Here is a 72,089-nt window from a genome sequence, read left to right on the forward strand (position 1 = left end):
TCCTATTTCTCAAGGTTGATTATCTTTCTGTCCTGTAAGATGCACTAGTGTTCATATCGTATTTGAGAGATATACTGTACCCAGTTGTAAATGTCCAATTACATATTGTGAAAACAACCACTTATTTCATGTACTTTATTTAGTATTTAAACAATAATCATAACAGGAAAGCAACGATTTCTAAATCTGTCCGCAATTTTGGAGGGGATGTTTTTCCGCAATTTTGGAGGGGATTTCCAAATGAAAACCATGTGAAATTTTAGAGGGGATTCATTTTTAGTGCAATGACTAGAGATCAATTTACCTTTATCGTAGGAAATAATTCTAAAACCCCATTGAAACTTTGAGTTCACTTATAGATATGATAATTTCTCACATCAGTATTCTTAACCCACAAGTCTCTGTAGAATTGTCCAGGGGGCAAGAACTTGAAATCATGGTCGCTTGAAAACAATTGGCATTTAATTAATATCTATAGAGTAGTGCTGAACTGAATGTAATAGACTCGCCTACACCCTCATTAGACTTTCCTTTTTCTAAAATCAATTTGTCATCATTTTTGATAAAGAGGTTCTTTTCAGAAAGCTGCATTCTAAATTTGTATGTTACCGAAATCATTCTATTCATTCTTTTCAAGGGGCAATTACGAGTCATTAAGGGACTAAAGAATGTACTATTAATCAAGTCAGGGATTGGTTGATTTATCATTGTCACTTTCAGGTCCATGTTCATCAAGTTTTCCTTTCAAAGATCACTGGGAATAGTGATCTTATGGTTGTAAACGGCACAGTAAAACTTTTGCATAGGGGTCAAAGGGAATTAACTTCTGCTGATGGGTTTCATCTCAGCAGGACATATGATGGACATGCATGAGTATCAGCAGACATTTTATAGGTTCAGTTGTCCTCTCTGGAGAATATAGGGATTAGAGAAAAAGAAGCTTGATGGGGGAAAGAATGAAAGTAAAATTATGTTCTTTTGTCAAGAAGCTTGCTACTCTTCGTAATGCTAACAATTTTATTTTGTTTGTCAGGAATTTCGTGCTTTGCTACTCTTAATTTTGTATAATAACCATGTGAAATAAAATCAGTTAGAATGTACAGTCATTGTGGCTTCATTTACATACTAATTCCATTCATGAATTTTTTTGTAATGCTCTTTAATAGGGGAACAAATGTTTGTGCATCACAAGGTAGATTATTGGTAGCTATTTTCTGAATTTTTCATAAATTCTTTGCCTACGTCCTCTTTTTTATTATTCACCTGCAAGTCTGAAGACCAAATGTTCTTTGCTTTCAGTAGTGCCAGTGGAATAATACTCTGCTGAGTAGCAGGGATTCATTTTGAAATCCACTTTACAGTGAATTAAGAGGATTTCAAGAAAGCAATCACAAGAGGAGAAGAGAAGCAATGCAGTTCTGCAAAACCTTATTTTCATCTCCACTTCTAAAATGCTACTCAATATGTGAATCATTTCTCCTTTCCAATACTGTACCCTGCGCTTTGCTTGCCTGCCTTCCTGCCAATTCTAGCTCTCCTGTCACTTGGAAATTGCAATGTGGGTTGGTCTCAGTGGCTCACCCCTGTAATCCCAAAACTTTGGGAGGCCGAGGTGGGCGGATCACTTGAGGTCAGAAATTAGGGACCAGCCTGGCCAACAAGGTGAAACCCCATCTCTACTAAAAATATAGAAATTAGCCCAATGTGGTGGCGGGTGCCTGTAATCCCAGCTACTCAGAAGGGTGACACAAGACAATCGCCTTAACCCGGGAGGTGAAGATCATGCCACTGCACTCCAGCCTGGGCAACAGAGCGAGACTTTGTCTCAAAAAAAAGAAAAAAATTGCTATGTGAAAATCAACTTTTACTGCTGCTAATTCACTGTGTGTGTGTGTGTGTGTGTGTGTGTGTGTGTGTACATGTACCTTTTAGGATGATTCTGGTTTTTTTGGAAGTGAATGCTATTCCTCTGTAATTATGTGTTCTCACTTGCTCTCTTTGTCTTCCCACTTCCTTTGGAATAGAGAAGGGCATGATCAGGGAAAGCATTAGGCTCCACAAGTCTAGCCTGACTCATACAGATGGAGGCTCCTGCAAGAAAGCTTGGTCATGAGCACAAACAGTGCTTAGATTCAATCTACCTTTCTCTTGTCAAATTTTACACCTGGGATTGTTTGCAAGAATCGTGTGTGCATTCATGTATCTGAAAGTATCCACCCAGAATAGATACCCCTTTTTTATTCTAATTGGTGCAAAGGCACCATATAAGATAGCAGTGAACCTCAGTGAGGGTCTAAGATGAAATTCTAAATGGTGCAAGTTAAATACTTTCAGTCTCCTGATTCTATTTGTATAATGCTTTAAATAATCTTCCCTGTGCCTTATTTACAGTTTTTTGTGATAGTAAAATATCATTTTTATTATCTGTTAATATCCTCAAGTAATTCATATTTTTATTTGATTTTTATCATTTATGTATTTCAATATAGGCTCCCAGAATTTAGTAAACAGATTCTGTCACCTGAAATGAACAAACACTATGTATGTTAGGCATGTAATTAGAGCATTGTTCAGTTTCAATTTATGAAGATATTCCTTTTTTAATGTCATCAAACGTAAAGATTGCTTTAACTACACTTCAAGGTATATTTACCAAGAATATTTTTGATTTGACCTCTCTAAAAATGATAGTATTCAGTTCAGTTGACTCTAAAAATTGCCTTCAGAATAAACTCCTAAAAGAATAAAAATGTTTGGATTCTTATGTTATGTGGCTTATGCAGTCACAGTTATATATATGAAGAAGCTTGGATACAATCAGTTGCAAGAGGCAGTTTTGTTTTGTTTTGTTTTGTTTTCCTTTTATCAGTTCAAAATCCCTACTTGTTTTCACATAATATAAACACTTAGGTTGAAATTTAGGTTCTGTCTCTTGCTAGTTGTGTGACACTGGCTTATTTAACTTCATCAAGCCTTCGGTTCATCATTACAAGTAAGTCTCAGTTATGGCATGGAACATAAAGATACCAATATGAAAAAAAAATTCATTGTTTATTTGAAATATAAGTTTAACCTTCCCTTCTGTATTTTTCTCATTCAAATGACAGCAATTTATTATTTATTTATTTATTTATTTCCAGTGTACATGTGCACAGTTTGCAGGTTTGCTATATAGTATCACTGTGGCTTGCTGCATGTATCGACCCATCACCAAGTATTAAGCCCAGCGTGCATTAGCTCTTTTCCCTAATGCTCTCCTCACCCCAGTCCTCTGCGGACAGGCCCCAGTGTGTGTTGTTCCCCTCCCTGTGTCCAAGGGTTCTCATTGTTCAGTTCCCACTTATAAGTGAGAACATGCAGTGTCTTGTTTTCTGTTCCTGTGTTACTTCGCCTAGGCTAATGGCGTCCAGCTTCCTCCGCCTCCCTGCAAAGGACATGATCTCATTCCTTTTTATGGCTGCACACATTTTCTTTATCCAGTCTATCATTAATGGGCGTTTGGGTTGATTCCACGTCTTTGCTATTGTGAATAGTGCTGCAAGGAACATACACATGCACGTATCTTTATAATAGAATGATTTATATTCCTTTGGGTATATATCCAGTAACGGGATTGCTAGGTCAAATGGTATTTCTGGTTCTAAATCTCTGAGGAATCACCACACTGCTTCCACAATGGCTGAACTAATTTATACTCCCACCGAAAGAGTAAAGGGGTCTCTATTTCTATGCTCCCTTGCCATAGTCTGTTGTTTCTTGATATTTAATAATTGCCATTCTGACGGGTGTGAGCTGGTGTCTCATTGTGGTTTTGATTTGCATTTCTCTAATGCTCAGTGATGTTGAGCTGTTTTTATAGGTTTTTTGGCCGCACATATGTCGTTGTTTGAAAAATGTCTGTTCATGTCCTTTGCTTATTTAATGGAGTTTTTTTTTTTTTTTTCTTGTAAATTTGCTTTAGTTCTTTGCAGATTCTGGATATTAAACCTTTCTCAGACGGGTAGATTGCAGAATTTTCTCCCATTCTGTACATTGCCTGTTCACTCTGATGATAGTTTCTTTTGCTGTGCAGAAGCTCTTTAATTTAACTAGATCCTGTTTGTCAATTGTGACTTTTTACTCCTGGAATAAGGACCCTCCTTCCATAAAGTTGATTATGGCTTAGGAATAGCTTGTCTATTTTTTTTAAAAAACCATTTATAGGTGATTTCGATAAAAACTCAGTATTTTCAGTTATTTATCACCCTTGTATTATACTTATTTGTCATTTTACTTTATTTCCCCTCTACCAAAACACTGAAAAATAAAAAAACTTACCCCTGGGTGCAGTGGCTCATGCCTGTAATCCCAGCACTTTGGGAGGCTGATGCGGGTGGATTACCTGAGCTCCAGAGATCGAGACCAGCCTGGCCAACATGATGAAACCCCATCACCACTCAAAAATACAAAAATTAGCCAGGTATGGTGATGTGCACCTGTAATCCCAGCTACTTGGGAGGCTGAGGTGGGAGAATCAGGTGGGAGAACCTGGGAGGTGGAGGCTGGAGTACAGTGGCAGAGACTGAAGTGAGCTGAGATCATGCCACTGCACTCCAACCTAGGTCTCAACACCTTGTCTCAACAAAACACAACAAAATAAAAATAAAAATAAAAAACAAACAAAAAAACCCCAACCTCTGAGTGCTACACATCTCCAGAAAAAATAAATCATATAACCATACTATTTGTTTTTATTAAAATTCTATAGTCTTTACTCAAACATTGACTCTTTACTCAAACATTGACATTTCTTCTTAATAAAAGAAAAACTCTAAGGGGTCTGGGGAGTCATGCCCTACAAACCATAAATTCTCACCAGATGGGTTTTATTTAACCCTATATATTGTTACTTACTTTTCATCTTACCTCTGGCATAACATTGTGGGACAAGGAAGAAAATAAAAAAACTTTACCCCAAAACATGACAAACATTTCCACAAACCAATTATTTCTCTTTTCTCTTTGCTCTTATGTTTTCTCAATCAGTTTCTTCAATTATGTAATCTCTACAAATGGCCTACCCAACATTCTTCCTTTGTTTAATCAGGATTTTTTTCCTCTAATTTATAAGCAAGGATTTGCATATGCTTCATTTTATTCTAGTAGTAGGAGAAAGATCTATTTTTCTATGTAGGACCTGTGCTCTGGGTCTCCTCCTATCTCATCTCCACAAGGAACTTCCCTTACCCATTATTAGCTCATCTGCTGTATTTGCATCTGTCTTCTACTTCTCGAAGTGCAGAGATTCCTTCTTAAAGGACTTAAACATCAGTACATCCATTTCTTCTTAAAACAGGGCCAATATTAACATGATGGCCACAACTGTCGAGTTGGTGCACAAGCAATTGTGACTTTTGCCATTACTTTTCATGTCAAAAACTGCGAATACTTTTGCACCAACCCAATACTTTTACCCAATGTCCCGCTCTAGCTTCCATCCTCTCTGTTCTTCCTACATTTTTAAATTTCCAGTAAACTTATTCTGTTCAACTGCCCCAGTATGCTTTTTGGTCTCAAACCCTCACCGTGGCATTTCACCCTGCTGTTTGCTGTGCTCCCTTGTAAATCTCATGTGGCTCCCCATTATACCACTGTCTCCTGGCCTTTCATTTCAGATTCCTGTCATTTACCTATTGTTCATTCTACTTATTTTTTAAATCAGTGTTTCTCAGAATACACATACAGCCTCTCTTCTCATCTTTCTTTGTTTCTCATTCTTTCAATCACACTGTAATCCAGTTTATTGAGTCTTCATCATATAAGAGCATGCAATTTCTCTAAAGTTAGTGATATTCATATCTTATTTTTGCATGTCTTAGCTTGACAGTAACTAGCAGGCTTTCTAATAAATTGTAGGGACTAAGCTCTGATTTTTTTTTTTCATTATCTTGCCCAAATTCCTATCTAAGGGGCCTGGGGAGTCATGTCCTACAAACCATAAATTCTCACCAGATGGGTTTTATTTAACCTTATATGTAGTTACTTACTTTTCAACCTACCTCTGGCATAACATTATGAGACAAGGAAGAAAATAAAAATACTTTACCCCAAAACATGTTTCTTTGTCATATCTTGAAATGGCCCTGCAAAGCTGTCCTTTGTGGGAGAAAGTGTGCATCTGTAAAGAATCTCTATTAACATAACTAGAACTTTTTCTTCTAAGCCTTCTCAATCATGAAAAGATTAAGAGTCTAGCATCTTTGTAAGTGTCTGAATAGGAAATATTTGTCACCTATTGTCTCTAAGGGCAGTCACTATATGACTTCAAAAGAACCTTGACAGTTGTAAGTGTTCAATAAATGTCAGTTTAATAAATACTTCAATAAATAAATGGATATTTGCTTTGAATACAGTGAAGCAACCTTGTTTACTATTTCTTTGCACTTTTCTTAAACTCTTTGACTTTGTCAGTTTCTGCACCTGGAAAATTTCCTCAGTAGCTTAATTCTTAAAGGTTTCTCATGAAACTTCAATGAAATATTTTGTGTCGTACTTGTGCCTGGCGTAGATCAAATGCAGAGCTGATTCTGTTAAGTTTGCACAATTCTTTTACTCACAACTGAGTAGCAACACAGTCCAGGAATGTTCAGCTTCATGGACATCAGGAGAAAAGGCAACTAGGGAGTTGAACAGTCTCTAAATTGAAAGACAGGGTGGAAACTATATTGGAGACATTAATCTTTCACACAGTAAGGATATTTGCACCAAATTCCTCATACAACAATAGAGAACATAAACCATCATTTGTTTTGGACACATATTGAACAGCTTTTCTTATAAAACCTAGCCTGTTTTATGGAGTCATTTGGAAAGGACATTAACTATTGATGAGGTATTTAGAGCAGCAAGAAGGTGAATAAGATAAGATACTGGTGACAGGAGGTAGCAGCTGAGTACAGTGGTTTTCTCCCTCAAGCAGTAAACAAGCCCAATCACAGTACAACTCAGAAATCCAGACTGATAGGAAGCAGATTCAATTTTAAGGGAGAAAAATTCTTAGTGGACTGAGCTGCTGCTCATTGTATGTTTTCCAGTGGAGCAGTAGAGATAAGAGAGGAAATAGCACTGACCTGGAAAGTGGGGAAATAGTCTACGATTTCTCTGAATCTAACTTCCAGTATATAAAGTACTAAGATTGAACCACATAACTCCAAATATCCCTTTGGGCTCTGAAATCCCACAATTGTATCACTGCAATTAACCTCTTCCCAAAGTATAACTCTTGATAAGACAGGCATAGCACTCTCCTTCACACCTATGTGACTACCAAAGAAATCAATTAGACATCAAAAAATGTATGTTTTACTTAATACTAAGGATTCATGAGAATCTTATTATAAATGCCCAAATATATGGCTCCTAAGTTATACCCAGACCAGGTAACTTAGTATGTGAGCAGTTTCTTCCTTAAACTTCTGATAACATATACATTAATTTTTTCTAGCTTTAACTTCTTTGATGGTTATGAAATGTCACATAGTTTATGCATATACTCATGAGCAATTTCCTGTCTTTTTTTTAATAAAGTATCTTAATGTTTTTCTTTCTTGTTATTGTTGTTATTTTTGTTTTTTGTTTCCTAAAAATGGGAGTCTGGCTTTTTCAACCCAGTTTCCAAAGAGAAGAACTCGGGTAATTTGATTAGTGATGATGATTAAATGAAATAGTTTTAGTCCCAAGGGAAACTACTCTCCAATGCAGAATCCAAACACTAGCATCTTTCACTCAGTTTTGGAGAGATGGGATCTATCCAAAGGACACCTCAGAAGTCTACTCCAGAACTTCAGTGAGTATGAAACCTAGGGCAACGTCCTACTAGACACTGCACAAGGGCAGGGGCAGAGCCTTGTCATCTGCACTCTTCAGTTCATCCTATAAATCCTCTTCATCATAGGTGCCAATGAAATGTTGAATGTGTATGTCCAAAAGACAGCCATCTCTTTAAGTAGATTTAATGTAGAAGACAGCTTTCCAGAGTAAGCAAGTCTAGAATCTTTAAGAGTCAATATCCTAATTTGAGTCCAAAGGCTGCAAGCTTCTTTAGAACCAGGAAGAGCTGACATTCCAGTTTGAAGGGCATCCTGCAGAATTTTCTCTTACTCAGAGGATGATCACTCTTTTATTCTATGCAGGTCTTCAACTGATGAGACAAGGCTCATTCAAATTAGGGAGGGCAGTCTACTTTAAGCAGTCTATTGATTTAAATGCCAATTGCATCGAAAAACCACCTCACAGAAACACCTGGTTTGACCCAATATCTGGAATCCTGTGGCTCAGTCAAGTTGACACATGAAATGAAGCATCACAGAGACTAACAAACAAATAAACAGCCAGAGAGGGAAGTAGAAAAGAGTGACAAGTCCATGACAAAAAATCAGTTGGAGGCAAGGCTAGGCCATGAATCTAGACTTTTATCTCTTAGTCCTAGGCAATTTTCATTACCCCATGATGCATCTTTTTGAGCTTGCTGTTGCCCAGTCTAAGATAAAGACAAAGTGGAGATGAAAAAGAATTTAAAAGTTGGATATGACAAATACATAATAAGAAATGTAACATGCTCCTGTAGGTTTTTATTTGTAAAACAGAAAAAAAAAAGCAAAACACATTCTCTATGTTTGCTTCACATTCTTGAACTATTCTTAAAGCGGTTTTCTTTGTTTTTAGCTTTCATTTGTGTTAACTGTCAGGAATCATTTGCATCAAGTCTAGAAAGGATAATTACTGAGCAATAAACTTTTATTTATGTGCAAGGTGTAGTTTTTGTTTTGTTTATGTTTTTTCATTGTCTCCTAAACTGACTGGCTATGTAAACAACTACCTAAGAAAGAAGTGTTCAAATTAATATGAATTATGCCAGACTTGGCCTTTAAGAGGATTACTTTAATGACTATACTTTATAATTTCTCATAGTGTCTATAGAAATACTGAGGTTTAAACCTTTTATATAGGATATTTTTAGGAATTTGACTTGTGTGTATGTTTGCACAATATGGCTTTCATTATAGAGAATGCAATTATTATCTGATTAATTAGTAATCAAATACCAAATGAATATTTTTATTCATAGGTATTGTATGGAAAAGTCTGCACCTTCTTCCAAAATCATGTTAAAGTGGGAACTTTTTTAACAAACATATTTCATAGTGTAGCATGGCATAGCTTCTGACATCTGTACTCTTAGCCCATTTAGAAAGTATGAAAACTCAGGATCCTTCACATCTTTTTTATCCACTTACGGCAGAAAGACAAGAAATAATAGTTGTTACAGAAAACACTTTCCTGATAAAAATTGACATAACTTTCTGGAAAAAGAATCAGCACCAAGCAGGTTATAAATTTCTTAAAGATAATTAAGGCATGAAATAAACTAATTTTTAAACATACAACTGTAACATATAACATATATCTAGATATGCTAGATATTTTTAATGTTAGTTTTTATTACTTAATACTTATGACAAGCCATTCAAGGTAGATATTACTCTCTTCATCCATCATTATAAAAAGGTAAACTTCTGAGAAATTTGGTGATGACTTGCACAATATAGTGCTAGTAACTCACAGAGAAAGAAGACCAAGAAAATAATGATTGGTTCTAAAGCATATTTTTGGCAGATACATAGATATATACATATGATATGTCTATATATATATTTATTATATATCTATATATTGGCATTTATGTTTTTTGAGACAAGATCTTACTTTGTTGCTCTGGCTGGAGTGCAATGGCACAATCATGATCACAGCTCACTGCAGCCTCAACCTTCCAGGCTCAAGAAATCCTTCCACTTTAACCCACCAAGTAGCTGTGACTACAGGCATGCACCGCCACACCCAGCTAACTTTTATTATCATTTTTCTGTGTGTGGGGATGGGGGTCTCACTATGTTGCCCAGGCACTTCTCAAACTCCTGGGCTCAAGCAATTTTTTCTCCTTGGTCTCCCAAAGTGCTGTGATTGCACGTGTGAGCCACCATGCCGAGCCTTACCATTGATATCCTTTTAATATGAGATAATTGGAGCTTGTGCAGAAAGCTTCATTACAGTACCAGGGGAATGATTGTATCACAGAACATATAAAGGTGAACTAGATCTACAATGATGGTATGTAGAGAGAGTTTCTGGATTAGAGGTGGTAGATGCCAGGTGGCAAATATAGACCGTGGGTCAGTGAAAGCATGGCTGTGTCCCCCAGGAAGAGTTTGTGTCACTTGTCAGGACCTTTAAACCTACAAAGGCCAATGTTGTAAAGATGAGACACACAACATGTACAAGATTAGGTGGGTTGTTTCCAATTACATAAGAACATCTCTGCTCTTATTCTCTGGGAACATTCATTCCACCTAGCAGGGTGCACTAATGTATACATTTATTTGATTCGGAGTATACTAACTATATTCTGGAAGATATTTCCTGTCCTCATAAGTATTGTTTATATACCAATGTTTTACTTGAGTCTTCAAGAGGCTGGTCCAACGTTCTACCAAACAATGAGTTTCTGGGTAGTATGATATATAAGATAACTAGTAGAATTCAAGTTATGGGCCCACTTCCACACCTCCACTGCTATACAATGCATCCTTTGGCCTAATGTAATATTGTGTAGGCTCACATACCATCACAACAAAACACTCTGTAAGTCAGCGGACAGTGGTCCCTGAGGGTGAGAAAAGCAAAACTATGCACAGAATATATGTATATTTCTTGTAATATGAAATGCTGATTCCTCTGAGACAGGAGATGTCCTAGGTGAATCATTTACCAACAACAGCCTGTTGGTTTTCTGGAGAGATAATCCCATCTTGGGGACTCAAGGTTGCCTTCTGCTGAAGGTAAATTATATAATTAATGACACCAGTGGCTAATCCATCTTGGCAAGTGGGAGCTAAGCCTTTCGAATCCACAGCTTCCATTCCTGCTTGCATGGTCACTTAATAAACAGTTCACTGTACCAACACTGGGGTGGCCATGGCAGAAACTGGCTGAAGTCCGGTAGCTGTGCCAGTTTATAATGTGGCTGCTGGCACCATCGGACCTTATTTCTCAGTAGGCCACACAAAACTCAGCCTGTGATAGACATCTAGAGCTGCATGGCTATTTGCTAACTCATGGTCAGCCTCTCTGACTCCAGCAGGTCATGACAGCATGCCAAGAGCTACTTTTAAAATATAATCAACTCTCTAATGTAGTTGGCAGTTTTGGTCTGGAATCATAGTAGTGTGTATTTTTATTCTCCCATTGGTGGCTGTAATGAACTCTTCAAAACATTTTTTTCCCACCAATGGTACTTGTGATATCATTATAATGTCATGGTGTTTGTTGGAGCTTATGATCCTAGCCTCAGGGCTACTTGTACTACAGCTTAGATTTACTGCAAAATGGTTTTCCTCCTTTGGGCTCCTTTCAAAGCTTGCAAACTTTTGTGGTACCTAATATACAAATCAAAACGGCATTCCTGGGGTGAAATATAATATTCTACCTCAGAACTAAACGTAAGTTATTAGGAATTATGTCTCCTTCCTTCTTGGGGGATTTGCAAGGTATAATATGCTGTCCTTTACTTTGGGAGTGGGATATTCTAGCATACCCCAAACCTCTGGTCCCTCTGAAAATTCTACTGATGTGGCAGGACCTTGAATCTTAGTAGCATTTATTTCCTGTATTGTGGAGGACAGATGTCCTACCAAAGCCTTCAACCTGCTGGCCAATTCTTGCTCATTTGGTCTCAATACATAATGCACCACATTAAGGGACTACCAAATGGGGTCGATCTCTTCAGACTAAGTGCTGTTACAGAATGCAGGATCCCTAACAGAACCCAGGGGCAAAACTTGAAATATATAGCATTGTCAGTTCCATGTGAATGCAGACAGTTTCTAATCCTCTTCTCATAGGAATGGAACCCATTTGCCACATTATCTAAGGTCATATAATATCTTATCTAGCTAGGATACCCCATCTGGAGCAGCAGCAGCAGTAGAAACTACTAACAACTTCGTTAAGTGTGTAGGAATCGGCTATAATCTTCTAGGTCCTGTGTGTGTGTGTGTGTGTGTGTGTGTGTGTGTGCGCGCGCGCGCCAACAGCAGCCCAGTTCTTTGACAACATCTATGTACTACAGTCAGGCCTGGCTCATACAGCACAGTCACCACTGAACTCCTAAGTAGTGTTTTGTGCTTCTCACCAGTGAGTTAGTTCGAAGTTGCTTTAGTAAATATTATATTATTTGTGACCTCTCATGGAAGTCTGTCTTCTAGAGTGCTGCAAGCCAACGTACTATGTTCACTGTGGCATGTCACTTCTCTAAGCAGTTCAATCTGTTTTTTTCTACCATCTGTCACTGCAACTCTGATGGCTCTACCACACTTAAAGTGTGCCATTGCTCTCTCCATGCTTCAATAATTCATCCTAACAGGGTACGTCACAATTTCCTGGAGTCTGTGTTAGGGTGATAAATCCTGTGTCCTAAAAAGAGTATTCTAAAGCCAGTAAACTCTCCCTTAGCTATTGGATGATATAATCCCCTCAAAATTCAGCACTATGCGTACTTTCACAGCTTCTTCTAGTATATGTTGTAGTCTATAGTCCTTTTCTTCCCTTATCAGGTCCAGCCTGTCTTCCCCTGGGTTATGTTCTAATAGAATCCTTACTACTGGCCTCATGACCAAATAGTGAGGGAGAGGTAGATCCTGAGAAGGGCCAAGTTGTCTTGTTGTCTTGTGGGAAAAAGACCTCTGCACTGTCTGCAAGCAAGAGGACTGTGCCACTGCTGTGTGCTCAGAAGGGTCCAGGGAAATCAGATTAAATTATTTTCTGAAGACTCAACTCTGATGTCTGCATTGCGTATATCAGGACCCCATTCCATTCCAACTAGGTCCTTCGCTTTGGCATAAGACTTGTCTGTATTAAGAGTTTAAACTTTTTAGAGGTTCAGCTCCTCTTAAAATTAACTCCTGGTTCTGGTCTTCAGCTTTCTCTATCCTAACACTGCAGGAAATGAAGGTCCATTTATATGCTACAAAGGAAACATTCTGAGTTTAACATTTAGATTTGGGTTGTCAAATAATCTCTCTCAAATATTTCCTATTATTGTTTCCTTAGCAATAGTCATCTGATTCTATTGTTCTTATAGTTAGTATTTTACTTACGTTTCTCAAGTCACTGACACACTGGACCAGCCCAGGAATTGGTTTTCACCGGTATATACCGTCTACCCCAACTACCAAGGGGGAGTTTCAGCAATTGTATTATCACCTTGCCCAGGGCAATATATGCTTTAATTACCACCACTGACGGGGTCTTCTTTCCCAGATGGGGACAAGTTATTCAGTTCCAAATCCCATCCAAATGTCTTCTTTCTTATACCTTTTCTAGTTCCATCCATTGAAGTCTGAGTTCCCTGAGAAACAGAATCAGAACTCTTGCAAACTGGACTGCAGGGTGTCTTCATCTACGTATGCTGTCATAAAACACACCATAGACTGTGGGGCTAGAAAAACATAATATTTTTCTCTCCTAGTTTTGGAGACTGGAAAGTTCAAGCATCCAGCAGGGTTCATTTTCTGGTGGGGGCTCTCTTTCTGGCATGCAGATGCTTCCTTCTCTCTGTGTCCTCGCATGGAAGGCAAGAGAGCAACCTTAGGTGTCTATTTCTCTTTCAAAGGACACCAGTTCTCTCAGATAAGGGCTTCATGGTTATGATCTCATTTAATCTTAATCTCTCCTTCAAGGTCCTATTTCCAAAGCAGTCACACGAAGTCTTGGGGCTTTTAACATAAACATATGAATTTGGGGGACACAATTCAGTCCATAGCCAAAGACCAGCTTTTGATACTCCCATATCCGTCAGTGACTGGATATAGGCCAGTGGGAATGTGTGATGTCCTTGGATCATCTGAGGCAATCTCAAAAATGCTGAAAACCAGGGGCCGCCTACCACTGGCACTCTGAGCAGCATATACCACATGCCCCAGCAGGGTTATTGCCCTCAGCTGGGGAGAACCCCCTCACATCAGGTTGTGATGCCTTCCTAGAGGCAGCCTGCATTCAATGACGGCTTGAGAGGGGCGTAAAGGGCCAGCCATTCTGACCCAATTCAGGACAATTCCGCAAGGCTCTCCAAGTTCCAGAATTCCCATAGTGTTTCCTGAACCCTTGTTGTCACTGTTTCACAAACTGCTTCTCTTTTCATCAATCCTGTCCCTTTCCCTCTCCTACTACAGATGTTGGTCACTGGAGTACCCCCAGAACACATCTATGAATAAATCTTTGTCTCAGAGATTGCTCCCCAAGGAACCCAGCCAATGCCATCAGAAATCAAAGCGTTTCTTTATTGAACTTAAAAAAAGTGAATAAAATTATCATTTTCACCATTTTTAATGTACAATTTAGTGATCATTACACATTATATACTTGTGTGAAATAATCACATTTACCCCATGAATATGGACAACTATTATGCATCTATTATAATTAAAAATAAAACATCTATAAACGAGAACGTGCAGGAAATGTGTACTCTTGATGGTGGCGCTCTCTTACATTTTTAAATTAAGAATTTTGGAGCAAGAAAGGATTTCTGGCTCTACTAGGTCTTTGTATATCAGGAAATTTCACAAAAGACTAGAATAAAAGTAGCCATACAAAATATAACCACAAAATATGTTTTAAATAGGCTACCAAAATGCCATGATATATCATTATAATCACTATTAAATATGTATTCTGCAACAGTATCATTTATGCAATAGGATTTTTTATAAACCAGCAATTTGCACTTAGAAATTCAATTTCAGTGAATCGCAAGCTTAAAAATTGAAATTCAAATTAAGCATGTTCTTTAGTCAAAGTCATATATCATACTGAAAATAATCTGTATTTTTATTGCAAAAGAACACTTTAAGAAAACCCTGGAGAATTGTTTAACCTAATAATTGTAATTGTGTATATATTTCTTAATATTATTGATTAAAATTATATTTAGCTCTTTCTTTCAGCTATATATAGTCACAGCAAAGCTATTTTGCATCAACATATATGTCTTCCTAACTATGATAAGGAATATGATAATGATGTTGTAAAATGATTGGAAGAGATGATCTATCAATTCTTTTGCAGCTTCCAAATTCCAAAAGGTCATTGCATCCTACGCATTTATTTTTAGTCTTTCAAATCCTTCCCATTACACAGAAGGAAGAAAATATTACCGACAGCAACCAAACTCAGTGCCATTTACTTGAGACCCATATTCAGCTTTAATTCCACCAGATTTTTCAGCAGGTAGTATTGGTCAGTGCTTATAAACTCAGTCTTTGATTCACAAAGAACTGTTGAATTCTGTCCTGACACTTGCTAATAACCTTCGGCAACCTAATGTCACTAGGCCTTAGTTTCTTTATGTCTATTAAATCAGGACTGATAATGTTTATACCAAAAGGTTGTTTTTAGAATGAAATGAAGTAATGGATGTACAGTGATGAAACCAGGGCCCATCAGGTAGCAAGTGATCAGCCAAAGTGAGCTGTTTTGTGTCTTTTACCTTCCTTTTATAAATAGATCTTGTGTACAAAAAGAGTTTGGGAAAGTATAAAGCGTTAGGTATAAATAAAGGTTCATTAAGCTACTGCCACCCAAGTCACACCTCCATGATTACTAATGAGAGGTAGGATTTGTCACATACCAAAGACTAATATAATTATATATTAAATCATCTGCATGAGTCCTAAATTAGGGTGCATTTTCTCCTTTCTACAGATGAGAGATTTGAAAATCAGTGGTAAATGATTTGTGCAAAGTCGAACACTTGGCACATAATGAAACCTAGCATCAATTTTATGTTATTTTGAATTCAAAGTGTATAGTTCCTTCCTTATACTATTTTAGCTTTCTAAAGCAAATGCTGAGAATAATAGCAATTAATTGCACTACTTATTCTCTAAAAATTATTTCACTGTCAACATTCGTATGCTTTCATTGGTGAATTTCTCATACCTTACACTCTCACCTAATCTCAGAAATTTCCACGAAGAGAAGTTATAGCACGTTGGCTTTGTGAGTTTTTATGTAGTCCAATTTATGATGTCCATGTTCTTAATTTCAGAATTGCTGGCAATTTTATGATCCATAATAAGACACAAACTGTCCATTGGCAAAATGCCAGAAACAGTGAAACCTTTTCATTCATTCAAGGGACTCCTTTTCTCACCAGAGATACTGTTATTTTGTGACTTGACATTATGGTTTGCTATTAATATAGCAAATAAGAATTAGAGGAGCAGTCATTAAGAAAATGACAATTTCCCCCCCACACTTTATTTTCAAGATAAAGTCATTGACTAGGAAAGATAAAGAAATAATAAATGAAATATGTCCATTTTTAAAGGGAAAGCACAGATAGGAGAGTAAGAAAGAACAAACTTTTTGACACTATCTAGAAGCAAACTTACCGTAAGTCGGGCACGAGTGGATCCACAGCTTGCTTTAGGCCATGAGGGTATCTGGCACCTTTGTAGTGTTTTGGGCTCTCAGTGCTCCCGGCAGACTCAGACCCTGATTCATGTATTAATATTTCATAAAACATTAGTACTTTTTTGATATCCTGGACTTAGCAGTCACAGTGTTTCCCATTTTTGTAAAGAGCATAGCCTAAAAGAGGTTAATAGTTTTTGGAGTCACAGAAATAAATAAGAGGCTAAAAGTAACAGGGCACCTCTTTCACTCTCTTTCTTTCTCTCTCTGTGACCCATATTCTGGCTAAATCTTTGTTCTGAAAGTAACAACTATTTCCCTGAATGTAATTACAGAAAGAATGGGTCATACTGGACATTTGTGTATTTGTATATCAAATTCTGATCTACTTATTTGAAACAGTCCATGAAAACTTTGAAACGAACTTGCCCTGAATTCCTTACATCTCATTAAAGTTTTTGTTTCATCTCTTCTTTAATTCTGGATAAGTAGTGTAGTAAGATATAGCATAGTACTAGAGGAAAAACTCAATAATGACTAACAAAAATTATACATGAAATATATGAGTAGATAGACCACATAGGTTTATGTGTATATTCATCATTGTATATGAGGGGGTGTGTGTTTGTGTGTGTGTGTGTCTGCATATTTATATGGAAGGCATGGTGCTGTTAATTACTCCTTCCTAGGGCATTGGTTAAAGTCTTATCTAGGAGTAGTAAGTGGAGCTTCTCTCTCTTGATTTGTATTTGAAGACATTTAATTTTTTTGTCGCCGTCGTTCTGGGTCTATACTACATTTTATTTGCCTTTGCATAACACTTGGATCAAAATTGGTCTTTTATGTCTTGGTAAAAGTGTGATTTTCTTAAATTAAGTAAATTTGTAGGTTCTGAGACTATTAGTCTATGTCTACAAGTTCAAATTCAGGCTTTCGCTTTAGTCCAGTAACTATACTGCTAGGTCCAGCTTTTTTCGGCCACTTTCACTGAAATACGCCTCTTTTCAGTTCAGCCCCAGTCAGCTCTTGAATCCCTCATGACTAAAGCAAGCACTATATTAGGAGTGGAGTATCTTATATTGGGCTGGATCACAAATTAACGCTGTTTTCACGGGACTGGAAATATGCCCAGTCATGTTTCTTGTCATTATCCTCTATTATGAATCATCATTTTAGCAAGATTGATTGGATTTCTCTCCTGGTTATGTGCATAATCATTGCTATTTTAGTATATATTTTCTTATTGAGAATAATTCCAATTTCTTAGCTTAGATTTCTCCCTATAATCTATAAAGCCAAATACTTATCTCAGATAATCCCAGTTATTATCTGTACTTGTGCTGCCTAGAGGCACAGTCACCGTGCAATTCTATCATGAACCTGAACACCTGTTGTTTTCTCTATTTCTACAAACACATCCCTCCTCACACACCCTGTAGAATAGGGTACTTCACTTTCAATGTCACGCTAGATCACGGTTTCTCCAATCTTTTGGACAAAGATTTTAGATTTCTGATTCTCACTTTGGCACTAATCTCAAATGCACATTACGATTTATATTCAAATACTCTTTCTATTCATTTTCTTCCTGTTCCACATGGTTTGTAATACTAGGTACTGAGGGTTTTGGGTGGATGGCTAAGTTAAAGGTATAACTTTTATTACTATCCTGCTCTATTTTTGTTTTCAGTTTATTCTATAAATTTTGAAGTATAGAGTGATTTTTCTGAGTGCCTTCAAAAATAAAATATCTTTGCTCTGCACTGTGTAATGACAACTGTAATCAAAGTGAACTGATTTTGATCTCTCTGGTTTTGGTGAAAAACTGGGTATTTATTTATTTCAAGACTTATTTCTTTTAAGCAGTGAAACCTATTCTAAAAGATGTGAATAGGTCATCCAGAAGACAGACAAACTTAACATCTAGCAGGTGTTTATCAATGGTCATATTCCTTGACAAGAGTTCCTTACATTTAAAGGTGATCAAGATTATCTGCAACTTCAATCTACTGTTGTGATGTTTAACTTCCATACCTGGAGCTCAGTACCCAGAGCTTCCTTTCCAATCTTATTTGTATTCCCACCCTGAAATCTCAGAACACTTTCTCTGTTCGCTAGGGATCATACTCAAAGAGTTACCTCCATAGATTCTGTTTACAAAGTCCTTCACAAGCCTTTATTCCCTGAATAAACCTCACTTCTATGGGAAGAATAACAAAAAGAAGAGGGCTCATCAAATTACTCTAATCAGAACACAATCACATTCATTCACTTAATAGCTCATTCACCTCACTATATGTCAGACACTGATGTATGCACTGGAGAATACAGCATAAACACAACTGGAAAAAGTTCCTTTCTTCATGGGATTCATAGTCTAGTAAAGGAGTAAATAAGCAAAGAAACATCACAAGTTAAGGTGGCATCCAGTTGATCGTTTAAAAGCTGACACTGTTAATAATTAACCTCTAAATCTGAGCTGTTTGGGAAAAATTAAAAGTCTGTTTCCTCTAGTACAAAGAAGTATGATGTGGGTCAGATGATGCCAACGTGAATAAAGAAACTGGAAGAGACTGAGGGGAGAGGGCGGGAGGTGGGCTGCCTCTTTCATGAGGGTGTTCAAGAGGTGTCTACCTGGCCAGACGTCTGAAGGTAGTTATGGGGCTGAAGGACTTGAGGACATTTGGGGAAGGGAGCTCCAAACTAAGGGCACAGCGAAAAGAAAGGTGGAAGCTTTGAAAAGCTAGCTCAGTAAAAATTCTGCCTTTGAAAATCGTACCATGCCTCTTCCATGTAGGTTAAATGAATACAATAAAGTTTAAGTGATAATTTTTCATTCACTGAATAGACAACAGTGTGCCATCTGTTAGGCAATTGTAAAGGCTTTAGGTTCAAAACACATTTCTCTCATCACCTTCCCTGTACCCACCGTATCTCACCTGTGTTACTGTCCAAACCTTTTCATTGGTCTCCTTGCATCTCCCCTTTCCTCCCATCAGCCTGTTCATGATGCAGCATTCTCTCCTCTCCGGAGCCCTGGCCCTGCTTATCCCTTCTACAAGAACAGCTCACTTTTTTAACCTTTAATTTTTTATAATTTCAACTTTCATTTTACATTCAGGGGGTACATGCGCAGGTTTGTTACCTGGGTATATTGCATGATGCTGAGGTTTGGAGTATGGTTGCTCTCATGCCTAAATACTGAGCATAGTGCGCAATAGTTAGTTTTTTTTTAACCCTTGTCTCCTGCTTCCTCCTGATTTAGTCATCCCCAGTGTCTACTGCTGCCGTCTTTATACCCAGTTTTTAGCTCTCACTCATAAGTGAAAACATGCCGTGTTTGATTTCCTGTTTCTGCATTTATTTACTTAGGATAATGATCTCCAGCAGCACCCATGTTGCTTCAAAGGACTTGAGCTCATTCTTTTTAATGGCTGTGTAGTATTCTGTGTAGTATTCAGGTATATTTTTTATATCCAACCTACCACTGATGGGCACCCAGATTGATTCCATGTATTTGTTATGGTGAATAGTGCCACAATGAGCATACGAATGCAAGTTTCTCTTTGGTAGAATGCTTTATTTTCTTTTGGATATATAACCAGTGATTGGGTTTCTGGGACAAATGCTAGTTCCATTTTTAGTTCTTTGAGAAATCCCCAAACTTCTTTCCACAATGGCTGAACTAATTTTCATTCCCACTAACAGTGTATAAGTGTTCCCTTTTCTTCATATTCCCCCTGGCATCTGTTATTTTTTGACTTTTAATAACAGCTATTCTTAATGGTGTGAGATGGTATCTCAGTGTGATTTTCATTTGAATTTCTCGGATAATTAGTAATAATGAGCATTTTTTCATATGTTTGTTGATGCCTTGAATGTCTTCTTTTAATAAGTATCTGTTCTTCTTTCCATTTTTAATAGGGTTATTTCTTCTTTGCTTGTTCAGTTGTTCAAGTTCCTTCTAGATTCTGGATAGTAGACCTTTGCCACATGCATAGTTTGTGAATATTTTCTCCCATTCTGTAGGTTGTCTGTTTACTCTGTTGGTAGTTTATATTGTTGTGCAGAAGCATTTTAGTTTGATTAGGTCCCATTTATCGACTTTTGTTTTTGTTGAAATTTTGAGGAATTAGTCATATGATGTTTCCTAGATTTTCTTCTAGAGTTCTTATTGTTTGAGGTCTTACTTTTTAAATATTTAATCAACCTTATTTTAATATATGGTGAAATGTAGGGGTCCAATGTCATTCTTCAGCGTATGACTAGCCAGTGATCCCAGCACCATTTATTGAATAGGGAGTCCTTTCCCCATTGCTTAGTTTTCTTAATTTTGTCAAAGATCAGAAGACTTTAAGTGTGTGACTTAATTTTCAGTTTCTCTATTCTGTTATGTTAGTTTGTGGGTCTGTTTTTGTACTGATACCATGATGTTTTGGTTACTGTAGCCTTATAGTTGGAAGTCAGGTGATGTCAGATGCCTCAGGCTTTGTTCTTTTTGCTTAGGATTGTTTTGCCTATTCGGGCTGTTTTTTGGTTTCATATGAATTTTGGAATAGTTTTTTTCTAGTTCTGTGAAAAATGGCATTGCTAGTTTAATAGGAATAGCATTGAATCTGTAGATTGCTTTGGGCAGTATGGGCATTTTAATAATATTGATTCTCCCAATCCATGAGCATGAGAGATTTTTCCATTTATTTGTGTCATCTCTGATTTCTTTCAGCAATGTTTTGTAGTTCTCCTTGCAAAGATAACTTATCTCCTTGGTTAGATGTATTCCTGCATATTTTGTTTTGTTTTGTTTTGTTTTTTTGCCTATTGTAGATGGGATTGCATTCTTGATTTAGCTCTAAGCTTGCACATTATTGGTGTATAGAAATGCTACTGATTTTGGAACACTGATTTTGTATCCTGAAACTTTACTGAAGTCGTTTGTCAATTCCTGGACCCTTTTGGAGTCTTTAGGGTTTTCTAAGTACAGAATCATATCATCAATGAATAGAGATATCTTGACTTCTTTTCTTATTTTGATGCCTTTTATATCTTTCTCTTGCCTGATTACTCTGAATAGAACTTCCTGCCAGGAAAACTTGTACAGGAACTTTCCTACTTAATACTGCAAATTATTTCCTCCAACACTCAGCACTGTGAGTCTCTTTGTGTTTCTCTACTTTTCCTTTCCTCATAGCACTTATGGATATATAAGCACTAGAAACAATATTTGTCACCTAAAGAAATGAACATTATTTCCTGACGCATGGCTGGTAACAATCCATGTATCTCATGTGTCAGTAAATAGTTCTCTCACTGGTATTCAGAAGCCTGAATACATCACCTATTATTAGTTTTCTAAGTGAGACAAATATTCCCTTTTTATTATCATTTATGACTTTAGCCTCAACTCTCCACCTCATTTTTAACTTTGTTACTAATTCCAAATGCATGTTCAATTTTGGTAATTTGGACAAAATCATATACAAAACATGGAAACTTATTGAGTCTTGTTAGATCTGATCTATTTGTGGAAGACAGAAGGACTTGGCTTGTTTCTTTTTCCCTGTACTCTCCAAAAACCAGTACAGTACTCCAATTCTTACCACTCTATTAGTGAAAGAATAGATAGAAAGAAAGATAGATATAGATAGATAGATAGATGCATATATACATACACTGCTACATACATACATACTTAGAAAAATATATGTATAGAGAGAGACACAAAATTATCTTCCCAGATTCCATAAAAAATGCAAGCTTAGAAAACATAACTAAATGAAATAATATTATCATAAACCTTCATCTTTCAGAAAGTCATCCCTTTATATCATGAACCCATTAACCATTTTTCTATCATTTCATTTTGCCTCTGAAACACAGCAAATATTATTCTCTGCAGGGATGACGTGATTATCAGAACTTTGAAATTCTTTTGGAGAAAATCAAGCTAATGTATTAATAATACAAGAAAAAAAATAAGGCCTGCTTCATATTCAGGAAATGTGAAATCTGTTGGGATAGACAAGCAGTAGATAGTGCAAGTAGAACTTTTCATTAATGCCAAGTATACTTCAAATTTTTGTGGAATCTATTTCATTCACTCTTAAATTGCCATGTACTATTTTGTCCATAACACGCAAGGGACCAAAATTAACCGGACGAGTGCCTGCAAGGAGACACTCATCCCAGATCAGCATCCCAGTAAATGGAATGTTTCCGGGTGAGGTTTTTACTTAAAGGAAAGTAGCCAGAGAATCATTTGTTTTTTAAAGAGAATGCAAGCTGAGTCTTTTGAGACAGATGAGTCCGACAATGGAAAATACAAACATGTTCTAAAATCTGATTCTTAAAAATGAGAGGCAATGAAAAAATTATAAAGGAGAGAAATGTTGAAATAGACTGGGAATTGCATGTGAATGTTAAAAGCAGAAGAAAAGACTCTGTAAAAATTATCTCCACAAAATCCAGGATGCCTCAAAGTTGCAATTAATTGCAACTTTTTTTCAGTTTCTGTTGCAATTAATTACAACTTTTTTTCAGTTTCTAACCAGTTTAAAGTTCATATTATAGGTCAGAACTGTGTTTCTACTTCTTCTATACATCTTTGCCATATATATAGAAAGAGGTATGTCTTAGTCATGCCCAGAGAACTAGAGGTAACTTCCAGGTGGTTTAGAATCAGTATACTGCTTGTATGTTAAAAGTTTAAGAGACTTGCAAGATTTAGCGTTAAAGGTTATTCAATCTGACTCCCATACTGTAGGTAAATTACTATCCTACAATGTATGGACACATATGGAACATAAATCGAGATTGAAAAAGTTTCTGTCTTGAAAATCACAGAATACCAGATCTAGAAATGAACTGAAAGTACTCAAAAATTCAATCTTTTTAAAACTGCAGAATCTTTGGATACATGATCTGGATTGATTTTTCGTTATTCAGTTTCCATTTGATCATATCAAGGAGCAAAGGTAGCCGATAATTATTCACAACATATTATCAACATTTGCCTCCTGTAATATATCTGAATTGCTCCATGGGAGATTTATGAGATGACACAGCATGTATTACCTGACAATAGCAATTTCAGAGATCTGAACATGTTATCTAATGTCTCATTGGAGTCAGCAATGCACCCAGACATCCCAGTTCTTTCTATGATTCTACCCGTATGTAGGCTTCTCAATCACCTGTCTCTCCAAGGCATTCCGTCACAGGTTTTCAGTATGTCGGCTTCTGTAGCATTTTATCACTCACTCACGTTATAAGATTTAATCTCCAAGAATGATATTTAAGATCATACACATTATTTTATGTGTGTATGCTTGTTTTGATAGTGTGAGAAAATGTAAAATCATTTGTTCTTAGGAGATAATGTCAGAAATAGATATATATTCATCTTTCTAATCAAACCCATCAATTACACTGGAGCATAGGGAGGTAGGAAAATAAAATTCTAATGGTTGTTGAAAAAAATGATGTTATCCCAAAGTAGAGACACTTTGCCATAGCTCTAGTATACCATATGAGAGAAAACTACTATGGACTTAAGAGTCACAAACTGCACTTACTAGTATGTTTTTATACCTAATAGTACTGCATACATATTTTGTTGAGATATAAAAACTAAACACCTGTTATCCTGGAGTACAGTAAAATGAGAACATCATGAATTGCAAAGTTAGGTAAGATTCAATTTGAGTCTCCACAATAACATTTTCTGGCTGTGTGAAAATAGTCTAGTTAATTAGCCTTTCGGAGTCTTACATATTTAAAAGAGAAAAGTAGCACTAGCCTAAGATTGGAAATATATAAATAGAGTTAATATTTAAATTAGCCACACATAGGAGAAAGCACATAGTACAGTTCTACTGTATCTGATATAATGTTTGCAACCCTAAATTCTCTTTTTTCATGTCTTTAATACTTCTTTGAGCATTTACATATATAACTGTATACAGACAGACACAGAAGTTATACGTGATGCCAGCATACAACATACAATGTAAGAAAAGTATAAAATACAATATCTTGTGTATAACTCCCCAAAAGTTGCGAATAACACTTTGCTTTAGACATGAATTTGGAATATATAAATTCGCTATTTATTACCATTAAAAAATAATTTGAAAGTAACAGCCATTAACCATATTAGGGAACTGAGTTACTCAACTGACAAAATGATTCACATATATATATATACACACACATATATATACACACACACACACATATGTATCTGTAATTCAATGAAATAATGAAATGATATGAGTATGCTAAACGAATAAGTGAAAAAAACTATGCCACAATGTAATAAACATATTATAAATCTTGGAAGTAAACTTCTCTCACAAAAACAGAAATCTTTCTTGCTTTTAAGGTGTAAGCACACTTTTAAACAGTTTTACACTAAGTGAGAAACCACTTCATCAACCAGATTAGGGGAATCATGCCTAGAGATTAATGGAGTGGCAAATGTTTTAGTCATAGCTCCTTCATATGAATTATATTCCTGATTCGGTCACTTAATTCTGTACAGTCTTGGACAAGTAACTTAACCATGATGATCTTCAATTTCCTTAGATATTTCATGCAGAAAATAAACTCACCAGTACAACACCTCATTTAAATTTCCTTAAAGAATATAATAAAGCAATATACACGAATGGGTATTGAGAATTTAAATTGGCTATAAAATATCAGGTGCCATGTAATCATGAGAACAGAATATTTAATAAATGTGCTCAGATGCCTGCTTATTCACATGGAAAAATCATATTACATTTCTGTCTAACATCCTTAACAAAAATAAATTTTAGTAAGGTTAAAACAAGTTAAAAGAAAAAAACCTTTAACATTTAAGTGTGATAAAACAAATTTAGACACGTACTTCTAGGAAAGATGAAGTCATACAGATTTAACCACTTGAGACACACAAACACACACAAACACACACTCAAAAACAAAATACAGGACATGATTATTTTCAAAACACTGGACAGCCCGTAATACAGGACTTTGATCCTTGAGGAACAGGAAACAAATAAAGTGAGTCCCATGAATGCCCTAAATTATTGTCTTAATAGAGTTATCAGACTATGGTACAGGGAAGAGAAACGCAGGCAGAATCCATCAGATTCCTAGAGTTGAAGAGAAAGAGCAGAGAGTCTAGGAAGATCTTAGTGGCTAACATTGTTTTAATCCAGTGAAATATGTCAAAAGACACACTGTGTCCACTCATGGCCAGAGAAGCATTATTCACAATAGCCAAAATGTGGAAGCAACCAAAGGGTTCATTGGCAGGTGAGTGAATAAGCAAATGTGGTCAACACATAAAATGAAATATACATAAAATATTCATTTCATTCAAATTATATATATTTGAATGAAAATATATATTTATACATTTATATTATAGATAATTAATATTTAAAATTCATTATCTATAATATAAATATATAAAATGAAGATATGATATTCATTTAAATACAAAATGAAACATACATAAAATGAATATCCACTTAAATAGTAAGGAAATTCTGACACATGCTACAATATGGATGAACCTTGAAAACATGCTAAGTAACACAAGCCAGCCATGTATAAAAGGACAAATAGCATGTAATTCTACTTATTGGAGACTCTTAATAGAGAGAAAATAGGAGGATGGTTCCCAGGGACAGAGCAGAGGAAGAAACAGGGTTTGTGTTTAACGGATACAGTTTGTTTTGTAAGAAGAAAAAATCCTGAAGACTAGTTGCATAACGAGGTGAATGTAAGTGATACCGTATGTATCAGTCAATTCACAAGGTGAATGTAACTGATATTCACAAGGTGAATGTAACTGATATTCACAAGGTGAATGTAATTGATATTCACAAGGTGAATGTAATTGATACCATAACTTAAAGATGTTTCACATGGTCAATCTTATGTATAGTTTGCCAAAACAAAACTTTAAAAATGAGCCAACATAAAAGATAGTATATCATTTCCTGTATAGCATTTAATATTTCCTTGAAAGCCAGGCTGGCTTAACATTAAAAAAACATCAACATATTCACAAAATAGAAATTAAATCCACCTAAATATTTATAGGCTTAAAAAACACCTAATTTCAGTAGAAACAGAAAAAAATGACAACATTTAACATTCATTATTGGTATTATTCAGCTGAGTGGAAATAAAATGAACTTTTCTCATCCTGATGTAAGGTATCAATGATCAGCCTACACCTAGCATCATATTTAATATAAAAGTTGATTTTTCTCCCTCTAATGTCAGAAATAAAGTAAGGATGCCTGCTCTTAGCACTTCTATTCGATATTTTAGGGGAGCTTCTAGCCAGTATAATAAAACAACAGAAAGAAACATACTGATCCAGGTTTAAAGGTAAGTTGAAAAATTATCTTTATTTGTAGATGTCATGATCATGTACATGAAAATACAATAAAATCCACAAAAACTTCCAGAACTTATAAATGAGTTTAACAAGATTGCAAGATAAAAATTCATATACAAATTAATAAGTTGTATTTTTATATACTAGCAATAAAAAGGAATAGAATATAAAGAAAAATACGGTTTTTAATAACATCAACATAAAATATTTAAGTATAAATATTACAATATATGTGAATATTACAAAATATTAAGTGAATAATATGGAGACTTTTAACAATATGGAGACTGAATAAATGGAGACTTATACCACATTCATGAGTTAGAAGGCTAATTATTGCTAAGACATCAAGTCCCCCCAGTAGATCTATTGATGTAGTTCAATTCTGACCAAAATCTCAGCAGAAATTTTGTAGGAATTGACAAACTGATTGTGAAATTCAAATGGAAATGTGAAAGAGCCTGAATAGCTAAATTAGCTTTGAAAAACAAGAATAAAGTTGGAGAACTAACATGTCTTCATTCCATGGTTTATTCCAAAGCCCCAGTTATCAAGATAAAATGATACTGGCATTAAGTTATACTAACAAATCAATGGAATGGAATGCAGCATCCCAAAATATTGCCACACATATATGGCCAACTCATTTAATTGGAGAAAGTATAATCTTATCAACAAATTGTGCTAGAATAATTAGATACACGTTTGAAAATAAAACATTGAACTAGCAATTTCAATCTATGTGCAACACTGTAGAAAAATTATTTCAAAAGAGATCCTGTACCTAAATGTAAAATTTAAAACGTGAAGAAAATATAGAAAAGAATTTTTTGAGTTAAGTAAGCATTTCTTATTTATGATGCCAAAAATCATGATCCATAAAATTAAAAATTACATACATATGTGTGTATGTATGTAAAGACATGTATTTATATATGTGTACACATATGTATTAAACTCTTTAAGGATAAAATCTCTTGCCTTTTGAAAAGCTTTAAGAGAAGGAAAAGTCAAGCCACAAAGTAAAATAAGCAACTTTTAAGTCACATGTTTAATGAATATTTTGTATTTAGGTTTCATAAAATGCTTTAAAAGTATAATAATAACCTGATAAAATGATGGGCAAAATGTTAACAGAGACATCACTAAATCAGATATAAATAAAGATGACAAATAAGCACCTGCAAAGATGCTTCATCTCATTAGTCATTAGGGAAATAGAAATTAAATTACAGTATATAATTTATTAATGTAAAATTTACAAATGTATCACTACACACTTACTACAATGTTTAAAGTTCAAGACTGGTCACACCAAGCATTGCCAATGATGTGGAATTTCTGCAATGTTATACGCTGGTTGGTTATGTGAAATATTACTACTATTTCAAAAGCAGTTTGATCGCTTCTTTAAAAATTAGACATGTATGTACTATGTGATCCAGCCATTTCACACTTAGGCATTCAAGCAAAGGAAAAGAAAGCATATGCCCATACAAAAACTTGTACATTGTTCATGAATATGCACAGCAGCTTCATTCAAAATACCTCCAATCCAGAAACAGTCCAAATGTCTATCAAAAAATGAATGAATGAACCAATGGTATTACGTTTATATAAGTGAATACTACTCAGCAATGGCAATAAATCACTATTGACACACAACACAATATCATAGACCTCTAAATAATTATTCTGAGTAAAAGAAGACAGATAATATATAATACATGATGACATTTAAATGAAGTACTTTTGAAAAAGACATCCTAATTGACAATTTAAAGCAGATCAAAATTTGCCTGGAAACGTGGGTAAAGTTAGCAGAAAATCTAAACGGTCACAATGAAACTTTTGGTGTGATATAGATGCTCATTATCTTGATTTTGATGGTGATTTTATGGGTGTGTACATATGTCCAAACTTATCAAATTGTATCCTTTACATATATGTGCAGTTTATTTCATGTCAACTATATCCTAATAAAGCTCTTAAATAAAAAAAATTAATGTATGTGGAAGGAACATGATAATATATAAAATAGAAAATTATTGCAATCACAGCCCCATGAACCTAATCAGGGCAGGCAGTCAAGATTTCTTACATAATAAAGACATTGCAAACAGTGAATGAAGGGCATTGTGGACGGAACTTATATGTAAACATCTAATCCAACCTCTAGTGTAGATCTGAACAGCAGTTTAAACACAAAATGATTGAGTAAAGCCACAGTCCTACTTGTTTTTAGAAGCCATAAGCTTTTGAAGAAGTTCATTACAGAGAAAATTTTTAAAAGAAATGACAGTAAAGAGAAACTGAAATGGATGTAAACCTGAAATTTCAGAGAATTGCCCTCTGCAAAACTTATTTAGTATTTTAATTAGAATAACTTTTTACAAGAAGTTTTTTATCTTCAATGGAATGAAAGAAGTTACAAACGCCATCGAAGAGAAGCAGACATCTATAGTGACAAAAAAAAAAAATGGAAAAAACCAGCAGTATCAAAAGCACAAAGAAACAGGTGAGATAAACATAAAATACAAAATAAGAGCAGAACCAAAAGTTTTAATGAAGGTTTAATGAGGAGAATTAAAATTTCAAAATACATCAAATTAATGATGTGGAGGACACATTTAATAAACTCATTAAGAACGAGAACAACATAAAAATTTGAAAATAGTGGGGTGATCAATGAGGAGAACATAGAAAATAAATTTAACCTAGTGACTAGAGTAATTCATCAAGAAGAAAAAATAGTGTGTATTCAAGGATCAAAATTAACACTATTTATAAAAATTACGAAAATCAAAACATACCCAGGTATAGAGATCAAAACTATTGACTGTGTTACTAACAAAATTATAAACAGAAAACCCCAGCAAAAATATTCTATGTATATTTTAAATTTTAGGTCAAAAATAAAATAATTTAATGTGCAGCAATTAAAAAGTAAAAGTCTGTCTTATAAAACCAAAATTGACTACAATTTCTCTGCAGTTAAACTTCTTTATTAGAAATAAAATATTGGTAGCTGACTTAATGAATGGACCATTTCTGGATGAATATTAGGAGCTTTAAGTATTTGTTTGATGCTTGAGAGAAAAAGCTTGCAGAACAATAGAAAAAAAGAAATATGCAATTTTTAAAATAAGTTTTACGTAGCTTGATAGAAGAAACTCTCAAGGATAGTAATGGGTAGGAAAATGATCAAATTTATGAGTGCAGATACAAGTAATTCAAACAGAATATTAGCAAACTGGATTCAGCAGCACATAACAGATATAATACTTACTGATCTTCCCCATCCCTAGAGTTTCTATTTAGTGCTGAAAAAAACATCATTCTCCACATTAACAGATTAAAGATAAACACATCAAAAGCTTAAATCAATGCATCCAGAAAGGACAAATAATATTAAAGTTCTATTTATGATAAAAAATTATCAATCCTAGAGAAATTTCCTTAATCTGATAAAATGTATTAAAAACTATAGCAAATATACTTACTGTTAAAATGCTAATAATTTTTCCTGTGAGAGCAAAAAGACAAAAATATGTGTTATTGCTTGTTTTATTTAATTTTGGTGCAGAGTTCCAAGTTAGCATGAAAGTATGTGATTAAAAATAATTTAAAAGGAATAAATAATACTGTGATTATTTGCAGATGGTGATTATACAAATAATACCTAAAATGTATATTTTTAGAATTAAAAACTGGGGAAATTTTCTAGATAAAAATATCAATATATTAAAAGTCATTATATTTTGGTATATTAGAAACAATTGAAAAACAGTAATGACATTTTTGAAAAAGACTAAAATGTAAGGCCTTACCTTAGAATTTATGGAGACTCACCATAAAGGTCTATAAATAATTATGATACTATAGTATTTGTGAAAGAATGCAGAAATTGACAAATCAAACATCATATTCAGGCTTTAAAATTCACCCACACATACATGATATATGGAGGTGGCATTTTGGGGAAGGGAGAAATGTATGGTGCTGGGATCTCTCAGATTATAATAAATGATTTTAAGTGAACTGAAGGCATAGATAAAACTTTAAATATTATTTTTTAATTTGGAAATTTGTTTCTTATTTTTAAAATTGTTATTGTTTAGGCATTTACATTGGGATTTAAAATTTAACTTTCTTCTTTTATGGTCCATAATTTTTTTAACTTTTATTTTAGGTCCATAATTTTTTTAACTTTTATTTTAAGTCCAGGGGTACATGTGCAGGTTTGTTACACAGGTAAACTTGTGTCATGGGCTGAAGGGGGGTGGGGTTGTACAGATTATTTCATCACCCAGGTATTAATCCAAGGACATATTATTATTTTTCCAGATCTTCACCCTCCCATAAGCCCCAGTGTGTGTTGTTCCACACTATGTGTCCATGTGTTCTCATCATTTAGCTCCCACTTATAAGTGAAAGCATGCAGGATTTGGTTTTCTGTTCCTGTGTTAGTTTGCTAAGGATAATGGCTTCTAGCTCCACCCATGTCCCTGCCAAAGTCATGGTCTCCTTCTTTTATATGGCTGCATAGTATTCCATGCTATGTATGTAGCACATTTTCTTCATCCAGTCTATCATGGATAGGCATTTAGGTTGATTCTATGTCTTTGGTATTGTGAATAGTGCTGCAATGAACATACAACTGCATGTGTCTTTATAGTAGGGTGACTTATATACCCTTGGGTATGTACCCAGTAACGGGATTGCTGGTTTGAATGGTGTTTGACATATTTAGGAATTGCCACACTGTCATCCACAATGTATAAGCATTCCTTTTTCTCCACAGCCTCACCAGCATTTGTTATTTTTTGACTGTTTAGTAATAGCCATTCTGACTGGTGTGAGATAGTATTTCACTGTGGTTATGATTTGCATTTCTCTAATGATAGTGATGATGAGCTTTTATTCATATGATTGTTGGCGGCAAGTATGTCTTTCTTTGAAAAGTGTCTGTTTATGACCTTTTCATACTTTTTAATGGGGTTTGTTTTTTTCTTGTAAATTTGTTTAAGTTCCTTGTAGACACTGTATATAAGACCTTTGTCTGATGCATAGTTTTCACAAATTTTCTTCCATTCTTTATATTATCTGTGTTTTCTCTCTCTCTCTCTCTCTCTCTCTCTCTCTCTTTTTTTAGATAGCATCTAGCTCTGTCTCCCAGGCTGGAGTGCAGTGGCAGAATCTTGGCTCGCTGTAACTTCCACCTCTGTGGTTTACGTGATTCTCATGCCTCAGCTTCGCGAGTAGCTGGGATTACAGGCGTGAACCACCATTCCCAGCTAATTTTTTGTAATTTTAGTAGAGACGGAGTTTCACTGTGCTGCCCAGGCTAGTCTCAAACATCTGGCCTCAACTGATCCATTCGCCTCGGACTCCCAAAGTGCGAGAATTATAGGTATGAGCCACTGCGCCTGGCCCTGTTTACTTGTTGATAATTTCCTTTGTTGTTCAGAGGCTCTTTAGTTTCATTAGGTCCCATTTGTCAATTTCTCAATTTTTACTTCTGTTGCAATTGCTTTCGGTGTCTTTGTCATGAAATCTTTCCTGTGCCTATCTCCTGAATGGCATTGACTAGGTTGTCTTCCAGGGTTTTTATAGATCAGACTTTTATGTGTAAGTATTTAGTCTATATTGACTTAATTTTTGTTTGTGGTATAAGAAAGGGGTCCACTTTCAATCTAGCCTGTTATCCCAGCAGTATTTATTGAATAGATAATCTTTTCCCCATTTCTTGTTTTTGTCCGCTTTGTCAAAGATTAGATAGTTGTAGGTATGCAGTCTTATTTCTGGAGTTCTCTATTCTGTTCCATTGGTCTAGGTGTCTGTTTCTATGCCAGTACCATGCTGTTTTGGTTACTGTAGCCCTGTAGTATAGTTGGAGGTGAGTTAGCATGATGCCTCCAGCTTGGCTCTTTTTGCTTAGGATTGCACTGGTTATGTGAGCTTTTTTTTTGTTACATATATTTTACAAATTAATATAGTTGAATATTATTATAATATTAAATACATCACAAAAATTATTAACCATGAAAGAAAAGACATATATTTAACTATATTTAAATTAAGAGTTTTAGTTCATCCTTAGATGCCATACACCCAGTGAAAGTCGCAGTGATCTGCAACAAATATAACCAACAAAGTTTCAGCATCCAGATGCATAAAGACCTCCAACAATTAAATAAGAAAAAGCTCTTAAAAAAACAAAAGAAAATTGAGAAAACTAAATTTAATTGGCATTTCATAATAAAAAAGAAATACCTTCCAGATATCAGTTGCTCATAGGTAACAAATCTGCCAGATTCTTAAAAATTTTAAAGTTAGGTATAACAAGTATTTAAAAAAATGAAGCAAAGAAATTTTCATACCCTGCTGATGGAAATATAAGCCTGTAGAACCACTTTGGAAAAGTTTGGCATTGTCTGGTCCTGTTAAGATATGCATACTCTATGATATAAATATTTGCAACACCTGATGTTACACAGGTGTTACTTTGATATTTTTTCTTTAACCTGTACATCTATGATGCATGTACACTTCATTGAGTATGATTAATCTCATAACAGAAGCAGGAATCAAAGCTATCATTGTCTTATTGTAACACTCTGTCATTAGGAATAGATATCTATCAGTTTTCATTCTCTTTTTATATCTACCCATGGCCATGGTCCAAATGCTATGACAAAAGGATCCATTAGCCCACTATGGGTCACAGGTCTTCTTGTGGGGAGGAGAGTAGCATTCCTGATGAAAGTCTCAGCCAATATAGAATTTTACAAAACAATTGTTCAATTGTTAAATAGAGAAAATTGAGTTAATAGCCATCAATAAGTAAATATACACTAGACTCCCTCTTCTTGTTTGTACTTCAAAGAAATTCATATATTAAAATTAAAAATAGAAAAGACAATCTCTGTATAGCAAAGACTCAGAAAAGTGCTATAAGGCAGGCAAAAGAGTGATGAGTCAAACACTTCCACCCCTCATTCCCAAACATTTCTCCTCTAACTATGGAAGAAAGAGTGCCATATATTCTTTGCTATTTTAAAGCATATATTGCATCTACTGAAGTAGCATCCTATTTCTCATGGTATTTGCTCTGGACTGGTACCATAACTGAGTTTTCAGAAAGTCATCCCACGAATTGCTTCTCATTTATGTGGTACATGGTGAAAAGACTCACCTCTTAACCACAACGGAGTCAAGCTCCTCACCGAGCTCTTTCTAACTAGGTCTTGACCTTGATCCCCAATCTCCCAGGTCTGCGAAGCTCGATTTTAAGGAAGATCCGGTGTCGGTTTACAGACCATCATCCACCCTTGATATCTAGTCACCTGAATATATGATTAAATTTCTCATCCCTCAGCATCCCTCAGGCAATACCTGATCACCCTGATTTGCCTTCAGCAAGAATCCTATTTGGTCCTCAGTGGGTTTAGCAAGATAGCAAGAATGCCACTACGCTTGATGTCTCCTCTTAGCCATTTTCTTTTTTTCCTTTTTTTTTTTTTTTTTCTGAGACAGACTCTCACTCTGTCACCCAGGCTGGAGTGCAGTGGTGCAATCTCAGCTTACTGCAATCTCTGCCTTCTGGGCTCAGGTGTTTCTCCTGCCCCGGTCTCCTGCATAGCTGGGATTACAGGCGCACACTGTTTGGAAAATTTATGAATATTTGGCTTCTAATGTAAGATAAACACATACATTTTAAAAGTAAGTATCTAACACTTATATAACACTAACCATGGAATAGATAAAATCCTAAGTGTTTTATTTATACCAACTCATTCATCCTAACAATTATCACAGGAAGTAGGTGACTATGAGGAGTATCCTTGTTTTAAAAATGAGGAAACTGAGGCACAAAGAAATTTGTCAAGATTACACAATTAGAAAATGGCAAAGCTTAGATATAAACTTTTGTAAGAGGCTCACAAGTTCAAATTTTTAACTACCACCATAGTGAATGGGGGCTATAAAAAAGTAAGGCCCTTTAGAAAAAAACCAAGACAGTTGTGTTTTTATGCACATGAGCTAATACGGGTAAATTCTGGCCTCAATACATTCTTTACTAATTAGTACATTAAAGAGGGTACATTTCCTGTGGCCCCTTCTTAGTGTACCATTTTTGGCCTCATTTTATAACTTTAGACATGTAGGGTATCAATATTGTTGATTTTTATAGAGTTTTGCATGTTTCCTTTTATTTCCTTTTGGCACAAATTTTTGGCAATTTGTATTTAGCTTTCATTTTGTCTATATTCTTTGTTGCTCTTTTTTTAATGTCCAGGAAACATTGACTTTTTTTTTGTATTTTTAGTAGAGCTAATTTTTGTATTTTTAGTAGAGACAGGGTTTCACCATGTTGGTCAAGCTGACCTCAAACTCCTGACTTCAAACTCCTGACCTCATGATCCACCTGCCTCAGCCCCCCAAAGTGCTGGGATTACAGGTGTGAGCCACCACGACTGGCCCTCTTAGTAATTTTCTGTCCATTGACCCTTCATTCTGCTTGCTCCTTGTTTTTGTTTGTTCAGAGTTAGGCTCCATTTTTCTCTCTTATTGGGATAGTTTTGACATCTATCATGAGAGTCCTGAATGAAGTCCTCCTTACAATTTTAACAAGTGTCAAAATAATTTTTTCTCTTAACTGTGGTGACCATGAATCTCACACTCTTTTCCTTTGAACCAACCCACAACTAAATAGACACATCTAGGGGCACATCTGAGGAGCACTGCAAAATCACTACCTGAAAGAAATCGTTATACACACACATAGTGGTTACATCACTCTTGAGGCAAAAAGAAAAAATCTGAGTTATGAGAGGGTGAAGTGACATTGAGTTGTGGGCAGAGTGGGGGCAAGGAACCGCTGTCACTTCTGTCTTTTGCCTTTGTTTCCATTCCCAGATACATAAATCCAATTTTTGGCTGATCGCATGGGATAAAGAGAACAATTGGGTCAAAACACAAAATCTGTGGGCCAGGCTCAGTTCATACATTTGCAAGTTGGGGCTGACACCCCGATTTATATAAACAAGAATCCAGGAACACAGGCTAGTATTTATGATCACAGTGAACAGAAACATATTTGGCTTGGCCCATTTCAGCTGCCTGAGGCTCCCCAGAGTCCCAGATGCAGATGTGCAGCTGCCGTTAACAGAGTCTGTGCAAGAGTGATGTTGCTGATTGCAAGATACTTAATTTTTGCTGTGCCACATGCCTTTTATGCTTAAAACATATACCGTCACTCAGAAAGGATTTATTTAAGCTAACCATGCACTTATTTTTTTCTATTTAAGAAAATATCTGTAAATAGTGCAACTCAACATCAGGAAAAACATATTCTTAGCCTGCATAAAAAGCAGTCACTAAATCTGAGTTGTTCTTGAGTATTTTGTAATATAGGATTTCTGTTACCCTGTTCCTATTACAACGACTGTAGAGAACTCTCACTTCAACAATGAGAAACCTGACTCTGACCATGTGACTAAAAACGTCTGATAAAGCTGGTCAAAAGGAAACTTTAAACTGAAGTTGTTTGCTGTTTTCAGTAGATGCAGCTAAAATAAATTAATATAATCAAATGAAAACAGTGAAACAATTATGTATAATGTAAAAATCAAATGATGAAATGAGTGATAATATTTACATCATAAAAATATAAGTAAAGAAGGAACATGAAACAGCATGAACTGGATCTAGCTCTATTGACAATGTATCTGATATACAAATTACAATTTGAACAATATTTGAGTTTCTATATTCCAATAGTAATATAAGGAGAAATGGCCCCAAACCCAGCTAATTTTGTAAATATTAATATGTCCCTCTTAATTGTTGATATATCAAACAAAAGCAGTAAACATAGATTTTTTTTTTTAAATGGAGAAACCCCTCCACCTTGGAAATGCACAAAGAATGTCTTGACATGAAAGTAAATGAAACTGTAAGCATCTAGGCAAAAGAGAACTTTTATATAGCATGAAAAATTAGTCAGGAGATAATATACCAGATTTTAGCAACATACGCAGAGTTTTTAGAGAAAATCTTTCTGTTCCAAGAATTGTACACCCTGCCAACCTGTCATTCACATGCATGAAGACAACAAAAAGACTTTATCTGCTTTCTGTGGACTTAATTTTCCTAATTTCTGGTTTTCTTTGGATGATAGACTGAACACATGCTGGATTTGCCCATTTTTCACCACAAGCCAAGAAATGACAGAAAAGGTATTTTTTAAGTGAGTTAATGAGTGCATCACAGCTATCAAACTCATAAAAGATAATTTTCTGCAGTCAAGATGCATGATGTATATATATCCAGAAGGCCGAAGAAAATGAGACATCATGGATCCCATCATCCTTAGCTACCTCACAAAATGTCAACATGCAGACCTACACAATTTTTCTTGGTAAGCCAATGTTTTCTGGACATTAAAAAAAGAGCAACAAAGAATACAGACAAAATGAAAGCTAAATACAAATTGCCAAAAATTTGTGCCAAAAGGAAATAAAAAGGAACATGCAAAACTCTATAAAAATCAACAATATTGATACCCTACATGTCTAAAGTTATAAAATGAGGTCACAAATGGTACACCAAGAGTGGGCCACAGGAAATGTACCCTCTTTGATGTACTAATTAGTAAGGAATGTATTGAGGTCAGAATTTACCCATATTAGCTCATGTGTATAAAAACACAACTTTCTTGTTTTTTTTCTAAAGGGCCTTACTTTTTTATAGCCCCCATTCACTATGGTGGTAGTTAAAAATTTGAACTTATGAGCCTCTTACAAACATTTATATCTAAGCTTTGCCATTTTCTAATTGTGTACTCTTGATAAATTTATTCATTTTAAAAAAAGGATAATCCTCGTAGTCACCTATTTCCTGTGGTAATTGTTAGGATGAATGAGTTGGTATAAATAAAACACTTAGGATTTTATCTATTCCATGGTTAGTGTTATATAAGTGTCAGATACTTACTTTTAAAATGTATGTGTTTATCTTACATTAGAAGCCAAATATTCATAAATTTTCCAATTAAATGTAGAGAAAGTCCTTCTGTTTTAAACCAGTCTCATTGAGGGTAATTATATAGTCACTTCAAAGGTTATACCCCCTACTAAGATTATTCTATTATTTTCATGTTTTCTACTGTCTACCTCATCTTGGTTGGCATAAATATTGTATTGATCTTCTCAGTCACAAAACTTTTGATCCACAAGCTGTTTGTAACTTCTCACTGGCCACCTCTGAAATGTCCCCTTTTCTGCCCAGCTTATTAATATCTTATATTGGTACCTGCTGAAGGCCTATTTATTTCTTTTTTGGTATCTTGCTCATACATTTGACTAAATTTAAAGATTTGTAATAAAACTATTGTCAAGCGCTCCAAATTCTAGACTTCTTTCATTCTGACCCCACACCTTTTCTAAGACATGAATATTCTCAGTTTATTTGCATTTACCTAGGACATAGCTTTCTGATTCTCTATTCACTTTCTGGGACTGCAAATACGTGTACACTAGACCTTTTGGATGTTCTCTACTTTTCTTATTTTTTAATATTTTTTCCATAGTCCTTGTTTGTGGCTTTCAATGTTGATGTTTTATAATGATCTGTCTCAAAGTTTATTTATCTCCTTAGCTGTGTCCATCTGATTTTATAACTGTCAAGGGAATTCATTTTTTTTTTTTTTTTTTTTTTTTTTTTTTTTTTTTTTTGAGGCGGAGTTTCGCTCTGTCGCCCAGGCTGGAGTGCAGTGGCCAGATCTCAGCTCACTGCAAGCTCCGCCTCCCGGGTTCACGCCATTCTCCTGCCTCAGCCTCCCGAGTAGCTGGGACTACAGGCGCCCGCCACCTCGCCCAGCTAGATTTTTGTATTTTTTTAGTAGAGACGGGGTTTCACCGAGTTAGCCAGGATGGTCTTGATCTCCTGACCTCGTGATCCGCCCGTGTCTAGTAGCATTTTAAAAAATTCTAGAGTTATCATTTGACTCCGTTTCTTATTTTTTTATTAGTGTGCTCTAATTCCTTTTTTGTCCACAAATGCTATCCTTCTTTTTCACTAGATTTCTGAGTATGTTAGTCATAGTTATATTTAAATTCCTGTCAGTTTTAACAACTTACCCACATCTGAGTTTGATTTAGTCAACTACTTTATCTCTTAATAAGTTATTTTATTCTTCTGTGTAACTTTTCTCCTTTAATTTTGAACTGACTGCTTAAAAGTTAGATACTTATGTACAAAGTTTTCATGACTTCCAATAGACAACTGTTTTCTTCTCTCAGGCCATTAATGTTGAAAACTGAGTCAATACACTATTAATAATTACTTGAATTGATATTGAGTTTTCTTGCTGTTTAGTCCCCTTCAGAGCAGCCCACAGACATCACGTTTCTCCAGGACTAGGTTGCTCTTACTTGGTGTGAGACTGGAAGTATCCGGTGCATTTTCTAGTATTTCTTGGTTATCCTGATTCAGTGTCAGTCCAAGAAGTCTGTGTATTTTGTCTTTGAGGGTTGGATTTTTCAACACTTCTGCTTATCACCCCCAAAGATGAGAACTCTTCTGTACATCTCAAAAATCTCCTGTGCAAAGAGCTCTCTGTCCCACATCCAGCTATAGGAACTCTGCTTTGTTTGCTGCAGAATCCTAGGACAGAATGCTTCTGTTTCTTCCTCCAGGGACAAAACTACTTTTGCTTCTACTTCTCCCCCAAAAGTATGTTGATATCTGCCCGTGGACAAAGGCGGAAAAGTTTCTACCTCTCCCTCAGAGTCAGAGGAGTTTTAAATGTACCCTTCCTACAGAAACAGTAGATTTTGCTTATGCACTTGGAGTAGAAAGGATTTTGGCCCTTGAATGGTTTGCATCTTTTTTTTTTTTTTCCCCCACAGAATCTCACTCTGTCACCCAGGCTGGAGTGCACTGGTGTGATCTTGTCTCACTGCAACCTCCACCTTCCAATCTCAAGAGATTCTTCTGCCTCAGCCCTCCCAGGAGCTAGGAATGCAGGTGTGTGCTACCGCACCTGGCTGATTTTTGTATTTTCAGTAGATACAGGCTTTCACCACGTTGGTTAAGATGGCCTCAAACTCCTGACCTCAAATGATCCACCTCCCTCAGCCTACCAAGTGCTGTCACCATAGGCCTGAGCCACCACGCCGGGCTGTACATCTTTTTACTCATCCTATAAAAAGGAGCTCAAACAACTTTGTAGGGGGGGGGAAAAAAAAAAAAAAAAAAAAAAAAAAAAAAAAAAAAACCTGGTAATCTGATTTTAAAATTGGCAAAAGATTTGAAGAGACATTTCTCAACAGAGGTTTCTCAAAAGAAGAGATACACATGGCAAACAGGCATATGAAAACGTGCTCAATATCACTGATCATGAGAGAAACGCAAAATAAAACTACAATGATGTATCATCTCTTCCCAGTTAGAATGACTTATATCAAGACAGGCAACAACAAATGCTGGCACCAAATGTAGAGAAAAGGCAGTCCTTCTACACTGTTGATGGGAATGTAAGTTAGTTCAACTATTATGGAGAACAATTTGGAGGTTCCTCAAAGAATTAAAAAGAGAGATAATATTTAATCCAGCATTCCAAAAATCTAGGGATATACCCAAAAGAAAGGAAGTCAGTATATCAAAGAGATATGTGCACTCCCCCATTTACTGCAGCACTGTTCACAATAACCAAGATTTGGAAGCAACCTAAGTGTCTATCAACAGATGAGTAAATAAAGAAAATGTGGTCCTTATGCACAATGGAGAACAATTCTGGTATAAAAATAATGAGATTTTTGTCACTTGCACAATATGGATAGAATTGGAGGTCATTATGTTCAGTTAAACAAGCCAGGCACAGAAAGACAAGCATTGCATATTCTAACTTATGTATGAGGTCTAAAAATGAAACAATTGAACTCATGGAGATAGACAGTAGAAGAATGGTTAGCAGAGACTGGGAATGGCAGTAGGGCGATGGGGTGGGAGAAGGTGCAAATGTTAATGGGTACAATGAAAATAGCAAGAATTAATAAGACTTAGTGTTTGATGGTATAACAGGGTAACTATAGTTAATAATGATTTAATTGTACATTTTAATGTAGCTAGAGGAGTTTAATTGGGTTGTTCGTAGCTCAAAAGATAAATGCTTGAGTGGATGAATACCCCATTTTCCATAATGTGATTATTATGCATTGCATACCTGCATACATTTATGGAGTATCTCTTGTACCCCACAAATAAATATACCTACTTTGTACCTACCATGTTCGTTAAAATAAAAATTATAAATAAATACACACAAACATATAAGGTGTTATATTGTATGGATATTCCACAGTTTGTTTATGTATTCACCTATTAAAGGCATCTGACTTTTTTTTCAGTTTTAGTCAAAATAAAACTGCTATAAATACTCACATCCAAGTTTTTTTGTGAATATAGGTTTTCAAAATAGTTGGGTAACTAACAAGATGTCAACTACTGGATTGTATGGGAAGACTATTTTTGTCCTTGTAAGAAATTACCAAACTGTCTTTCAAGGTAGTTTGCCACATTGCATTCCCACCAGCAATGAGTGACAATCCTTGTTGCCCTGCATGCTCGTCGCTAGTTATATCATCAGTCAGTGTTTTTTGGAGTTGAGTCATTCTAGTACATATGTACTGACATTTTATTATTCTTTCATTTGCATTTTTCTAATGACAAATGACATTGGGAATATTTTTATGTTTATTGGCCATCTGTGTATCATCTTTGATTAGATGACTGTTTAAATTCTTATCCAGTTTTTTAATTGGGTTGTCTGTCTTTATGTTTTTGGATAAAATTTCTTTATCAGGTATGTGTGTTACAAATATTTTCTTCCAGTCTGTGCATTTTTTAATACTCCAATAGTATCTTTCACAGAACAGAAGTTTTTACTTTAATGAAGTACACCTATCATTTTTTCTTCACAGAAAGTGTCTTTAGTGTTTTATCTTAAAAAACTCCTCACTGCACCCAAACTCCTCACTGAACCCATGCAGATTTTCTCTTACATGTATTCAGGCATTTTATGGTTTTTCGTTTTAACATTTTATGGTTTTTCATTTTATATTTATAACTATGATATGTTTTAAGTTAATTTTATTGTAAAATTTGTGTTTGGGTTCTTTTGTTAACTATGGAAATCTAATTGTTGATGCATCATTTCTTGAGAAAGGTTATCATCTCCCCTTCAAATTTCCTTTATGTGCTTATTAAAAATCAGCTAATCATATTTGCTTTGTTCTATGTCTATATTCTCTTTCCTTGATTTATATGTATCTTTTCGCTGTATCATATAATCTTGATATACTATAAGTTTTGAAGTTGGGTAGTTTATGTCTCCACATTGTACTTTTTTTTTTTTTTGGCTATCTTTTGCCTTTCTATTTAAACTTTAGAATAAGTTTGTCTATATCTACGAAGTAGTTTGGTGGAATTTTAATTGAGATTGAATTAAATCTGTAGATCAATTTGGGAGAAAAGAGTGTCAATAATATTGGGATTTTCAATCAATGGCATAGAATGTTTTCCATATAATTAGATCTTTAACATGTTCCATCTGAGTCTTAACTTTTTGCATACAGACCTGCACATATTTTGTTAAATTTATACATCAATGTTTTATTTTCTGATACTACTGAAAATAGTATTGTTTTCTAAATTTCAAATTGCAAAACTTCATTGTTGGTACGTAGAAAAAGAATTGAGTTTTGTATGCGAACTTTGTGCTGTGAAGATTTTCTATGCTTGCTTATATACTCCAGAAGATTTTTCTTTGTAGATTTTTGGGGATTTTACATATAGACTATTATATCATCAGCAAATAAAGACAGGTATTTTTCTTTCCAATAAGAGTACCTTTTATTTTTTGTCTTATTGCATTAGGTAGAATTTTCAGTGAGATGTTGAAAAGTGTGGCAAGAGAAGTTATAATTGCCTTTTCCCTACTTTAAAGATATAACGTTCAGCCTCTGACCATTATGTATGATGTTAGCTTTAGGTTTTATGAGTGTACTTTATCAAGTTGAGAAAGCTCCCATTTATTCCTGGTTTATAAGAAATTTTTGTTTGTTAGGTCAATGAATTGATGATTTTTTGCCAAAAGGTTTTGCTGCATCTATTGAAATAATCACATATTTTTCTTTTTTTTTTTTTTAGCCTGTTGAAATGGTAAATTACATTGATTGGTTTGTGTGTTCAGTCATTCTTGGATATTTGAATCAATTCTGTTTTGTTATGGTTATAATTCTCTTTATATACTATTGAATTCTTTTTGCTAACATTTTGTTGAGGAATTTTGCGTTTGTGTTCTTCAGACATATTAGTCTAGTTTTTTCCTTTTAGTTTATTTTTAATCTACAAGTAATGATTGTATACATTTACGGGGTACAAAGTGATGTTTTCCTGTGTGTATACATTGTGAAATTATTAAATCAATATCTATCAACTCACATACTTATTTTTTGTGATGAGAACATTTAAAATCTGCTCTCTTAGCAGTTTTCAAACATACCATACGTTATTGTTAACTATAGTTACTATGGTGTACAATATGTCTCCAGAATTTATTCTTCCTGTCTGTCTGAAACTTTATACCCTTTAACCAGTATCTTCCCGTCTCCCGGAATCCCTTTTAACTACCATTCTGCTTTGTATTTCTGTAAGTTTGACAATGTTAGATGCCACATATATGTGAGAACATGCTGTATTTATCCTTCTGTGCCTGGTTTATTTTATTTATCATAATATCTTCCAGATTCACCTATAGATTTACTTGTTTTTCACGGCTGAATAGTATTTCATTGTGTATATAGACTGCATTATTTTTACTCATTCTTCTGTTGATGGACACTTAGGTTGATTCCATATCTTGGTCATTGTAAACAATACTGCAGTGAACATGGGAATGCAGATATCTCTTCAACATGCTGATTTCATTTTATTTGATATATACCCAGAAATTGAATTACTGGATTATATGGGAGTTCTATATTTTTAGATTTTAGGGAAAACTCCGTAATATTTTCCAGAATGCCTGTACTAATTTACCTTCCTACCCACAATGTACAGTGGTTCCCTTTTATCCTCACCCTCACCAACACTTGTTAGCTTTTGCCTTTTTGATAAAAGCTACTTGAGTAGCCGTGAGGTGATATCTCATTGTGATTTTAATTTGCATTTCCCTGATGATTGATGTTGAGCGTTTTTAAACATTCCTGTAGCCTATTTGTATGCCTTTTGTTTTGAGAAGTGTCTATAGGAGGTCCCAGTGACAGGTATCAGGCGTAAGCAAGAAATTACATGCATCCAAATCAGAAAGGAAGAAGTTAAATTGTCTCTGCAGATGATATGATCTTAGATATAAAAACTGTAAAGACTCCACCATAAAAACTATTAAAATTAATAAATGAATTTAATAAAGTTGGAGGACACAAAATAAGCATTCAATAATCAGTAGTGCTTCTACATACTAACAATGAAATATCTGAAAAAGAAAGAGAAAAAATTATGATTGCATCAAAAATATGAATAAATTAAACAAGGAGTTGCAAGATCCGTACATTAAAAAGCTATTGAAAATATTAATGACAAAAATTAAAAGATACAAATAAATGGAAAGATAGCATGTGTATATGGGTTGGCAGAATTAGTATTATTAAAATGCCCATAATACCTAAAGATATCTGCAGATTCAATGCAATCCCTATCAAAACTCCCAAGACATTTCTCACAAAAATAGAAAGAAAAAAAAAAGTAATTCTAAGATTTGCATGAAGCCATAATAGACTCAAATATCCAAAGCAATTCCAAGCAAAAAGAACAAAGCTGGAGACATCACACAATCTGATCTCAAAATTTACTACAAATGTTTCCAATTCAGAAGAGTACAGAATTGGCACAAAACAGACATGTAGATCAATGGCACAAAACAGAGATCCCAGAAATAAAGTAATGTATCTACAGCCAATTCATCTTTGACAAAGGCGTCAATAACATGCAATGGGGAAAGGGAAGTCTCTTCAATAAATGTTAGAAAAACTGGTTATCCACATGAATCCTTAATTTCACCCCGTATACAAAAATTAACTCAAAATGGGTTAAATACTTAAACGTTAATAAAAAGATAAAATTAGAAAAGAACATATGAAAAGCTTCTTGACATTATTCTTGCAAAAGGTATTTGGATACAATCCCCAAAGCACAGGCAAAAAAGATTTGTACATTTTATGTATTGCATGGGCTTTATATGAGTTTTAGTTTTGGATAATGATTGACTCAGAGAATGAATTAGGAAAAATCTTCTCTGTTTCTGTTTTCTGGAACAAATTGTGGAAAATTGGTATTATTTCTTCCTTAAATATTAGGTTGAATTCACCAGTGAAATTATGTGGGTCTTAGGCTTTCTTTTTGGAAGACTCTTAATTATTCAATTATAAATATGTATAGATAATATATCCAAATTATCTATTTTTTGTGTGTGAGTTTTGGTAGCTTGTATCTTTCAAATGATTGACCTATTTCATTTATATTACAAAATGTATGGGCATATGATTTATTTATTTTCTCAGTTTTAAATTTTTATGTGGCATTCTTTTGAATCAATTTTTAAATTTTCAATAACCTCTTTGCTTTCTCATATATTTATATCTTATTTCTTTCAGTATTTTAATAATGATTTTAATCAGTTTCTAATTATTCAAAACTCTGATGGCCTTTGGTTATCTAAAACTATTGATCATTCTAATTTATTTTGTTTGCTTTTACTTATCATATTTTTTGAAAATAGTTTGCCTACGTAAATGATATTTAATATAAATTTAAATATAAGGTCTCCCTTTCTTGATGTGTAGAAATCCTTGAAGACTAAATTGGCTGTAACTCATAAGAAGAAGTCCCAGATTTTACTCTTTTTTAGTGTAGGTAAGATTAATTAAACCCGAATTTTCAGTAAATTAGCTACCATAGCTTACGGACATTTAAAGGCTGAATGCCCAGATCGTAGTGCTGATATAGGTGATTGTTTTCAGTCTAATTCCCTGATTTCATATATCTTTACTTCTCATTCTAGTTTCTGCTCATAATTATCTTCAGCTGTCTGGAGAATCCATTTATTTCTTGCAAGCTAAAAATATGCATAATAAATATTTGTTTAGGGTATTTCAAAATAGGTTTTCTTAAATAATTTGAGAAGCAAAATTTTACCTTCCTTAAAAAATAAACTACATAAAATAACACTAAATCATACATAGTGGAAGTTAGGGACTAAACAGAATACATTTAGAAAACAGATAGAGCTGAGAGAAAAATTTATAAAGATGGCATGTTTATTAGAATCATGTCATATATATTTTGTTGTCCATACAGAGAAAATAGCTAAAAAAGAATTATAGATCTTCTTATAATTGCATGTCACAAGCTAGATATTACTTACAAACTGAAATATATGAACTTTATTGCTACCAAAATATCTTTCAAAAATGGAACTTCTGAATATTTCTGTTAGTTTTGTTCTTGCAGCTAGTTTATTTTTAATTTTTATGAGAGTAAGTTCAGTATGACCATGCAAAGTAAAAGCTGATTTTATGATCAATCACTTTATTTTTTCTATCATCAGATAATTAGTCAATATTACACACACATGCGTATACACAAAGACACATGCACAGGTTATGCAGTTTTCATTGTTAAAAAGTGACCAAAGTTTTGAAGATATAAGCTGTCTATTTTTCTTGAATATTATATTTCTAATTATTAAGTTTCTAATTTCTAAGTTCTCTGCACATAAAAAGATCTTAATATTAATTACTAAATAAAGAAATAAATTGCATATTTGATTGCAAATTCAATAGGATAATCTGTGGTAATTTCTTAGTTGTTCTTTCTTTTTGCCTTATTTTAAATAATGGAAGTTGGTAACAAAAACATATCAGTAAAAATCAAGCATATCTTCATATAATATGGTGATGCACAAATTATTTAGAGTGATGAATCTCTACATATGTCAAGCAGTGATATTATGTGGCCTTCTCAGCTTGAAAGACATTTGTGTTAAATATCAAGCAAATGTTATTAAAAACAAAAGTGGAGATTTTATGCTAGGTGAAATTTCTATATAAAAGGAGAAGTTTACACAAATCAAATTATTTCAAAGGCTGTGATAGAGTCCTAAATAATAAACAACCTTACATCAATTAAGAAACTGGTAATTTTTGTATTTTTTTGTATTGTTTTACCAAAATTCCTTACTAAAGAAAATGAAACTTTCAATAAGTCTCATTGGTATTTAAAATTAAAATTAAAAAATTAATTTTCCCAATTTCAATGTAAACTATAAAATGTGTGATCTAAATGAGTATATTAAATTGCATGTTTGAAAAACTTTAAAAATATGTTTGTAATAAATCTATATCTAAAAGAAATTGTTTATTTACATAGAATATACTATATTAAAAATATTATTTTATCTTAATTGGGTGGCTATTGCCAAGGTTGATGTCAACTTTGAAATTGTGTCCCAATTGTTTTCAAGTAAATGGCTGAAATAAGAGGGACAAACTTGACTATAAAAGGATCATGCTTCTGTATTTGGAGAATTATTATATTTTCAGTAGGAACAATTTTGCGTAGAGGATTTATCACTTTGTGAAAAGAATTATACCTCAATGCTTTATAAAATACTTACTTACTTAGGAAAATGAAGAAGCACACCAGAGCTTTATCTTCCATATTTTCTAGGGTAGAAAACATGCTAAAAGTATTTATGTTTAATGCTCCAATTAATAAAATGTGACCAATCATAAATATATATATATGAAAATGTTATTTGTAACATTTCATTACATGTACTTCTTGTCAATATTTATTTTATTTTTCAATTTGACATCTAAGTAAAATTTTTATTTTTATTTTTATTTTTTTTTTAAATTTATTTATTATTATTATACTTTAAGTTGTAGGGTACATGTGCACAACGTGCAGGTTTGTTACATATGTATACTTGTGCCATGTTGGTGTGCTGCACCCATCAACTCGTCATTTACATTATACCTGATGTATTTTTATTTTTAAAAAGAAACATTGCAACAATATTTGGAAAGTTTGGTATGGTTAGATAGACATTAAATATTATGGTTTTACATGTCATCCGGCCAGATATTAAAATAGCAGTTAACTATGCATGTAGAGATGCCTGGGTTTATATAGGGTGTTCACTATTTAATCTGTCATTTTATTCCATTGGTAAACCACCTGATATGCTTTTTTCCAAAACCAGAGCAAGAATGTACTATATAGACAGATTTCTGGGGTATGTCTCAATGTTTGTATTGGAAATAACTTTTTTCATCCAATAATTTAAGTAGAATTATACAAAGAAAAAATATTAGTACAGCTTGTAGCTCTGTTTGGATGTACTATATCCATGCTAATTAATTTTATGTGTAGATGGCTTACAAACAACACACTAATGTAAAAGTAATTCTCATTAATTTTAAATTTATGACATTTCTCATAAATGTTCTGATTAAGAGATTTCTATAGTTTTTACAATATTATGTAATGACTAATCACCTATTTTATATTTGTTGTTTTGGTTCAGATATGTCATATTAGAGAAGTCTCCTTGTTGATTGTCAAATATTTTCTCTCTGAAAGAAACCAAGGTACCATTTTCTGGAAGGGTAATCAGAGTGATAGATTTTTAATTCATTTATTTCAATTTCATTATTAAATATATAAAGAATGGTCAAGAATTTTGAAAGGTATTATAAATTTCAAATTAAATATACATAAAATTTACATTAAAAACACATAATAAGATCCATTATATACCAGAAACTGTCCCTAAATTCCAACAAAATAAAAATGAAGGGATATGAATCCTATTCTACAGAAACACAATGTATTGAAGTGAGGAGGCATATACACAATGCACTGTAACAAAACGAAAATTCCTCGGGACACAGAGAAAATGCTATGAGCATTTATAAGAGGAAAAGATTATTCTCATTTGGGTGGTGTGTATGTCTGTAAGTATCATGGTGGAGTGGAGGAGGTGACTACTGAACTGTATCTTGAAAGATTCATAATATATATGAATATGATAAAAGTGCATTCAGAAAAAAGCTAAGATGTACCACAAGAACTTCGTGAGGGAATATTGGCAAAAATTGAATAATAGTGAAAGACTTTAAAGATTAAAAATGCAAATTGTGTTATAGTATTCAGACACAATGCAAATTTATTAAAAATAGGTACATGAAAAACATACACAGAATCATAGAATTTTAGCACATACCAAAATATACACAATAGCTTGCATGTAGTGAGTACCAAATAATTGTTTAATAAAACAGATGAATTTATTTATTTTATTAGATTATATGTCTCTATTATCTTGAAACTTAAAGATTAGGTACCTTTTAGGCAGGAACTGAGATTGATTGAGTCCTTAAATAAATGTTTGCTAAAGGTTGTTAAATGGATTAAAATTTATGCTTGACTTATTGTGGAAGTATTGTAGTTCAGCTTATGTAAGATAGAATATTCACTGATTTGATTTTATGTAAATAAACCAATAAATCATTTGTAAGATTGCTGAAGAACATACTCAATCTCTGTCCCAGAAATTTTAACTACCTTTTAAAAGAACACATTATTTTTGTATAAAATATTATTAACCTTTAATCATGATGAGTTGAAAGAAGACATTTATCTGGTGGTCTCGTGGGAAACTGGGTAGACAATGTCAATCTGTAGAGAAGGATAAAACCTAGAACTCCTAACAGTCTCTTGTTCTGACACTGTCTATATACTGTATTCCCCTTACCCCTGTGGTGTTCCACATATGAATTGAGTTTACATTGCTTGGACTATAATTGCTTATCCCTACCATAATTACTTTATTGGTTTAGCTATACTATTGGGAAGATCATTTCCCATCGTGGTTATACAAATTTGTTTACAAGCCTATTTAACTCAAATTTAAATTATGCTATTGTGGGTAAAAATAGTAACAAGTACTTTTTCATGGATTTCTTCAGAGACTAGCTAAAATGATCAATCAATGTGTCCAAGAAAATATGAGAAAATTTATCTTTCAGAAATGTTTTGTATGAAATTCTCAACTGCTTCAAAGGCTTACAACTTTACATGAGATGATTAAAGACAGATTTCAAAACAAGAACAAAATTCACAATTATTATCATCCACATTACTTTTGAGTACTGTTAATGCAGCCATTACAGAGACCTCCAGATAGAAGGAATGATAGTATCTAAATAATAGAAGTAGGATAATTAAGTTGCATTCACTTAAAAACAACAAGTCTTTTTGGTTGGAAATAGGGTGTATAATAAAGCTCAATACCAAAATTTAGATGAGATGTACATTTATTGGAGAGAATAAAATGAATTTGTTGAGATAGTTTTTCTAACAACAACAACAAAAAAACAAACCAGGAAAGCATACAAAACAAACAAATAAAAACCTGAATTAGAGCTTTGGACTTCCTCAAATCACATTATTTGTAGTGGATTGGTTGACTCCATTTTAAGATAGAGGAGACGAACAAGATGGCCAACTAGACACAGCCAGGAAGTGCCACTCCTCTCAAGACAGGCCAAATTATTCGGTAAACCACCATAATTTGAACAGGTATTCAGGGAGAAAATGCTGAAAGTGGATGGAGAGGCAAAGTCGAAACCAAGGCTGAAGAGGGAGGAAGCTGTAAAGCCTGAGTTAGCTACCCAAATGCCAGGGCTAATTCCTGGCCCCAAACAATTCTAGGAAAAGACTGAATGAAGGAACTGAGGGATGGTTCACTCTCGCCATGAGCATCTGATTTTCTAGCTACAAGGGACCTTACATGACCATGGATGTGGGAGCTGGCAGGGGATCTCCCTGGGGAGCAGTCAGAGACAGACCTTTGGACAGCACAGAGCCCAGGAGCTTTTGTATGCTGGACCGCTGCAGGCAAGAGCAGCCATAGATGCCCATTCTCCAGGGATTTCCATTCTCCTCTGGGAGGCATGGACCCCTACTGACCTCCAAGCCAGGAGAGAGTTGGGCCAGCTTTCCTGCAGGACTGGGGTGTGTCTGCTTTGCAAGCCCTTCTGCCTACCAGCCCCTCCCAGGGTCCATGCCTAGCTGCCCTATAGGAGCAGGTGCATGGTGCAGCCCTGGAAGGCCGGCCTGACTGTGTAGTTGCATCTGCATACTTTCTTCATGACCCTGGAGCACACTGTATCTCCCAGTGCAGCAAGAACCCAAACCCAAGCCATAGGATATCCCAGTGCCCCCAGGGCTGTAGTGTGCAGCTTGGGAGTATGGAACCAAGATCTGGGGCTAGCACTCAACCAGAGAAAGAGCCCCTACTCTCAGAGCCCTGAGAGGTGTGAGATGCATGGGTTCCTGAGCTGGGGTAAGAGTGGAACATGCCTCCCTTCTCAGGTCCAGTCCAAAAAGCATATTTCCCTGCCACAGCTTCTGCCCAAGAAGACCATGAGGCCCAGAAAATCTAACAAAAGAAATGTGAGCACAGCACCAGCTATCAGAGGGAGCTCTCTCAAGTTTTACGAGCAGATCTATTGACGGAACCATCTCCCTCCCTCCCCACTGCAGAGCATATCTGTGAACCCAGGAAGTACCAAAAAGCCCTGTGACCAGGTATTAACCTAGCTACCAGCCATTACTGTTAAGCCTCATTTACTGGATTGCCGCCCAAACTACAACACCTAAATTTTATCCTGCTAATATAGACAGCTGTGAAACCAAATTCAAAAATTTATCCACACATAAAGATTCTGTACAGGGCCCTGGGTCTCTAAAAGCATTCAGAAATTAAACCAACTGACTATTCTCAACTTACACCACAGTTAAAGAAATGCCAGCCCTCCCAGATGAGAAAGAATTAGCACAAGAACTCTGGCAATCCAAAAAGTCAGAGTGTACCCTTACCTCCAAATGAGTCCACTAGCTCCCCAGCAATGGTTTTTAACCAGTCTGAATGACTGACATACCAGACACAGAATGCAGCACCTGTGGCCAGGAAACTCACTGAGATTCATGAGAAAGTAGAAATTCAATTCAAGGAATTCAAATAATTTAGTAAAGCAATCCAAGAACTGAAAGATAAAATGGCCATTTTCAGAAATAACCAAACTTAAATTCTAGAGCTGAAAAACTCACTTTATCCGCATTTTATCAAATAATCAGAAGTATTAGCAGCGGAAATAGACCAAGCTGAGGAAATAATCTCAAAACTTGAAGACTGGTTATTTAAATTAACTCAGTTAGACAAAAATAAGGAAAAAAATAAAGAAAAATAAATGAAACCTCTAAGAATGTGGGATTTGGTAAAGCAACAAAATCTATGACTCATTGTCATTCCTGAGAGAGAAGGAGAGAGAATAAGCAACTTGGAAGATATATTTGAAGATATAGTTCATGAAAATTCCTCTTATCTCTTTAGGGAGGTTTACATACAAATCCAAGAAACACACAGAACCCCAGCTAGATATGACGTGAAATGACCACCTCAAAGGCACATAGTATAATATTCATCAAGGTCAACACTAAAGAAAAAAAGTCTTAAAGTTAGCTAAAGGGCAGGGTAAAGTCACACACTCATGGAATGTTTTAATGTTTTGTGATAATGAAAAATCCATATCATTAAAATGGCCATACTGCCCAAAGCAATTTACAGATTTAATGCTAGTCCTATCAAGCTATCATAGAATTAGAAAAATTATTCTAAAATTTATGTGGAACCAAAAAAGAGCCCAAATACCCAATGCAAATCTAAACAAAAATAACCAAGCTAGAGGCATCACACTACCTAACTTCAAACAATAAGGCTACAATGAAAAAACAGCAGGTTACTGATACAAAAACAGACACAGAGACCAATGGAACAGAATAGAAAACTAAAAAAATAAAGCTGCTCACTTACAACCATCTGATTTTCAACAAGGTCAAGGAAAACAAGTAATAGGGAAAGGATTTGCCATTTGATAAATGTGTTAGGTTAACTGGCTTGCCGTAAGCAGAAAAATGAAACCAAATTATTATCTTTCACTAATACAAATATTTACTCAAGATGGAATAAATATTTAAATGTAAGATCTCAAACTATAAAAACACTAGAATACAGTCTAGGAAATACTCATGTCAACATTGGCCTTGACAAATAATTTTTGGCTGAGTCCCCAAGCAATTGCAACAAAAACAAAAATTGACAAGTGATACCTAATTAAACTAAACAGCTTCTGCACAGCAACAGAATAAACAGACAACCTATGGAATGGGAGAAAATATTAATGAACTATGTATCTGTATTAGTCTGTTTTCACACTGCTATAAAGAACTACTTGAGACTCAGTAATTTATTAAAAAAAAGAGAGGTTTAATTGACACACAGTTCCCATGGCTGGATAGGACTCAGGAAACTTACAATTATGGGAAAAGGTCAAGGGGAAGAAGGTACGTCTTACCTGGTGGTAGGAGAGAGAGAGCAAGGAAAAAAGGAAGTGCCACACTGTAAAACCATCAGCTGTTGTGAGAACTCACCCACTATCATGAGAACATCATGGGGGAAACTGCCCCCATAATCCAATGACCTTCCACCAGGTCCCTCCTGGGCCATTTGGGGATTACATTTTGAAATGAGATTTGTGTGTGTCACAGAGCAAAACCATATCAGCATCTGACAAAGGTCTAATATTCATAATCTATAAAGAACTTAAACAAATCAACAAGTTAAAAGCAAATAACCCCAATAAAAAAATGGACAAAGACATAACAGGCACTCCTCAATAGAAGATATATAAACGGCCCACAAAAATGAAAAAAACGCTCATTATCGCTAATCATCAGAGAAATGCAAATCAAAACCACAATGAGGTACCATGTCACACCAGTCAGAAAGACTATTATTAAAAAGTCAAAAAACAACAGATGTTGGCGAGGCTTTGAAGTAAAAGGAATGCTCATATGTAGTTGGTAGGAATGTAAATTAGTTCAGCCATTGTAAAAGGCAGTCTGGAAATTTCTCAAAGAACTTAAAACAAGGCTACCATTCAACCCAGTCATCCTATTTCTTGGTATATACTCAGAGAAACATAGATCATTCTACCAAAAGACACATGCACATATATGTTCATCACATCACTATTCACAATAGCAAAGACATGGATTCCACATAGGTGCCCATCAACAGTGAATTGGATATAGAAAATGTGGTAGATATACATCATGGAATACCAGGCCGCATAAACTATAATGAAATTATGTCCTGTGCAGCAACATGGATAGAGCTGGAGGCCACAGTCTTAAGCAAATTAATACAGGAACAAAAAGCAAAACACCACATATTCCCACGTATATGTTGGAGCTAAACATTAAGCACACATGAACACAAACATGGAAACAATATATGTTGCACACGACTAGACAGAAAGGGGAGGAAAGGGGCACAGGTTAAAAAAACTACATGTTGAGTACTATGCTCACTACTTGGGTCCAATATACCCAATCCTACACATGTGTCTCCTGTATCTAAAATAAAAGGTAATTAAAAAACAAAATTAGGCAAATGACTCAAGGAAGTCAGAAGACACATTCTGAAATCCTGAGAATGAAAGTTAGGGAAAGGGGTGGAGAGAAGGGTGATTGATGATGGTGGTGATGAGGAGAGGATGATAATCAATAGGTTAATGAAGAGCACTCATTCTAAAGGAAATCACTCAGGAAACAAAGGAAGAATTCATACAAATACCCCCTCATGATTGAAAACAAATGAATGATATTATTATACCAATTTAAGTTGGAAAAAAAAGATAGAAGGTTTAAAAAGTCATGAAAATTGAAAAAATAAAAAGTAAATTTGAGAAGCTTACAACAAAAATAAAATATTATAATCATCACAGGAATTAAAGTCACATAAGTAGGCTGCCACAGAGCATCTAATACATTTCTTTGGAAAGATGGTCCTGCCATAAGATACAGCGTCAAGTTAAAGCAGGGGAATAAAATTATATGATCAAGTGTGATAGTAGTTTTCCATTGCTACATAACCCATTGTCACACATGTAGTTGCTTAAAACAACATAACACAAAACAACACAGAAATTACTATTTCTGTGGGTCCAGAGCCTACCCTGAGTTATCCAGGTCTTCTGCTCAGGATCCCATCAGGTTGCCATTAAGGCACTGGCTTCCTGTAGTTCTCATCCAGTTGCTGGCAAAGTTCAATTCATTACAGGTGTAAGACTGAGGTCTCTGTGTTGTTGCTGGCTGTTGGCCACGCCCTGTCACAACATGGCTGCTCACTCACTCAAAACCAGCAGAAGCATCTCTCTCCAGTGGACTAGGAAGAAGTCTTATGTAGCTTTATATACTCATGAGAGTAACTATCCCTCACAGTCACAGGTCTGCCCATCCTTGATGTTGGAATTACATAGAACATACACTGCAGGGGGTGAAACTCTTAGAGGTCATCTTAGAATTCTGCCTACCACAAATTACAAAATGGAGAGAAATGACAAGAAAAGCGATGTCTGCTATAAATTTGGTGTTTCCAAAGAAAATAACAAAACAAATAAGATATGAATTTTTGACTTTAAGATAGTAGAGAACTTTTGACTTCTTTCTCCTTCAAAAAACACACAGAACAAGAAGAATACACAATAAAGAATTAAGTGAAGTCCCATTCTCTAACTTGTGAGTGAAAAAGCCTCAAACAATTGCAGAAACTAGTAAGAAACAAGCAATTCAACTTTGCAGAACAAATGAATTTAGGAACGATCACTAGTACGACTGCAGTTAGTGGTGGCTGGTGTGAAAGTTCACAGAAGAAACAGAAAGAGCTTCCATTTCTTAACCACATCCCAGAGACCAGTACCTGTTCTTTCTAGAATGAGGCATAAGACTACATATTTATTCTCTGGAGAAATATGTTAAGAGAAGGGCCAGGTACATATACATAATGAAATCATGTCCTGTGCAGCAACATGGATGGAGCTGGAGGCCACAGTCCTAAGCAAATTAATACAGGAACAAAAAGCAAAACACCACACATTCCCACTTATATGTTGGAGCTAAACATTAAGCATACATGGACATAAACATGGGAGCTATATGTTGCACACGACTAGACAGAAAAGGGAGGAAAGGGACAGAAAGAGGGAGGAAACACAATTCGTAGAGCAAGGGGATAAAGTCTACCAAACAGAAGGGTAAAATCTCATTGTACTAACATTAATTGTAAATCACTCGCATAACTTCTTCGTTCAGATCCATACACTGATAGTAATAAGTACAGAGAAATTCACAAGCAAACATGTGACATCACCGAAATACCATCTGCAATAAGTGTTACGGTTCCTCTATCTTAAAAACGAATAGATAGCCAAGATTTGACAATAACCTCAAATGTGAAAGGCAAGGATCAAGGTAAAAATAATAATAATAATAATTACAAGTAAATCTATAATAAAAGATACAATACAGGCACAGGAAAAAGCTTTTAAAAATGATATGCCGTTATGTTCAGAGAGAGAAAATCTATAACACCTATACATCTCAAAGGTAAAGTAAGCTGTAACAAGTAAAAAATACAAAAAATAAAATACATAAAAGCTTTTGAAAATTAAGAAATACAATTGCTAAAGGAAAATAAGTCAGTAAGAAGAATTGGAAGCTCAGTATATTTATTGGAAGAAATCGCCAAACTGATCAAAATGGAGGCCTCTGGGGTGGAGGACTTTCCACAGAAATGCTCCATGCTGGAAGGCAATGAGGCAGTGACTGCAAAATTCTGACAGAAAGGAACTTGACCCTAGAATTCTGAAGCCAGTCATGTGCTCTTGCAAGTGTAACGGAAGAAAACACCCATGAGCTTTAATTCTCACTCCTGACTTGAAAACACGTCAAGCCAGACAGAAATTAAAATAACAGACTCAAGAATGTGAAGATTCAGTGAAATGAATGATGCTGAAAACTACCCTCTATTTAAATATGGAAATTAAATTAGAATGAAACAAAATCTGTGTCAATCATGATTAACGGAGAATAACTTTTTAAAGCATTGGCAATGTAAACTTAATAATATAACAAAATAAATCAATCCATATGGAGACTAGACGTACAAATATTATATCCTCTTCTATTAAATATGAATGTGAAGTTACTATTTCAAGTTGAATCATAGAACAAATGACACAATACTCTTAACTTTATCTTGTTTTTGTTGCTTTTGCTGTTTTTAATTTAGAACTACATTTTAGAATTAATTTTTTTTGTGCTAGAATAGAGTTTATTTTTGCTGTAATTTTACTTCTGCTTTATTTTATTTCATTAAATTAAATATTATAAAAGTAAAAATAATGTAGTGTGGTGTAGACTGTCATTGTGGGATTGTATGAATTGATCTATTATTCTATTTATTTACATGTCTATTCATACGTCTGTCTCTACAGAGAAATATCTAGAATGCTGTTCACTAAATAATAACAATGTTTCTGTTTTGGTTTCATTTCTGAGTAGTAGGATTTTGGTAATTTTTTTTAGCAGCCTTTTATTACTCTTCTATAGAAAGCTTGCCCTAATGTTGTAACAACAAACATCAAGGTTTTGTTTTGTTTTGTTTTGTTTTGTTTTTTTGAGACAAGTCTTGCTCTTGTCCCCCAGGCTGGAGTGCAATGGTGCTATCTCAGCTCACTGCAACCTGCGCCTCCTGGGTTCAAGCAATTCTCCTGCTTCAGCCTGGGATTACAGGCACGTGCCACCGTGCCCATCTAATTTTTGTATTTTTAGTGGAGATGGGGTTTCATCATGTTGGCCAGGCTGGTCTCGAACTCCTGACCTCAGGTGATCCACCCACCTCAGTCTCCCAAAGTGCTGGGATTACAGGCGTAAGCCACCATGCCAGGCCAAATGTGAAGTTTTTACTTTTATTTTTTCAGAAGACATATTGCTTGAACTCCTTTACAATCAGTCTTAGCAATTGCAAGAGCTAGCTGATGCAAGGGTAATGAAACAATCAGATTATTTAAATGGCATGGTAGCATGATGCCCTGGAATATGATCATTTGCTAATCCTGCCACACTAGTGTTCATGTCAGGAAATCTCTAGAAAGACATTTGTCTATTCTTATGCCCTAAAAATATTATGAATAGAGAACACAGAAAAACTCTGTAGATGTCAAATTTTTAGCGATAATACAGTTTTCACAGCCTAACTCATTGTATGGTAGGCATGCTGGCCCACTTAGGTAGCCTCTGCTTCTCTTTTGACAGTATTAAACCTGAAGTTGGAAGTCATCAGAGTCTCCAGCACTGCAGAGCTGAGTAGAGGAGGCTAATTATTTCACCTCCTCTTGGGCCCTATTGGACTCTTATCTAGGATTGTATGTATCAATAAGCTTTTCTCGCTTCTGCCACTGTATTCTGTTCTTTAGAGGACCTTCATCTTTGTTTTGGTATAAAGTCTACTCACACCATGCAAGCAACAACTTTCTGCTGAATGCTCCCCCCTTACTCAGGCAACTGCCCACCTCACTCCCAGCTTGTGGTAGATAGTGCCTTCTCTCATTACACTCTGTGTTTAAGTTGACTACTTGTTATATGAAAATGTACATCAGCTGCCTTTTTAATGTCTTTCTCCTCAATTAGATTTTGAAACCCCAGAGAAAAATAGGTCTTATTCTCAACTTTCACCTCTGTTTATTGCCCTAGTCTATACATCTGACTGCTTCAATGTTTGCCCAACACACAATCCAAACGAACCTATTAATAGATGTGGAATTCTACCACACAACCAGTGAGTTTAATGAGCTGCAAAGACAAGGATCATGTTGCTTCTTCTTCCCCCCTTAAATATCATCCTTTATAGCTGTTTTGGCTATCACTGATTTTTATGGGTCAAATTCAGATGTTTGCATAGTAAAATGAAAATGTTCCACGAAAGGATTACTTTATTCTTAAGTGGCTGTTTCCATTTTAGTCAGAGATGAGTGAAGAGCCAATGCCCACTAAACTTTCTCTGTTATTGAAGAAGACCACTATCAAGGTTAAATCTAAAAAAGAGTGATAAAATCCTAAGAGAAAATGGAATGTAATAGTGAGAGGAGTATTCTGGGAGTAAAACTGAATCTTACAAGTTTTCTGAAAACATAAAGACAGGATACTGAGATAAAGACTTTGCAGGCTGGATGCAGTGGCGAACACCTGTAATCCCAGCACTTTGAGAGGCTGAAGCATGAGGATTGCTTGAGGCCAGCAGTTCAAGACAAGCCTGGGCAATGTAGTGAGATCCTGTCTCTACAAAACATATTAAAAAGCAAAGATAGCCAGGTATGGTGGCACGTGCCTGTGGTCCTAGCTACTTAGGAGGCTGAGGTGGCAGGATTGTTGAGTACAGAAGTTTGAGGCTGCAGTGAACCAGATTACACCACTGCACTCCAGCCTAGGAGACAAAGCAAGACCTCATCTCAAAAAAAAAAAAAAAAAAAAAAAAAAAGTCATTTTATATATCACCATGTATGTTAATCTTTGCAAAAGCTTTATTAAACCTCATTATTCTTATATTATGGATAAGAAAACTGACAGAGTTTAGATAACTTCTAGGTATCCTTCCATTTATAGATTGGGAAGCTACTATCTGAATTTAGGTCTTTTGATACTAAGTTTATTTCTTCAGTCATGTTCTGGAATAGTTATTATGTAAAAAGTAGACAAAATGTCAGATTTAACTTCCACCTTCAGTAATTTTTGACAAGATTATGGAAGTGTCATGGTTACCTATGTGTTTAATGGCTTAAAATTGGAATCTAGATAATCAAGTGTGGAACATAATTTATCACATTATTTTAAAGAATGACTTCTATTAAGTACTGAGATGAAAACTTGTTTCAGGGGATTCCTGGAGTCTAGTTTGCTGGTCACTGTTCTCATACTGTTGTGTTTTTGTTTTTTTTTTTTTTGCCTGATGGCATGCTCCTGAAGGTTCTTATGCAGATATGTGGTAGTCTCATATTCAATAAATACCTAGAAAGGGTAGTTGTGGTGACACTAGAATATATATCTTAGGCATTCAGATTCAGGAATTAGGACTTGTAGGATTACATGGCCTTATAAGATATTAACAAATGATGGATGTTCACTTAGAAACATTCAACTGAGTGAATTATCATATATATGAAAAAAATATCAACCAAAAGTGTTAAACCTGTCTGCTGATCACACACAAATAGATATACCAGTAAGCAATGCACTTTAGATTTAAAACTATAGAATTTAATAGCTTTTCAAAATGTAAATACACCTATAGGTATCAAGTTTTTGTTTTTGTTATTATTGCTATTGGTCTCATATTTTTTATAAAATTGCCCTCACTGGATAATGGAGTTAGTGGCTCATTTCAAACAATACTTTTGGAATCCATAATTATATCTAAAAGCTATCCATTTTTTCATTTTATTCTATAAAATATTCATGATCAATTTACTATAAATCTATCTTAATGTTTTAAAATTATACAACTGTTGCTTCATGAAGATGATGTTGATTTATACTCTTGCTATAAGCAACTAGCACACTTCTCCGTTGAAGATGCATGTACTTATTTATCAAAAAGCAAAGGAGCAGTACATCTATTAGCATCCAGAAAAATCCAGAATACTGTCATGACCAAATGCTGGAGTGGAGCTTTCATTTGTTGCTGGTGGAAATGCAAAATGGTATATCCTCTTTAGAAGACAGTTTGGCAGTTTCTTACAAAACTAAACTAAACACTCTTAGCATACTAACCAGTAATCACATTCCTTGGTATCTACCCAAAGAAATGAAAAATATTTGTTCACACAAAAGCCTGCACGTGAATGCTGGAAGCACCTTTATTGCTAATTGCCCGAACTTGGAAAGCAACCAAGATATCCGTCCTTCAGTAGGCGAAAGGATAAATAGCCTGTGTTACATTCAAACAACAGAATGTCATTCAACACTAAAAAGAAATGAACTATCAAGCTATGAAAAAACATGTCAGAATCTTAAGTGCTATTTACTAAGTGACAGAAGCCGATCTATAAATTTCCAATGATATGACATTCCAGGAAAGGCAAAATTATGAAAACAGTAAAAAGATCAGTGGTTGCCAGGAGTTGGGGATCAAGAGGTTGAATACACAGAGAAGAGACAATTTTTAGAACAGGGAAAATACTCTGCATGGTACCTTAATGGTGGGCACATATCATTATAAATTTTTCGAAATTATGTAATGTACAGCAACGAGGGTAAACCCTAATATAAAGTATGGAGTTTGGTGATTGTGATATATCAATGTAGGTTCGTCACTTGTAACAAATGTCCCATGCTTGTAGGGGATATTGATAATGAAAGGCTCTGCATGTGAGGGGGCAGAGGGCATATGAGAAATCCCTGTTATATCCTTTCCATTTTGCTATGAACCGAAAACTGCTCTAAAATAATTAAATCCTTAAAAATAAACAAACAAACAAGTGAGGGATTAGACCAATGATGATCATGGCAGAGATAATGCAGATATGCCAATCTTAAAACAATCAGAAAGCTGCAGTGCCCACAGCCTCTCCTGACTTTAATGAATTAAGCAGATATCCAGGGATTTTCAATAGAGAGTGGAAGATAAAGCTATAGGAAAAAAAGACAAAGACGCTGTGGTTAAATGCTGAACTTTGGCCACATGATCTGGTGTGAAAAATAAGACTCTAAAAGACTCTAGAATAAGAGCTAGATATCCCAAGTGACAGAGCATGAGAGAGGTCATAGGAACCACAGACAGAATACAGAAAAACAATCTCACGCCACAGAGACCTATCTCTACAGCTGCTATGGTTAACAGTCACTGTTTATTTCTTAACGTGGAGTAACCAGGAATTGTGATCAGAACTCATTTTGATCACCTAAATCATTCAATTTATGGAAAGAATATGTATGTATTAAACTATGTGTCTCTAATTCCAGAAAGTGAATTCAGTTATTGCCCAAAATCTTGCTGTTGTTTTAATGAAATCCGGAGTCAAAGAGCCCCTGCTGCTCTTGAATAGACAGATAACTCAGGTTTATGAAGTCTACCTGTGTGGTACCCACAGTAGGCAAATGAGAAAAATAGCCCAATTCAGAAAACCATATTAACTGGGGCTTAACTCTGGCTGAGTGTTACATATATCTCATTATTGCAAGATATTTTCCTTTTAGATGACTTCTTCATTTCTTTTTAAAAGAAAGAATGGATCCGCATGTGGTCAATTCACTTTTCAACAATTCTTTTTCTACTGACAGGCTGAAGTGATTTCACATTAAGAGAAAATGAGTTTTGCTGCTCTTCATAAATTAGTAATGAGTTTTTGAACAATCATAGCCATAACCTGATTCACAAAAGAACCTTCTCAGATTTGCCATTAACATGTCTGTAACAATAAGCTGAGAAAAAAATACCAAATAAGCTGATGCCACTTGCTGGGAACTATTTTCCTCTCTTCATTTCAGCCCATTAGATTATTTCTCCCTGTGACACTATCAAGCAGCCTGGGTTCAGTTTGACAGTTAAGCACTGAGATCTCTCTACCACTACCCTGTTTCACTTTGCAAAAGGAAGAGACCTTCAATGCTTTGCAGCAGGAAGGATGCCAGGAAAACTAGATTTTATTTTTAGCTCTGCTTCTCACCAGCTTGTGTGATATTGGCAAATGTATTCTTCCGCTCTGGATTAGTTTCCAATATTTCAAATATGCGTGGACCTGTTTCCAAAGAGCTAAAAGACCTCCAGAGGTCCTCTCATTATTAAGATATGATGATGCTAATAAAAGCATAACATCTGAAATGCTGCCCATTACTTTTCTGGAATGATTTCTCCCTGGATGCCTTCTTGTTGCTTACTTTCATTTCCTTCAAAGAAACCAACACCCCATAGAATGTTGCCTTTACACTACTGGAATGGATTGAGGCCATATCGAGAAAAAAAAATTCCAGCAATTCCTCTTTTAGCTCATCTCACTTCTCACATTCTTTATTGTGGGCAATTAAAGGAACCAGTTGGTACATTCACCAATCTGCCTGGAAATTTTCTTAGCCAGATTTGCAACTTTATTAACCACATTTGCTATCTTCCACATGAGAAGGTGGCAGCTTCACTACTTTTTGTGCCAATATCATTAAGGTCCATTTGTTTTTAGCTCTTCTAACAGTTTCCTCAAGGTTTTTAGGTCCATAACTTCCACCTGATCATAAAGTCAGTGCTGCATATTTTGATATTTTGTTTCTGAAGCACCCCTCTTCTTAGTGTCATTCTATTTGTTCATCTTCTTCTGTGGAACAGACTACCTTTAAAATATTGCAGCTTAAAACAGCAATCCCTTGTGATTGCTCATGATTCTGAGGGTCAGGATTTTACAGAGGTAGTGGGCTTATCTACGCTCACTTCAATGCCTGCTGTCACTAGAAAGGCTGCAACAGCTTCTTTAGCTCTTTGGTGCCTCAGCAAGGGAGATTTGGGCAGTGGAGGGCTGGCTAGAAGAGCTAGATTAGAGTCATGTCCGGATTCTTCAGTTCTCAAGGTTCTCTCTCTCCACATGACCTCTTCATATTTTCTCTTTACACAGTTTCATCTGAAATTCTCATGTGAAACTTTAGGACTTCTAAGAGCTCATAAATGGAAGTTTTATATGTTGTTAAAGCTTAGGCTAGGACTGGCATAGCAATATTTTTGCTATATTCTATTCTAAAGTCTTTGAGTCATAAGCTAAGCTTGGATTCAAGAGGAAATAACTACAAAGGGGCATAAACACTGAAGCATAACCCATGGGGTCCTACTAGTGTTAACTAACTACCACAATGACAGAGGAAAAAGTAACACAGGAAAAGAATCATTTTTTAAAAGTTAGGAGAATTGACAAATACCCTGGAAGTTGAATTTATGTACTTTTTAATGTATTTATTTATTTTTATTTATTTTTTCAAGATGGAGTCTCACTCTGTCACCCAGGCTGGGGTGCAGTGGCACAGTCTTGGCTCACTGCAACCTCTGTCTCCAGGTTCAAGCGATTCTCCTGAGTAGCTGGGATTACAGGCATGTGCCACCACACCCGGAATCCCAGCTTCTTGGGAGGCTGAGGCAGAAGAATTGTTTGAACCCAGGAGGCGGAGATTCCAGTGAGCTGAGATCATGCCACTGTACTCTAGCTACAGCTTGGGCAGGAGAGTGAGTGACACTCTGGAAAAAAACAAAAAACCCACAAACACATGTATAAATGAAATAATAAGATTCATGGGATTTAATTCAAAATATATGGGTAATGCAGTTTCAAAATGAGTGGGAGTATAAATAAAATAACAAGATTGATCATGACTTGATAATTGTTATAGTAGATTTATGGGTATATACAAAATTACTTTTTTATGTTTGAAATGTTTTAAAGAAAAAGTAAAATCAAATAACAAAGCAATACATTCTCATATCACTAATGAAAACTGGATAATTACTACAGATCTTTCTTACAAATTAAAGATTTAACAAGATTAAAAATATTTCAGGCCAATATATTTAACACTTTGTATGACATATGCATATATCACGAAACGAAAAACTTGTGGAAACGGACTCAAGAAGAAATAGCCTAAATAGTCCTGTATCTATGTAAAACAATGAATTCATTAATACCCTCAACACAATTTGAGGTACACAGGATGTGCCCAATGAATTATTTCAAGTTTTTAGAAAATAAATAGCACTGATATTACAAAAAGTATTTTAGAGAACATAAAAAGCATGAGAACACTTCACAATTTCTGTTATAAAGCTATAATATTCTTTATAGTAAACTCTGGCAAGATCATTAGGAGAAAAAAATTCACAGAATAATGTGTTACCAACACTGATGAAATCATTTTACAACTGACCCTTGAACGATGGAAAGGTTAGGGATGCTGACCCATCCATGCAATTGAAAATTTGTGCGTAACTTTTGACTCCCCCAAAACTTAACTATTAATAGCACATTGTTGACGAGAATCCTTATTGATAATATAAACTGTTGATTAACACATATTTTGTATGTTATGTGTATTATATACTATATTCTTACAATAAATCAAGCTAGAGAAAAGAAAATTTTATTAAAAAGAATCATAAAGAACATAAAATATATTTATTATTCATTAAGTGGCAGTGGAATCATTTAAAAGGCCTTTATCCTCATTGTCTTCGTGTTGATGAGGCTGAGAAGGAAAAGGCAGAGGAGGCGTTGGTTTTGCTGTCTCAGGAGTAACTGTAGCGGAAGAAAATCTGTAAACAAGTAGACCCATGCAGCTCAAACCTGTGCTGTTCAAGGGTCAACTATATTCATTTATTTATGAAAACTGATAATATATCTCAAAGTCAATTAGGGTTTATTACAAGAATGTGAGAGTGGCTTAATATTCTTCAATCAATCTATATAATTTATTATATATTAATAAAAATGAGAAAATGACAGCATATTATTGATATATTTAGGAAGAATATTTGATAAAATTAATCACCTATCAACAATAAAAGTTTCATGATAATGTGTAAGTAGATGGGAATGTATACAATATGACACAGAATATTAACCAAAAACATACTGTAAATTTTACAGTTATGAGTGAATTATTGAATGTATTTCCTTAGACATGAGAAATGTCATAAGTGTCCCTGATTTTACAAATTCTATTAATGATATTACAAGTTATAGAAGAAAAAGAAATAAAGACCACAAGAGTAAAAAGAAAGAAATAACTCTCATTATTCAGAGATCATACAATGACATATATAGAAAATCCAAAAGCATCCATTGGCAAACTATAGGAATCAATAAATAAATTTAACGTGTTGGTTATATGAAAGTCAATATATAGATTAATTTTTCTTATATATACTAAAAACAATTAGAAAATAAAATTTTAAATTATTATAATAAAAAGAATATCAAATAACTGAATAATAATTATGATAAAATATATTTGAATTAACACCAAATGCTGCAAAACTGTGCTGTAAGAAATTACAGATTGTATTTTTGTGTATATACATACATGATATACATATGTACAACAAACCTGTACACGTACAGATATACAATGTGATTTTGTGAAAATACACAATATTATAAAAATCACAGTTCTTTCTAAATATTCAGATCCAATGTGATATCAATCAAAACTAAGTAAAACTTTCTGTTGTTTTGTTGAAGTTGGCAAATTCTTTCCAATATTAGTTTAGAAATATGAAGGGTCTTACATAGCCAAACTATGTTCAAGAAGAAAAAGAAAGCTAAATGATTCATTCCAATTTATATCAAGATTTATTGCAATGCTCTAGTAATTAGTGCAGTGTAAAATTGGTAAAAGTATAGGTAAGCTGATCAAAAGAATGTAAAAGTGTATTTAAAAGCAGTTGCACATACATACATTTCACTGATATATAAAATTGAAATGTTAGAGTACAATAGGGGAAAAATGGCCTTTTCAATAATTGCTGCTGGGCCACTTGTATGTTGATTGACATTTTCAAAAAAGAATCTACTAATAGATTCCTATATTATACTATATACAAAATAAATATAAATTTAGTGGAAATATAAATGTACAAATTAACACTCCTAGAAGACAGTACAGAAAAATATCTTCATGAACTTGGGCTAGCAAAAAAAAATTAACACAGATAGAAAAGGATTAATCACAATGAAAAGAGATTAAAAATTCTACTCTAATACAACTACGAATTTCAAAAGTCACCATTAAGAGAATAAGAAATTAAGCAGCAAAAGACTCTTATCCAATATATATAAACAAATTAGCTTTTCACATTTGGAAAGATAGACAAATGCTAGAACATGCACTTTATAAAATAGGACATCCAAACGTCCAATAAACTTTTGAAAGGGTGCTGACCTTCACAGTAAATATAATTGTACATTTAAATACAAATTATAACCAAAGTATAAAACCCTTAGATAACAGAAGAATAAAAACAGAGACAACAGTACATCTTTATGAGAATGTGGAATAATTGAAACACTCATAATTACCGCTGGCTTCAACAAATGGTGCTACAATAACTGAGCTTCCACATGCAGAAATAAAAAGTCAAACTATATTAAAAAATTAACTCAAAATGGGTCAAGGACTTAAATATAAGAGACAAAAACCATAAAATTCTTAAAGGAAATCTTCTTAACCTTGGATTTGTCAAGGAAATCTTAGATATGACATCAAAAGTACAAGAAGCAAAAAAAAAAAAAAAAAATTAACAAATTATTTAACAAAATTAGAATCTTTTGTGCAACAAAGGACATTATCAAGAAAGTGAAAAGACTACCTACAAGATGGGAGAAAATTTTTGAAAATCATATATCTGATAAAGATTCAATATCCAGAATATATAAAAAATTACAATTCAATAACAAAGAGATAATCCAATAAAAATTTTGTAATTGGCTTAAGTTTACATTTCTTCATCTAATATTCATAAATGTCCAATAAGCACATGAAAAGATGCTCAACATCATTAATCATTAGGGAAATGGAAATCAAAATCACAGTGAGATACTACTTCACACCTACTAATATGGTTATAATAAAAAATAATTAAGAAATGGAAACTAACAAATGTCCAGGATGTGCAGAAATTAGAACACTCATAAATTGCTGATGAAAATGTAAATAGTGCAGTTGCTGTGAAAAGTAGCTTGATGGTTTCTCAAAAAGCTAAATACCTCTACACAATTACCATATAACTTGATAATTCTGCTTTCAGATATATACTCAGGGACTCAAACAGATACTTGTATACCAATGTTCATTGCAGCATTATTTATAATAGCCAAAAGGTTAAAACAACCCAAATGTCTGTCAACAGAAGAATGTATAAAGAGAATGTGGTATATGAATGCAATGGAATATCATTCAGTCCACGAAAGAAATGATGTTCTGATACATGCTACAGCATGAGTGAACCCTGAAAATATGCTAAGTGATGTAAGTTGCCTGGGAAAATATTATGTGATACCACTTATATGAATTATACAGACACGGCAAATTCATTGAAAAAGAACATACAAGAGATTACCGGGTAAAGGCAGAAATGGAAAGATATTGTTTAATGGGTACAGTGTTTCTGTTTAGGTGAGGACATTTTGGAAAAAGATAGTAGTAATGATTCCACAACATTGTATGTGTAATTAATGCCAATAAATTGTATACATAAAAATAGTTGAATATAAGAAATTTTACATTATGTATATTTTACCACAATTTAAAAAATTAAATCTGTTGAGAGTTTCATTGAAGAAAAAAAATCACATCTCAACACTTTTTGATAGTATCTATTGAACATATTTATACCCTATGTCTCATATTTGCACTCATACCAATCATAAATGTGTACATACCCTCAACAAAGGCCATTTTCTACAATTATCACTTACACTCTGTATACAATAAAGTGAGTTTATAAATTGATGTATATTTGTATCCTATGGAAGCGAAAACAAACAAAATACAACTACACATGTAAATTTGTATAAAATTCACAAACATTTTATGAAAGAAGCCAGTGGCAAAAAGCATGCATATTTTATAATTCCAATAATACAATATCAAGGAAAAGCAAAATCTATCTATGGTTTCAGGTAAGAATGTGGTTGTCTTTGGAGTTAATTACCTGAAAGGATCATGGGGTCAGGGGCAGGTTGTGATTTACTGTGACATTCTATGTTCTGATGTTTGTGAATTTTTCCAAATTCTTGTTATGCTTCAATAAAATATGTTACAAAGATAAATAACTGAAAACTAAAAGTACATTGAAAGCGACCAAAACTATTTGTTTCATTTTTTTAAATGTTACACTAGAGAGGCAAATGTGATTACACTGGTAAGTAGCAGCTATATATAAATTGCTTGCAGATTTCTCGGTAATGTTATAGGCAACTAATTGCAAACCTAATATAAAGTTTATTTTTTAAAATGCTGATGAGAGAGAAATGGGATTATGGAGTAACTCGTAAATAGCTGGACCTTATGGGGAGGCTGAAAGGCATGATTGTCTTTGGCTAATAACCTATTCATGGGCACCAGGTCTATGATGAAGCTGCTACCTCCTCAGCTACAAAATAATGCACATTTCACCAAACCCTCTCTTGGAGTTTAATCCCCAAGTCATAGACAGTATAAGATCCTATTCACTGGATAATCATTTACAAAATATTTTTTCAATATAATACTATCCAGAAGTGCTCTGGGTCTTTAGGAAGTCTCCATCACAATGTCAAAATTTTAATTTTTCCCATAATGAAAAACTCATTAATATTAGAGCAATAAGAATGCCAACTAGAAATTATACATCTTTCTGGGCACAGGGGCTCATGCCTGTAATCCCAGCACTTTGGGAAGCCGAGGTGAGCAGATCACTTGAGTTCAAGACCAGCCCGTGCAACATATTAAGGCATATTATTATAAAGATATATGCATGTGTGACCGAAACTATTTGTTTTGGTCAAAAATTTGACCAAAAAATTTGGTCAAAAGTACTAAAAGTACAAAAATTTGCTGGGCATGGTAGCATGTGCCTGTAGCCCCAGCTACTTGGCAAGCTGAGGATTGCTTGACCCCGGCAGGTCGAGGCTGCTGTGAGCCATGATTGTGCCACTGCACTCAGCCTGGGTGACAGAGTGATATCCTGTAAAAAAAAAAAAAAAAAAAAAAAAAAAAACCATATATATATATATACTGTTATCCTGATGCGAGCTGGTTATTTTGCAGATGTGATGTGGTTGCTTCATAGTGTCACTGGTCTGTATACTTCAGTGTGTTTTTGTAGTGACTGGTAGCGGTTTCTCCTGTCCATATTTAGTGCTTCCTTCAGGAGCTCTGGTAAGGCAGGTCTGGTGGTAATAAATTCCCTCAGCATTTACTTGTCTGAAAAAGTTCTTATCATGAAGCTTAGTTTGGCCATATGTGAAATTCTAGGTTGAAAATTCTTTTCTTTAAGAATGTTGAATATTGGCCCCCCAATCTCTTCTAGTTTATAGGGTTTCCCCCTAGAGGTCCTCTGTAGTCTGATACGCTTCCCTTTGTAGGTGACCTGGCCTTTCTCTCTGGCTGCCATTTTTTCTTTCATTTCGATCTTGGAGAATTTGATAATTATGATCTTCTCATGGAGCGTCTTACTGGGGTTTGCTGCATTTTCTGAATTTGAATGTTGGCTTGTCTTGTTAGGTGAGGAAGATCTCCTTGATGATATCCTGAAGTATATTTTCCAAGTCACTTCCATTTCCCCCTCTCTTTCAAGTACCCCAATTAGTTGTAGATTCCGTCTCTTTACATAATCCCACGTTTTCCAAACATTTTGTTCATTCTGTTTTATTCTTATGTCTCTATTTTTGTCTGTCTGTCTTATTGCAGGCCGATAGTCTTCAAGCTCTGAGGTTCTTGGTCTCGTCTGCTATTAATACTTGTGATTGCACTGTGAAGTTCTTGCAGTGTGTCTTTCAGCTCTGTCAGGGTGGTCATGTTCCTCTATATTCCAGCTGTTTTTGGCTTTCAGCTCCTGCATTGTTTTATCATGATTCTTAGCTTCTTTGCATTGGATTAAAATAGATTCCTTTAGCAAAGCAAAGTTTGTTTTTATCCACATTCTGAAGCCTGCTTCATTTCAACCATCTCAGCCTCAGTTCAGTTCTGAATCTTTGCTGGAGAGGAGTTGCGGTCATTTGGAGAAAAAGGGGCACTCTGGCTTTAAAGTTCAACCTCACTAATCTTTAGAGAAAGGCATATCAAAACCATAATAAGATACCACGTCATACCAGTCAGAATGGCGATTATTGAAAAGTCAAGAAACAGCATATGCTGCCATGGTTGTGAAGAAAAAAGGAAGCTTTTACACTGTCGGTTGGAGTGTAAATTAGTTCAACCATTGTGGAAGACAGTGTGGTGATTCCTCAGAGACCTAGAAGCAGAAATGCCATTCAGCCAAGCAATCTCATTACTGGGTATATACCCAAAAGAATATAAATTTTCTATTATTATAAAGATATATGCATGTGTATATTCATTGCAGCACTATTCACAATACCAAAGACATGGAATCAACCCAAATGCCCATCAGTAACAGACGGGATAAAGAAAATATGGTACATATACACCATGGAATACTATGCAGCAATGAAAAGGAATGAGATAATGTCCTTTGCAGGAACATGGATGGAACTGGAGGACATTATCCTAAGCAAACTAACCCAGAAACAGAAAAAATAAATGTTCTAACTTGTAAGTGGGAGCTAAATGATGAGAATACATTGACATATGTCAAGGAAAAACACAAACTAGGGCCTGTCAGAGGATGGGGCTGAGGGGAGGAAGAGCATCAGGAAGAATAGCTAGTGGACACTGGGCTTAATACCTGGTTGATGGGATGTGCTGTGCAGCAAACCACCATGGCACATGTTTACTTATGTAATAAACATGCACATCCTGCACACATACCCCTGAACTTAAAATAAACATTGGATAGAAAAAAGAGAAAAAGAAAAAGAAATTATACATCTTTATAATTAAAGTAGAAAGTATATTATCATTAATCAATGTACCTTAATACAAAAATACTGAATTATAAATAGGGAAAATATGCTTACACAAATTTTACAATACAGAAAATGTCTATTCATTTACAATGTTCACTGTAAATAAAGCTGGAGTTTCTCTCACATCCAGTACTTAAGCTCCTTGATAACTATTTCATCTGCACTTGCAATTTACTGTAACTAACTTACCTTGTGATATAAAATATGTTCTTTCTTATTTTATCATATATATATGTGTGTGTGTGTGTGTGTGTGTGTATATATATATATATTTTTTTTTTTTTTTTTTGAGATGGAGTCTCACTTTGCTGCCCAAGTTGGAGTGCAGTGGTGTGATACTGGCTCACTGCAACCTCCGCCTCCCAGGTTCAAGCGATTTTCCTGCCTCAGCCTCCCAAGTAGCTGGGATTACAGGTGCATACCGCAACACCCAGCTAATTTTTGTGTTTTTTAAATAGAGATGGGGTTTCACCATCTTGGCCAGG

This window comes from Chlorocebus sabaeus, chromosome 14, assembly GCF_047675955.1.
Source record: "Chlorocebus sabaeus isolate Y175 chromosome 14, mChlSab1.0.hap1, whole genome shotgun sequence".
Lineage (NCBI taxonomy): Eukaryota > Metazoa > Chordata > Mammalia > Primates > Cercopithecidae > Chlorocebus > Chlorocebus sabaeus.